Below are 68,783 nucleotides of genomic sequence, written 5' to 3' on the forward strand. Positions count from 1 at the left end.
CCTCCCGCCTGCGCCCCCGGGGCCTCGCCTTGCTGGGCCAGGAGAGGGCGGCAGAGGAGAGGGCGTGAGCGCGGCCAGGAGCCCTCCCCAGTGCCTGGGGTGGCATCTCTGGGACCCGGAGCAGGAGGCCTCGGATTCGCTGTGGCCTCCACGGCCCTGTCCGCAACCTCCGTGGGAGAAGAAGCCGGTGGACACGAGACCAGAGGCCACAGGCTGCAGGGCGCAGGGAGGTGCCAGTGTGACCGACCACCTGCCGTCTGCAAGTGGACTTCCCTTCCCAGCAAAGTCAGCAGGGGCCCTGGAGACGCTGCATCGCTGTGCGACGTGCCCGCTGACGAGGGGCAGGGGCCCCGAGGGGACGCAGCTGAGGTCTGAGAAGGCAGAGGAAAACTCGGGATGGTGAGGAAAGCAGCCGGTCAGCCATGGCGGGGCCCCCAGAAGAGGCCAGGCCCTGGGGCAGGCCGGGCAGTGGCCAGGACTGAGCTCCCCGTCCCTTCCTTCCCGGCCCGGAAAGGGCCCCAGTGGGGAGGCTGCCCCTGAACAGGGGCTCTGTTGAGGAAGGAGCTGGAGTCCGGGGGGCGCAGGGCCTCACTGGCAACCCCGGGCTCAGGGCGTGCTGCGAGGGACAGGCTGGGGTCCTGCCCTGGGCCTCCCCGGCTCCCACAGGGCCCCGGGCACCCCTGCTGGGGTCTGCAGGCGCACACTGGTGGGCACGTGGGCAAGGGGAGGCCCGGCACCCAGAGCACGGGCGCTGAGCAGGGGTGCTGGGCTGCACGGTGCTGAGCTCAGGAGCCTCAGGCTCCCCCGAGGGCCGTGCCTGGAAGGTGACCTTGCTCTGTGACCTCGGGAGCCTGGAAACACACGGCATTTGTCCTTTCGTGTTTGGGCAGCTTCACGTACAAGAACGTCCTCCAGGGGATCCCTGGGTGGCTCAGTGTTTGAGCACCTGCCTTCAGCCCTGGCCGTGACCCCAGGGTCGCAGGATCGAGTCCTGCATCAGGCTCCCTGCAGGGACCCTGCTTCTCCCTCGCCTGTGTCTCTGCCTCTCTCTCTGGGTCTCTCGTGAATGAATAAATAAAATCTTAAAAAAAAAAAAAAAAAAGAGTGTCGTCCAGCTTCACCATGTCGTGGCCTGTCATTCTAAGGCTACATCACGCTGCATCGTAGGGACGGGTCGCGTTTCGCTTCTCTCTTCCCGTGTGGACGGGCCGCGGGGTGGCCTCCGCCTCCGGCTACGGGGAACGGCGCTGCCGTGCAGGGGCGCATGCGGATGCTCTTCCAGGACCTGCGCGCATCCTGCTGGGGCTGCTACCGCGGCAGGAGAGCGGGACCAGACGGTGCCCGTGCAGTTGACTCTGCCAGGAACTGCCACACCGGCTCCCGGCTTTGCCCGCTTTGTACTTTATGTGGGAGGACCTGCCGGCGCTCACGCCGCGCGTCTGGCTTCCTGCGTGTGACGCTGTTCTGGAGATTCCTGTGGGTCGTTGTGCACAACTGAAGCCTGGTTCTTGCATACAATTTACCACGCAGTTGTTCACGAGCATTGGGGCTTAACCAGCTTGAGGCTGTTAGGGACGGCGCCGCCCCGCTGCCCACGGGAGCAGGTGCACCGGTGAACCCACGCGTGCACTTCCCGGGGGAACAAGACGCAGCAGGAGTGGCGGCTCCGGGACGTGCATGCAGTTCGGCTGCATTTGCGTCAGGCGCACAAGCAGGGTTCCCTCGGAGGGAGGCGGTGCTGGTGTTGAATGAACACAGCGACACCGAGGTTAACCGCACACAGCGCGAGTGTCCACGGAGAGCTTCGGAGGCGGCCCCTCAGGCTGTGAAGCCGACGGGGCGGCCACGGCCATCTGTCCAATGTTTCGGGTCAGGGCGGAACCAGGAGGTTCGGGGCTTCCCCTGCGTCCGCCGCTGGCGGGTGTGGAGCCCGGGCCAAAGCCAGGGGCGCCGTGCCACGCGTCCGGTCTTCATCCGTGTCCTCTGCCTCTCCATCGCGGGCAATGCCTTAAAAAAAAAAATACCAGTTTTCATCGCAAGGGAAATATCGTGACTTGTCTCACTGCAGCTCCCGGGCTCTCTCCTCCTCTGTTACAGCAACAACTGGCTGCGGGAGGATGTGCCCGTCTTTCTCCCCTGCGTTTGCCATCCCGTGTCTGTTCAAGGGCCTGCCTCTTTGTGCTACGATCCCAAATAACTGCACCGAACGTGATCTGCAGAACAAAACCAGTGGGAACGGACAGAGGAACATCCGCAGGAGCGCGAGGAGACTGGCCGGCCTGTCTTGTAACCTCTTCCGACCTGCAGGTGGGCTACGGAGGCCCTTCGGTCACCTGAGAGATTTGCAGGGACGGCCACTGTCCACGTGCCTTGACCATCTGCGCATGCGACGCTTCACTCCTCCCTTCCAAACGGTGTTTGCACCTGCCCACTGTGTCCGTGACTCTCGGCAGTGCTCGTGGTCACAGTCCCTGTCGGTGCATGTTCCACGGCACTTCCAGTGGCTTCATTCTCCCAGGTGCACGCGGGCTGGTTCCAGCTTCAGTGGTCATACATGGTGACCATCCTTGCATGCAAATCCTCACGCAGGAACGTATTTTTTAGGACGTATTTCTATGAATTATATTGGGATTCTGGTTCATTGTGTCCAAATGCACCCCTCTGCCCGGCCTTCCCATCCTCAAAAAAAAAAACAAAAAAAAAAACAAAAAACTTGCCAACTTAGAAAAGACCCTGAGGGGCCTTTTCTCTGTTCTTCAGCCAGAACTGGCTTTATGACTTAAAGCATTATTTGCCAGTTTGACAGAAGATGAACTAAGTGCCACTGGTGCTCTCCTGGCCTGTCTTTGACTCCAGTGAGGCGAAGCTTTGGTCACAAGCTCACCGGCTGATGGGCAATTTGCAAAATGCCTGTGCAGGTCTTTTGCCCATTTTTCCGTTGGGCTCACTCGTCCTTTAAAAATGTATCACTTTGGGAGCTCGCTATTAACCATTTGTAATACATATTGAAACACTTTCTCTTGGTTTGCCATTTGCTTTTCATTTTCGTTCTTGGTGTCTTTAACCATCGGCTGTTTTAAATTTTTATGTGGTCAAATATACCAATCTTTCCTTTTGTGGTGCTTGGATAGGACTCACCACTCCAACGCAATAAAGTAATTCCTCTGAGGTCCCATTATTTTATCTGTCGGATAGAGTTGGGTAAAGGGTGACGTGAAGCTTCTAAACTTTGGTTCAAATTGCTTATTTAAATAATTAGCTGAGGGTCTGGCGCTAGTGACCAGAAACTGCAGATGGAATATAATTACACGGTTTAAAATGGGCGGAGGCGAACGTTTTCTACAGATCTTCATCAACCGCCCAGAACAAACTCGTTTGTCCCCAGTCCATGGGGTTGGAGAGAACGATTTTCCCCCAACCGGTGACCTCTCACCTTCTGGGTAGTGACCCCTGGGGTTGGGGTCTCTCTGGGGGCCACTGCCGACCCCCACGTGCACACACAGGGTCTGAGACCACAGTGAAGAGGCGCCCGGAGCAGCGTCCCCCTTACACCCGCGGGTTGTGGGTGCGGCTGGGGCTCCGTGTCCCCGTCTGGAGGTCGGCGCCCAGCGGGCTGGGGCAAGGCACGTGCCCAGGAGGGTCCCGGCCCGACCGAAGGCCGTCTGGCACCAGGCAGAGCCGCCTAGAGGACGCCCCTGCTCACAATGCTGGCGGCGTGGAAAAGACCTGACTTGTGGGATTTCATAAATCAAGACTATTTTCGTTTCAAGGGTGGAGAATTGATTAACGTCTGAGCTGTCACGTGTCGTATGGATCCGGGAGGCCAGTCTCCTTCAAGCTCTCTCTTTGCAGGAGTCCCGACTATCAGCAGTTTTCCCGGAAAGCAATCTTTCCGTGTTTAGCGTGGGTGCGTTTACGTGACGCCGGCGGCAGTGGCGGCGGGCTGGCGGGCAGGGGACAGTGCAGGGCGCCCCGTGGCCGGGGTTTGCAGCGCTCTGGGCCCTGCTCGGCGCCGAGACGCTTGGCCAGTGGGGAATCTTGGTCCCCGTACGGCCCCGTGGGCAGAAGCTGAGGCCTCAGGGCTGGACGTCTCATGACCTCCGCGTTTTCCACCTGAACAGCCCCGGGCGGCTGGGGATCCCACCAGCGGCTCCTCCCTGCGCCCCGGTTTGCACTGGCATTTGACGTACCGAGGGGCAGCGGCCCCTTAAAAGAACTGATTCTCCTAATGGATGTCTCTGCCGTGAACGGTTTGGTGCCAACCACTCCACCTCTCGCCGGTGACGCGTGTGGCGGCCTTATTACCCACATCCTTGAGTGGGGACCTGGAGGTGGGCGCCCTTTCCCTCCTCGTCCATTAGCCAATGGGATTTTGGTGAACGCGGCCCCAGTGAAAACCGCAACTGCGTGTAGGCGTCGGGCTCGTGTCCTCGTGCCCTTGCTGTCACCCTGGTGAGGTCTGGCCCAGGGGGCCCCAGAAGCGTAAGCAGCATGGTGGTGGCGCTGACGCCAACCCGTAGCCTGGAACCAGCCGGTCGGCCCTGCCCAGGCAACCTCCGACTTGGGAATGAGAAGGAAATGCTCCTTGCCACCTGCCACTGCGGTGCTTGTTACGCAGCCGTGACTGGCTGACCCGAGTGACAGCTGGGAGGCCTCTGGGGCTCATCGTATTGATTTAGATCCTAAACACTTTGGAGTCCATGGCCCTGTCTCTTCCATCCCGTCTTCCTTTCTGGGACCGTGCAAGCTGAGTGACAGCAAGGCGCCCCCGGTGCGACCACGTGACCGTCTCTTGCTCTTAGAAGCAGCCGCCCGCTTCCCCGGGAGAGCCACCTCCCCGCTGAGCCCGCCCCTTCCATTCCCAGCTGTCCTGCTGCTGGAAGAGCAGCTCAGGCCCCTCGGCCGGCTGGTAACACTGCCTGCAGGGCCGGGGAGGGGACCCAGGGCTCAGGCGCCCAGCCTCTGTGGCTACACCCGCGGGGCTGCAGCGTTTGCCCGAGCTCTTCCTCCAGACGGGGCCCCGAGCCCGGAGGCCACGGTCCTCACGGCACCTGCATCTCTGCCGACCCTGTGGTCTTCCCGGGCATCCTGAGCAATGAGAGGCAGGGGCACGGGCTCTGGTCCACTTGGTCCTTGCCTGCCTGGGCCTGTCCCCGCGGCAGCTCAGGGGAGGGTATGTTGGCCCAGCCCTCGTCTGCCTGGAGAGGCCTCTGGATGCCCCCTGAGGGGTGCTCTTCTCGGGGGTGCTCCCCCCAACCCGGCGGCTGCAGCCCAGTCCCCCACACACAGGGGACCCTGAGCTCACTCCCTGATGTTCTCTGCACAACGGCCCTTCATGCAAATGCATCTTGATCGTGGCCAGCGGCTCTCGACCCCAACCCCACGTCTGCGTGGGCCCCACCCCCGCCGGCCACTCATCCTGGTCCAGGCCACACCTGTGTCTCCTGCTGGGGATCCTGGGGTTGCGTGCTGCGTGGACCACTCACACCCGTAACAAAGCACCAGACCCACGTGTGGCGGCGGCACTCAGCGCCTCCCTCCTCCTTCCAGAGCGGAAGTAACAACGTTAAACTGACGGCTCACCGGCCTCTGCAAAAACCGTATTTTCTCCGATGAATATTCACACTGTGACTTATTTTTCTCCTTCTTTTCCTAAATACACACTGAAATTCCAGAAGAGTTTGGTTCCATGTTTCATAGAACATCCCTCAATTTGGGTTTGTCTGAGGCTGTTCTCAGGACGGGGTCATGGTGTCCTCTCTGCTGCCCGGCGCGGGTCCAGCGAGACCGGTGCCACCCGCCCCCACCTGCTTCCTCCTTTTTCAGTTACAGGTGACAGGAACACAACCTGGGAGGTCAGGGCAGCTGACTTCAGGTCTGGCTTGATCAAGGGTTGAAAGGTGTTGTTAAGATGAGCTTTCTCCCCTCCACACCCCGCCCTCATTGGCTGTGTCCTCACGAGTCCATGTCACCAACGTGGAAGCAGCCCCAGAATCAGGTGTCCCGGAACCGACTCGCTGATCTTCCCGGGGCACGTGCCCAACCCTGGGCTGCCGCCAGCCAGCCAGCCACACCTGGACTACGTGGGCTGGGGCAGAGCAGAGGGGGATCCCCAAGGCAAAACCCGCGTGCCGCCGTAGGACACGGGCCCCCACAGACGTCTTCTGCAACCGGGAAGGGATTCCCAGCAGACAAGCCGCCAGGCCTGGAGCCACGTGGAGGCGGGGCTGAGAGGTGTGCGATGCAGTGTTCGTGCCCCCACGGCGATTACCCAGGGGAGCGACAATGGAGCAAAGTGGGTGCTAAAACGTGGGCCTCGTTGCCTCGGTTCCAGGCAGGCCCTGACTCGGCGGAGTGACGCTCTGCAGCGCGGGCAAGGGTGATTCTGGAGCGTGCTGCAGACGCGGCCCGTTTACTCCATCAGGAACCTGTTTGGGGAGGTGACCCTTTGCTCGTTCCCTTGAATGGCATTTAAGGAGGAAATTAATTTTTTAAAGTACCGAAAATGCACACGGCCTGTGACGGACACACGGCGGCCCTCACCGTCCTCTGCGGGAGACGACCGGGCTGGGGCACGCTCAGGGTCTCCGCTCCGGGGATGACGTGAATGAGGGGGGCCCAGGGCAGAGCCTGCAGCGTGGCTTTGCTGGGCTGTTGGTCACCTGGGGTGGGGGACATGCACCGGGATTTTTGATATTTGCAGCTGTTGCCAATATCATTTATCTGCCCTGGGACCCCAGCCCTGTCTGGGGCTCCACATTCTCAGAACATGAGGGCTGGAGGCCTTGGGCAGGCCTGGGAGGCCCCTGAGCACGGCGAGGAGGGTGCCACATGGTGGGGGGCTCGCCACCCCGAGTCCCGCATCCCTGCCGTGGAGGCCGCTGGGGCTCTCAGCCAGCTGAGTAAAACCGGTTACAAATGGGCCTGCTGGCAAGGCCGGGAGTGCTTTGCTGGCCCCCAGCCCAGCGCTTCCCAGCTCAGGGGCGACTCCTGGGTCCTGGGAGAGCAGACCCCTCCCTCTGCCCGAGCCCCCCACCCCCCCAGGGCTGGCTGTGTTCATCTGTGCTCTTGGCTGGGCTCTTCCTGTTGGCTCAGCCTCCCTCCCTCTACCTCCCTCTCCTTCGTCTCCCTCTCCCTCCCTCTACCTCCCCCCCTTCCTCCCTCTCCCTCCCTCTCTCTCCTCTGACCCATCTTCTCCTCCCTCTCCAACATCTTCTACTCACGTCAAAGCCAAATGAGTCGTCATCCCATTTAGAGACGGGAGTCACCTGAGTGCCCTGAGCCTTCCTGGGGAACCGTGCTCAAGGGGCCTGAGCCTCCACACCCATGTTACAAAGCCCCCTGCACAGGTGGGGGAGACCCTTCGGGGAGGCGCTTTCTCGCCTGAGCCGCAGCGGCGAGGCTGACCCCCGGGACACCCGGCCCCAGTATCCATCACGCCCCGGCGTGACCTCGGAGAAGAGTTTACAATAAATACAGGTAACGTCGTTCATGACGGGCGCTGTGGGCTCTGCCAACGGCTCCTTCGTATTCATGGCCACTCGCACCTACGGGCCTGCGGGTGACAAAGCTGGGAGCTGTCCCCACACCCCATTAGGACGAGGAGAGGCCTGCAGGGTGACCTCCCCACCTCGCCCGCCCCAGGCCATACCCCAGAGATGCAGGGTGCAGAGGAGCCTGGTGAGGGGCCGTGGGACCCAAAGGGGTGGGGGCCTGACAGGAGCGGTCTGACAACTGGAGTGAAGGGTCCTGGCAGCCCCATCTCCCTCCCAGGGCCCGCCTGCAATGCCTCCGCCCGGCCCGCCTCACCACTGCCCTGCTGCCCCTCACCCTGGCCCCTCTGGAGACCCTTACCTTCTCCAAACAGGGCTGAGCGGATGCTCCGGGGCTGCTGTGACAGCGAGCGTGGACGCGGCAGGTGCTCTGGCCGAGGAGACGGCCCAGCCAGGTGAGCGCCCTGGGCGTGGAGCCCGCTGAGCGCAGTGAAGGGCTCGGTGTGGCCGGGTGGTGCAGGAGCACCCTGGACCCCCGCCACGCTGCCCGTCCTAAACGGGGCATCTCCCGGCTCGGCCAGCAGGGTTCCCCGCACCCCCACCCCAGCCGCTGCCCCTGCTCTCGACTGCCTGCTGCGCAGTGCAGGGGGCGGCTTCCCTGGAGCAAGTACACGGGCCTGCCCTGAGCCCCCAGCCCGGCCCAAGCCCCACTCCGTGCACCTCCCTCACCTCTGGGCCGGACCTGTGGGGTCTGTCCTGGGGGCTCAGCTCATGCCCTTTGGTTAGCTCCTCAGGCTCACCTCCCTCACACGCCCGCTCTGTGCTGGGTGTTTCTCCTGCCACAGGGCCTTTGCACATGCAGGGCTGGCCTCGGGGAAGGCTCCCCTGACCCTGAACGGGTGAGGGTGTCCTGTACACAGTGCCCCGCACCCCAAGACGCTCCTCGTTCCCATCATGTCTGTGCCGACTGTTTCCTGCTGGGGACATTATCTGGCACATAGTTGGAGCTTAATTGGTATTTGTACAGAAACAGTGATTGCAGGAGAGAAGTGCGTATGCAGCCTGGCACCCGCAGGCCCACCCTCCCACCTGTCTGTCCTCGAGGGCTCGCAGCCCGAGAGGTGTCGGGACATGACCTCCCCACCACGCCCACTGTGAGCCCTCAATTGACTGGTGACCTCTTGAAATGCTACATCCAGAACCTGCTGGGGGGTCTGCAGACTCGGCCTTTTCCCTAAGTCTCGGCTGGGACAGGAGCTCTCTGCTGAGATCCCTAAGAAGAGCTGATTTTACCGGCTTCTCTTATTTAAACAAGAAATTATGGTTCATTCTCATGGAAAACACCCTCTGGGAAGCTCAGCTTTAGGGCCCACTTCCCGCTCTACGGTTAAGTTAAACGTCTGCACACGTGGGCCGTGGGTCCCCCAGGCCCTACGGGCATTGGCTTGTCTCCCAGGATCATGACAGGGGCCGCCTCGGGCTGTGCGGCCAGGTGGGTGTGCACACCGTGGTGCCCGGGCCCTGCGGGAGGGAGGGGGGTTCCTGAGGCAACAACCTGGTCACCCGTCCCTGTGAACGCAGGAGCATGACGTCTACGAGCAGACCCGCAGCACACAGCATGCCCAGGGCCCCCCAAAGAGCGGCCACGAGGCAGAGGAGGGCCCTGCAGAGGGAAGGCCTGGGGAAGGGGTGCAGACGCGCTCCAGGATCCTGGGCTGTCGGTGACCTCACCTGAGCTGACCCAGAGGGCTCCAGCCACACGCGGGGTGGCGGCTGGGTGTCCGTGAGGAGCGGGGAGTGAGACAGGGCTGCCTGGGCAGGAGATCCAGGCGGCAGGTGTCTCAGAGGCAGGAGGGATCCCCAAGAGGGAGCCCAGGAGCCCCAGGTCTGGCTGAAGGGGCCTCTCACAGAGCTGGGACAGAGTGGGCTGGGGCCTGGGGTTAGGGGCGCCCCTGAGATTGCCAGGGGACAGGTCGGTGGGACCCGGATGTTCAGGCAGTGCGTTCAGAGGCCAGAGCAAGGGTGGAAGCCTCGGGGCTCCAGCTGCACAGAAGGGCCCACCCTGTCCCCACAGGGAGCTCCCGCCGCCCAGGGGAGCTGGGCTGGGGGTCCGGTCTTACTCTAGGCTCTTTGGGGGGACATGCCCAGGTCCTTTCTGGCCTCACCATTCTTCCCAAACAAGGGACACCAGCTCTGGAAGGACCCAAGTGTGTGGCCCGGGCTGCAGCACGTAGGTGGCAAGCGTGTGGTCTGGGGCCCTCGGGCCCTGGCTGCTGCATCTCCCAGCTCCTGCGGGCGTAAGTGGGTGCCATGGGGGACAGGCAGGGAGGGACCCGGGTTCACCCCGTCTGGGTGAGGCCCGGTGCTGCCCGCCCCTGCACGTACCCTCCCGCTCAGCCCGCTGTCCCTCTGAGGCTGGGAGGGGCTGCAGCAGGAGGGGCCACCTGCATGTGTGGCCTGGTGGAAGGTCACGGCTACCACTGCCTCCCGGCCCAGCGGCTGAGGGACGGCGATCGTTGTGCGCTGCAGCCCAGAGCCTCCCCGCGCTGGCACACTCAGGAGACATTTTAGCCAAAGGCCATTAAGCCGTCATGGTCCTAACGTCTCCTGTTCCCCTTCCTGCGTTGAAGGGCCGCGCGTGTGTGAGCTGCCTCTGCTCCCGTCTCCTCTCCACTGAGTCATGGCTGTGCAGCCAGACTGTCCCCCACCCCCGGCTCTGAGCTCATCCGCTCTGCCATCAGTGATCTGTCCCCAGAGCTGTGCTGTGGGGCCAAGGAGACTCGGTTCCACCAGGCTCTGCAGTCCCAAGTAGCTGGAGTAGCTCAGAGGACGCTGGGGCAGCGGTAGTGCTTCCGTGTGATTGGGGTGGGGGTCCTGACCCGGCCCAGACCCGGCCCAGCCCTGCCCCTCCTGCCCCAGCTGCTGCCCGTGTCGGAGCAGGGTAGTCCGGCTTTGACGCAGGAGTGGAAGACGTGTCCGCACAATGATGCCATCACCCACTCCTCCCGCCCTGGCTCTGGCCGCGGCCTCCCCTGCCAGGCACAGGACAGCCCCAGCCAGTGCCCCAGAGAAGAGCCCCCCGCCCCCTGCAAGTCCTCACCACCTGCCGGAGCTCCGGGCATTGCTCGGGTGCCCGGCACACAGCAGGTGCCCACACTCACCCTCGGGGCTCCTGAAGATCTCTCCACCAAGCTTCACCGTCAGGAAGTCCTTGAAGGAGCACGGGGGTGGCGTCTCCTACGTGGGCAAGGTGCGCATTGGGCTCTGGCCCACCCCTCCACTGATGATGACGAAAATCTGGACGAAGTACAAAGTCTACTGCTGAGGACACGTCAAAGTGGGCAGAATGTGGGCAACAACCCGCACGGAGCTTCTGGGTTTTCCTCGTGGCAAGCCCCGGTCTCGCGTCAGCACGGCTGTGACTCTGAGAGGAGCCCCATGTTCCCAGTGAGAGAGACCAGGGAAGGGGCCCCTGCAGGTGGGGCCGTGGGGGGAGTTCTGGAAGGGAGAGAGCCGGACAGGAGGGTCTGCTCAGCCCGAGCCCGGCCCTGCCCAAACCCCGAGGGCGCACACGTGAGGCCCGGCCCACAGCAGGCAAGGTGCACCTGCCCGCCACACCGGGGCCAGCCTCCCCAGAGGATTCGGACAGGACCCGGAGCCCGTAGAGCACGCGTCCCAGCACTCGGGATGTAAAACAGCCACTCAACAGAAACCCGGGAAACGACCCTCCTCAGGCGGAGGGACAACGGCCAGGTGCCAGCCCTGGGATGACCAGGTGCTCGCCGGGCGTCTGACAGCGATCCGCGGGACCGCTCTCTCTCTCTCACGCAGAATATGTACGAGATGAGTGGTACGAATTCTCAGCAGAGAAGTAGGACATATAAAAAATAAATGAGTATTTTCTAATCCCAAAATACAGCATCTGAAATAAAAAATTCACTGGTGGACTCGTAACGGAACGGAGATGACGGAGAAAGTCAGTGAACCTGAAGGTGAATAGAAAGTACCGGATCCACGGGACAGATGGGAACAGAGAGCCGGGCGGAGGCCCGGGGACCGGCAGGGACAGTGTCGGAAAGTCCCTGACGCACGGGAGTTCCAGGAAGAGAGGACAAAGGTCGGAAGGTATTTGAAGGAAAAACGAGGGAAACATCCTAAATTTGGTGAGAGAAATAAGTGGAAACATTCAAGAAGCTCAGAGAATCCCAAAGAGGATAAACTTAAAAGAAAACGACACCGAGAAACATAATAAATCCCTGAAAACCAAAGAAACCATCTTGGAAGCAGCTAGAGAAAGACAAGACGTTAGGGCCGCGAAACAACGATTCGGAGGCTGGACGTTTGCTGTGGGCCCCCGTGACCGCCAGACGCCGCGGCCGCCGAGCAACGTCTCCACGCGCTGAGAGAAAAGCGCTTACGGCCAGAGCCCCATGCCCGGTGACTACTTCTTTCTGGAATGGAGGTGAGTAGAGATAATCCCAGATGAAGGAAAAGGAAGAGAATATGCCCCCTGCAGACTTCTCCCGCAGAAATGGTGCGGGCGCTCCGGGCGGCGCGGCGTGGCACCAGGGGGGGCCGCGGGGGCGCGGTTCCCTGAGCAGACAACCAGGTTTGCTTTTCTTCCCTTTAAAATGAAAGAACGGTAAAGCCGTGGTGGGATTTTCGACACTTGTGGGTGTGATAATGTGACAGCGGCCCAGGCCGGTGGGGCCGGGAAGGGGCCTGAATCTGCAAGTTTGCTTTACTGCATGGGAGGGGGAACTCCCAACTCTGAGCAGACTGTAAAGATGAAGGACACTGCATCCCTAGAGCAGCGCTAAAATACCATGTAAGAGGAGAGAGCCACAAGCCAGTACACACATCAAAGTGGAATACTAAAGAAAATTTTAAAAAAATAAAATAAAAAATAAATTCATTAGAACAAATGCACAAACCCAGAGGAGACAAACAAGAAACAAAAAAGTCAAATGACAGACCTAAGTCCAACCGTATGGATAATTACACCAAATGTTAACGGTTTAAACATTTTAATTAAAAGGCAGAGATTGGTCGGGGTGGGGGTTGGGGGGAGGGTGGTGGTGCCTGGGCGGCTCAGTCGGTGAAGCATCCGACTCGATCTCAGCGCAGGTCTCGATCTCAGGGTCGTGAGTTCAAGCCCCATGTTGGGCTCGGTGCTGGGAGTGGAGCCTACTGGAAAAAAAAAAAAAAGAGGCAGAGTTGGAGGTAGTGGCGATAAAGAAGCCAGATCCCACGACATCCTGCATCCAAACTAGGTCCGTAGAATCAAGAAATGCAATAGATCCATTGCCCCCTAATCCCCTTGAACTCACTTACGATTGCTCCGTCCTTCTTCCCCAGGCCCGGCCATACTCGGATTTGTTGTCTGTCCCTATAATTTTATTTTTTCTGAAATGTCCTGTTGTGTGTCGCCTGTGGGCACAATGCTCTTGAGGTCCGTGGACACCGTCCCATCCTTCAGCGCTCTGCTCCTCTCCGGTTCACTGTGGGGACGTAGTCCAGCTTGCTTATCCATTCACTCGCTGCTTGGGGTGATCATAGATAAGCCCGCTAGAAACCTCCGCCGTGAGCGCCTGTGCGCGTACTGCCATTCGCTTGGGGGACGGACCAGGAGCGGGGTTGTCGTGTGGCACGGCAGGGGGGGCTCGACTCGGAGCACACGGAGCTGCTTTCAACGTGGCTGCTCCGCTGCTGAGCTCCCACCAGCTGCGTCTGGGGGCCCAGCTGCTCCGCACGCTTGTCGGCCCTCGCACTGTCAGGTTCAAGAACAAACGTAGCCGTTCCACGTGTGCAGGCACCTCTGCCACGGTTTTAACTTGCATTTTTTTTGTCTGATAATTTAGGATCCTGAGCATCTTTTCATGTGCTTATTTGCCATCCCTATATCTTCTTTGATGAAGTGTCTACTCGAATCTTTTGCTCATTTTATTTTTTTAAAGATTTTATTTTATTTATTCATGAGAGACACAGAGAGAGAGGCAGAGAGACAGACAGAGGGAGGAGCAGACTCCCTTCGGGGAGCCCGATGCAGGACTCGATTCCAGGACCCTGGGGTCACGCCCTGAGCCAAAGGCAGATGCTCAACTGCTGAGCCACCCAGGTGTCCCTCTCTTGCTCATTTAAAAAAACCAGGCTGTTGTTGGGACGCCCGGGTGGCTCAGTGGTTTGGCACCTGCCTTTGGCCCAGGGCGTGATCCTGGGGTCCCGGGTTCGAGCCCCACGTCAGGCTCCCGGCATGGAGCCTGCTTCTCCCTGTGCCTGTGTCTCTGCCTCTCTTTCTTTGTGTCTCTCATGAATAAATAAATAAAATCTTAAAAACAAAACAAAACAAAAACAGGCTGTTTGCATGCACCTGGGGGCTCAGTTGGTAAAGCGTCTGCCTTCAGCTCAGGTCATGACCTTGGGGTCCTGCGGTCGAGCCCCGGGTCAGGCTCCCTGCTCCGCTGGGGTCTGCTTCTCCCTTTCCCTCTGCCGCTCCCCGTGTTCCTGCGCTCTCTCTCTTTTTTAAATAAATAAAATCTTTTTAAAAATTGGCCTTTTATTACTGAGTCTTGAGAACTCCATATGTTCAGAATTCAAGTTCTTTATCAGGTAATATCCCAGTCTGTAGCTCCTCTGTTCATTCTCTTAACTGCCATAGAAAGAGCTGAAGTTGTTTTTATTAAAATCAATTTACAAATTTGTTTTTTATAGATCAGTGCTGTTATGTGTCAGATCTGAGATCTTTGCCTAACCCAACATCACAAGAATTCCTTTTTCTTTTTTTAAAAAATATATATACATACATATATATAATTGAAGTTTGATCTGCCAACATATAGAGGAATTTCCTTTTCTATCTTCTAGAAGTTTTATGGTTACAGATTTTCTACTTAGGTCTATGAAGCATTTTGTTTTGTTTGGTTTGGTTTGGTTTTTTGGTTTTTTTTTTTTTAATTTTATTTATTTATTCATGAGAGACACAGAAAGAGAGAGGCAGAGACAGGCAGAGGGAGAAGCAGGCTCCATGCAGGGAGCCCGATGGGGGACTCAATCCCGGGACCCCAGGATCACAGCCCAAGCTGGAAGGCAGATGCCCAACTGCTGAGCCACCCAGGCGTCCCTATGAACCATTTTGAATTAATTTTTGTACGTGCTGCAGTGCATGAGTCAAGGTTCTTTACTTTCTCTCTCTCTCCCTTGTTTTTTTTTGGCATAGGAACATCTGATGGTTCCAGCCCCATTTGTTAAAAAAGACTGTTTTTTTTTTTCCCTGTTGTACAATCATTGAACCTTCAGTGAAATCAGTGGGCTGTATCGTATCATAAATACCACAGTCTCTTAATCACTGCAGCTTCATAGGAAGACTCGGAATCAGGTAGTGTGCACCTGCCAGCTTTATTCTTTCCCCAACAGTTCTTTTGGTGATTCCAGCTCCTTTCCCTTTCCCCATAAGTTTTATTTTTTAATTTTTAAATAAAATTTTTAAAAGATTTTATTTATTTGAGACAGAGAGAGAGAGAGAAAAGCAGGCTCCATGCAGGGATCATGATGTGGGACTCGATCCCGGGTCTCCAGGATCGTGCCCTGGGCTGAAGGCAGTGCTAAACTGCTGAGCCACCCGGGCTGCCCTCCCCGTAAGTTTTATTTTTATTTTTTTAAGTTTTTTTTTAATTTTTATTTATTTATGATAGTCACAGAGAGAGAGGCAGAGACACAGGCAGAGGGAGAAGCAGGCTCCATGCACCAGGAGCCCGACGTGGGATTCGATCCCGGGTCTCCAGGACCGCGCCCTGGGCCAAAGGCAGGCGCCAAACCGCTGAGCCTCCCGGGCTGCCCTCCCCGTAAGTTTTAAAGTAGGTTTTCCAAGTTCTACAAAAACTTTCTGCTGCTTCTGCTTTTTGACTATTTGTGTTTTCTTTTGTTTACATTTGCATCGGATCTGTGGAGCGGTTTGGGGAAAACGAACACGCGGACGATCTGTGGACAAGGTTGGCCTCTCACCTGTGGTCTTGGCTGACTTCCATGACCGGGGTCCTGCGGTCCTCCTCTTACAAAATCTGCGCCGTCTCGTTAGATGCGCATCCGAGGGTTTCATACAGTGCTCAGTGCCATGTTGTACACGGTCCTGGTCTAAAACTTCAGTTATGATTGATCGTTGCTCGGATACACACGGGGGACGGAGGTTTGTAGAGTGACCTTGTACCCGAGGACCTTGCAAAACTCACTTGTGCTAGTTCTTGGGGCTTTTTGTAAGTTCTCCAGGACTTCTGCATAGACCCGTGCGTAGTATCTGTGGACAGAGGCGGCTGTTTAATCCTCCAGCCCTAGGTCGTACACGCGCTTGTTCGTTGTCTTATCGCACTGTCTAGGCCTTTCGCCACCAAAAACGATGCTAGGTTTGGGTTTCTGGCTTATTATTATTTTTTTGCAGATGCCTTTAATCAGCTGGGAGTTCCCTCCTGTTCCTAGTGTGCTGAGGGTTTTCATCATGAGTGGAAGTGAAATATCTTCAAATACTCTTGCAGCATCTGCGGCTCCGGTGACTGCAGCGTTGTGGAGCCCGCCGTGCATCACAGGGAGGAGTCACTTAGTCATGAGATACTTATTTTTGCTGGATTCAATTTCCTAGTATTTGTTGAGGAATTTCGTATCTGGTACAGGCCGAATGCTTATGCACCACACCCCAAACTCCCTGAAAACTCCTATGTTGAAACCCTAACTCCGTCCGGTCTGGCGTGGCGGTCGGAGGCGGGCTCCCGGGCAGGGATTTCGGGCAGGCGAGGTCAGGAGGTTGGGGCCCTCCCGGTGGGAATCCATCCGGGGACACAGCGCGCCGAATGCAGCCCTCAGGCCGGGAGGACGCCCCCGGCAGGAACCAGATGGCACTGGCACCCACGCGGGGACGGCTTCCTGTGCCGTTAGCCAGCGCGGCCACCGTCTGGGGACTGCGGCCCGGCCTTCCCTTCCGCTCCCGGGAAGCCCAGCGCACCCCAGCTCACCGCGGCTGTCTGGCCAGGGCCCCCGGTCGCGGCCGCGCCCCCGTGGCTCTCGTGTTGCCCTGAGCTTCAAACCCCCCGGGGTCGACCCTTCTTCCCACAGGCGCCGTGGGTGCTCCCAGCCTCACGTAGCGGCCTCTGCCGCGCTGGCCACCAGCCCCGCTGAAGGCTCCCTGCCCCGCTCCTGAGCCGGCTCTGGGTGCCGCCTCCGCCAGATCTGCGTGCCGGGAGCGGGCGGGTCGCCGTGCGCTGGCCCAGGTCAGGCCGCCGTCCCGCTCGCTGTCCTTGCCTCCACGCGCTGCGGCCCTCCGGCCTGTGGAGCCTCCGTCCCCTCACCTGAACGACGGGCCTGCCCTGTGCTCACCGTGAGGACGGCGCAGGCTGGATGCCCACGGGAGGCGACCCCTGCCCTGCCACCGGCACTGGCAAGGCCCCGCACACGCCATCCCCAGGGCCCCCCGGAGCGAGCTGGTGCTGTGACGGCGGCGCGGGGGCCCGGTGTGCCCGTCCAGGTTCTCGTCTCCCCGCAGCCCACCAGCTGCCCCACACCTCTGCCATCTGTCTCCGGGCCCCCACGTCCCCACGGGGTGAACATGGAGCCTCCTCCCCACGCCTGCCCCTGCCCACCTGGCAAGGCCTGGCCCTGCGCGGGGCTCCACTCAGAGGCCGGGACTGGTGCCGGGGCACCCTGGGAGCTGGCGCGGGGAAGGCCGCTGCAGTGTGAGACCATATTGTGCCTGTCACCCGCGCGTTGGTCCTTTGCCAAACCTCTGCCTCGCCTGGCACCGACAGACACCTTTGTGTCCAAGGCCCGGGGTGCTGGCTGGTTTCAAGCACTCGCTGTCTGCTGGACGTCAGCGTGACCGAGGGGCTGAGCCAACGTCCCGGGACGGGCAGGGCCTGGGGACACTGCTGGACACGTCCACTCAGGACCTGAGCCTCCCGCCCAGGAGGCCCCGAGAGCTCCGCGGACATGGACGTCCCAGGCTTGGCTCTCCTCCCCTCCCCCTCTCCCCTCCCCTCCTCTCCCCTCCTCTCCCCTCCCTCTCCCTCTCCTGCTGGGATTTTAATTGACCCTTAGTTAGTACCAGGCTGGGAGCGGGCATGGCGGTTCGGGCGCGGGCAGTACTGTCTTCAGAGGATTCACAGACACTAATAAACCCAAATAAAAGCCAGAGAAGTGACTGTAAGCCACGGGAGGAGCAGTCACCCTCTGTGCCCAGCGGTGCCCCTGGCCTCGGCGCGCTCCCACCTCATGGGCTTCCAGAACTGTCCCGGCCCCGCGCCCTCCCCGAGCCTCCCCAGGGGGACGCGGCAGGGGTGACTCCAGACGAGCAGCTCGCCGGAGGCTGTGTCCACGCGCAATGCCGCCCGGCCACCCGTGTTTCTCGCTGGATCTCAGGGCTTATCCCCCCGCGACCCTGTCCAGGCCCCAGCCCAGGCGCTCCCTGGGGGCTCCGGGCAGCAGGTGCGGCATCTGTTCGCACCAAGGCCCCTGGCCCGTCCTCCTTTCAGCCCCACAACCTAGGAAGCCCTAACCAGCTCCTCCCGGTGAGCGGCCCGTGCTCCTCGTGCTCCTCGTGCTCCTCGCCAGGCCCACGCGGGACCCATCGGAGAACTTTCCAAGATTCTCTCACGACCCCGGCCCCTCCCACCTCCCTTCCCAAACTCTGACGTAGGGAGTCTTGGCAGGTGGCTGGGTAGGACCCCCGGGTCAGTCGTCGTCAGGGGGTCCCTGACCAGCAGCATCGTGGGAATGCGCATGCTCGAGGCCCCACACCGGCTCCACGCGGGGCCTGGACAAGCCCTCCGGGTGCACCTGGGGGAGCCCAAGAACCAGCGCCCCCCTCACTCCCTCTCCAGCCACCACCCCCGCCCCCGCCCCAGGCTCAGGGTCCTGTGGGTCCCCGGGCGCTCGTGGGCGTGGACAAGTCACAGCACCTGTTCCACTGGGAAGCGCTCTGCGCGGAGGCCCCCATGGTCCCGCTTCCCCAATTCTCTGGACCCCGCCCCCCCGTCAGGGCCCTGGGGGGCTGAAGGCGCTGCCTCCGGCCAGCTGGGAAGACCGAGTGCGCGTGTGCAGGGGGCTGCGGGCGGGCGGTCCTCCGCGTATTTTGCTGCAACCCAAGTGTGGGTTCCCCTTGGGGCAGGTGGAGTTGGGCAATCTCAGGAACCCAAGCTTCTCACCTGCGGACGGGAGACGGGCCGCCGCCCCCTACAGCGCCTGGGAGACCCCCGTGGGGGCACAGGCCTGCCCGGAGCCTCAGTTTCCCTGTGCGGACGATGGCACACTGCCACGGGGGGAGTAAACGGGGCGCGGGGGGCGGGGGGATCTCGAGTGGCACTGAGCAAGCTCGCTACCGATCTGGACCAAACTGCTGTCCCCTGACCAGCGACCTCTGTGCCAAGTACCGACGTCTTACTGACTCCACGTTTATCCCCATGCCCCACCCTTCCTCCTCGGGGCGTGGTGTTAGAGGCCCCGGGCACAGGTCACCTGCGTGTGGATGACCCCAAATTCACGCCCCCGTTCCAGAACTCTCCCCGGAGCTTGTCTGGGCCCACGGTCACTGCTTGGCCCCCTGAAGGCCCAGCGGACGGCCCAGGTGTGGGGAGGCCTGGCACCGCCGTCCGCCGGCTCCCCAGGCTGCCCTAAGCTCCACCGTCGACGCCCGAGGGTCTGGGTGTCCCCCCGCCGAGGCGCCTCACCTCACGCCGTCCACTCTCCAGCCTGTGGCTCCAGCCTCAGAACAGAGGGGGTGTCCCCTCCCCTTCGGCTGCCAGCACATCACCTGAGGTCCCCGGGAGCCCGGCGTCCTCACTGCCGCCAGGCTCCGCTGCCCTCCCCGCAGCAGCCAACCGGATCTTATGAACACAGGGACCGGGCCTGCCTCCTGCCCGCCCCTGCCCCTGCCCGCGGAGTAAGCCCGGCCCGCTCGGGGATGTGTCCCCGGCCCCCTCAGCCCGGCCCGGCCAGGAGGGCCTCCCTCCGGGGGGTGGACCACCCATCCGTCCCAGGCACCTCAGGGCCTTTGCACCTGCCGGCCCCCTGGGCAGTGCTCTCCTCCCCTCCGCTCACGCCCGGGCCCTGGGAGCCGCCTTCCTGGACCCGCCCGTCAGTCCCACCTGCTCGTGTTCGCACCTGACAGTGTCTCAGCGGCTCAGGTATCGGGCCTCCCCCGACCCCCCGCTAAGTTGTGGCCCATGGAGGCAGTGACCTGCTCCCGCTGTCCTGGGAGGAAACTGAGGCACCAGAGGTGGAGGTGCCTGCGGGAGCACACAGCGTGAGGGATGGAGGGGACCTGAACCCAGGCCTGGGGAGGCCGTGGCCCCCCCTGCGCTCACGTGGGGCTTCTCCAGCCCCCTCCCCCCCCCCACGGGACAGCGGCCTGGCCGGGGACGCTGTATGGGGTCCAGGCCTGGCGGGTAAGGGCTCCAGGGTGCCGCTGGGTGCGACTGTGACAAGGCTCTGGCTGGTGGGGGGTGGCGGGAAGGGGCTGGAAGGGGGGAAGCTGCAGGCCCCGCCCTGACCCCGCCCCGGGCAGGGCTGAGGGCCTGGTGACCTGGGGCGGGGGCGGGTCCGGGTTGCGGGAGGGGTGAGTGAGGTGCCCCCCCCGCCCCCCGCTGTGCCGCTGCCCCAGGGGTGCGCTCCGGGCCCGGGACCTGGGGCCGCCGACCCGCCACACCCGCAGCGGCTTAGCCCGCGGGCCTCAGTTTCCCCGGCACTACAGTAACCGCAGCCTTCCGGGGCGGGGGCAGATGCTGCCCCCTTTGCTGGCCGCGGGAGCCACATGCCCCCCTCCGTCTGGGTCCGCCGAGTTACTCTCGGGGCCGGGCAGGGGGGCGCTGTCCTGGGCCACCGCCCATCCCCGGAGCTCCCGATCCTCTCTGGCTCCTGCCTGGAGCTGCGTCCTGCTGATGGAACCACAGCCCAGGCGGCCTCCCGTCAGCCATGGGGGTCAGTGCTAGGGGCTGGGGCTGGGGACTAGGTGCTGGGGACTGGGGGCTGGGGGCTGGGGCTGGGGGCCAGGTACTGGGTGCCGGGTGCTGGGGCTGGGGCTGGGGCTGGGTGCTGGGGCTGGGGACTGGGGCTGGGGACTAGGGCTGGGGGCTGGGGCTGGGTGCTGGGGGCTGGTGGCTGGGGGTTGGGGCTGGGTGCTGGGTGCTAGGGCTGGGAATGGAGACTGGGGCTGGGTGCTGGGGACTGGGGCTGGGTGCTGGGGCTGGGGCTGGGGGCTAGGGCTGGGGGCTGGAGCCATGACTCCAGGCCCCCGCCGGCCCCGTCCTGCCCCTTCGGCAAGGGTTCCCAAGAGGACCACAGGTTCTGGCGCAAGACACCCAGACAAGGGCTTGTCCCCAACCCGGGCTGGGCAGCATTCCTGGGGGGCAGGATGGCCCCCCCAGTTGTGTGTCTGGCTGCCAGGAGGGCCAGCTGAGGGAAGCCCTGGAAGGTCCAGTCCACGGGGTCGAGCCATAGCGCCCTGGAGAGGGAGTGCAGCTGTGGGGTCTGCCCCTGGGGGCCCCTCACCCCGCAGCGAGGGCCCGGCCCCCCGGCCCCGCCCTGACCCCAGGCACACACAGCTCGGCCTGCTGTCCTGACTGCGGGTGTCTCTTAGAAGGAAGCCTCGCTGGGGTGCCCTCGGGAGCTGAAAGCCCTGCAGGGAAATCTCCCTCCTGGCCCGCAAGTCGGGGTCCCTTAAACAGAGCAGCCAAGGGGACAAAGGTCAGGAGGGCTGCGGGCCGCGGGCTGCGGCGGTGCCCCTGGAGAGCAGGAGAGCAGGCTACGGCAGGAGGAGTGGGGGGGCACAGACGGGTCCCGGGCGGGGTCCTGGGGGGTCCCGGATGCTGTCCTGGACTGACCCCCCACAGCACCTGCACACGGAGGGGCAGGGGCTGAGCTGCCGCAGGGGCTGACCTCTGGCCGTGGCCAGGCCCTGGCTCACGTGTGGCAAAGGCTCCCTCGGATGGCCCACAGCCACTGGCCGCCCCCCGCCCCGGCTGGCTGGCGTACTTGGGCCCCACCAGCTCTGACCCAGTGGCCTCGGGTGGCATCCAGAGCCCCCTGCAATCCACCCATGTGCACGCGGTCCCCGTTCCCAGTGCGGACGGGAGATGCCAGTGAAACCCAGTCACCCCTGCAGCCGCTTGCCCGCTGCCAGACCCTTCGGCCCCTTGGTGCTGACCGAGCTGGCTGATTTGATCCTGTTCACCGGCTGTGTGACCCGACCCAGGTTGCGTCCCCTGTCTCACTCTCCCCATCTATGAGATGGGGACATCGGGGAGCCTGTGCAGAGGCACGTGCTGGGACAGCGTGAGGGGTGTGGGGAGCTGACGGGCCTGACAATGCCCAGCAGACGCCCCTGCAGGAGCCATGCTACCTCTGGCCTCCTAAGTCCCCCAGTCCCCCTGAGTTCTCCAGGCTCACTAGACCCAGGGCCCCACCCCGAGGTCCTGACATCGCGGGGCCACCCTGGGCTGGACTCGAACCTCAGATCTGCCTGCCAAGTGCTGTGTGGCCTGGGGAAGCCGAACTCCCCCAGTTGGAGCCACAGTGAGGATGAGGTGAGGTGACCACTGGCCACCAGGTGCCAGGTGTGGGGTCACCTCTGCACCAGCAGGGCCAGAGTCCCAAACTGTCTGTGTGGGGAAGCCGATGTGCAAACAGCCAGCCCCTGAGCCAGGCCGAGCTGTCAGCCAAACTCGCCGCATAAAGAAGGGGCTTTTGGAGACCAGGAGGCTGCCACTGAGCGCGGAGAGCTTCACGGACAAGGTGACCTTGAGCTTGACCTTGAAAAATAAGTCAATTTTGATAAGCAGAGAAGAGGGTGCTGGGGCAGGGAACGCGCTGCAGGAAGTAGGGAGACGCCCAGGAGCAGCACCCCCCTGGGCCTGGACCCCGTTCCCCAAAACACAGGTGCCGGGTGGAGGCCAAGCCCCTGCCACCTGCTGGCAGGAACCGTCCTCTGCCCGAGTCCCCCCACAAGCCCACCACCCGGACCTCCGGGGACCCACATCTCTCCTGTTCCAGGTGATAGGGGCCCAGGCCCCCCAGGACACGGCGACGCACAGGGAGGGGCCAGTGTCGGAGCTGCCTGGGTGGGGGCCGGGAGCAGCCTGGGGGCCACACGCTGGGCCCCCGGGTGCGGGAGGGTGTCCCGCAGCAGCCTGCCTGCCCCGGCTCCCGTGAGCTCCCCGGGGACCCACTGCCTGTCACCCCGTGTTGCCGGAGGGGGAGGAGAGGCCCCGTAAAAGGCCTCGGAAGATGGATTTGATTTGGTCATTCTTACTGGCAAACCTGACTCAAAAGCCCTGACAGATTTGTGGGAACTTGGTTATTCATGCCCAAAACGAGAGAGTAAATCTCGGGCCCACATGAGTCACCGCCGGGCGGTCCCCCTCGGCAGCTGTGGCACCGCTGCCCGGCAGGCTGGCGGCACGAAACCCCGGCCTCGGCTGACTTACAAACCCGAGCCGAGCCAGCCCGCTGCCTGCCGGGGGTGCGGCTCCGGGGCCCCCCTCGGTGTGGACCCCGGCAGGGGCCGCAGGGGCCGGGGGTGGACATCCCCGCGGCCACCCAGAGGCCACCGCAGGCCCGGAACCTCCCGCCTGAGGACGTCCGTGGCCGGGAGTGGGACATGGGGGACAGGCTGAGGGCGCTGGCAGACAGAGACGCCCCGACCGAGGTGCCTGGAGGTGTGGGCGACAGCCCGTGTCCCCCGTGGGCCGGCCCCGCGGCGCTCGCCGAGCATCAGAGGCCCCCTCCCGGCTGCTCACCCACCTGCTGGCATCACCTCCGTACCAGCTGTGGGCCCCAAACCTCTGCCCAGGCTGCGCGTCAGGGACCCCAGGCTGAGCCCCCAGTGCTGCCCGTGGAGGCCGGGGCCAGCTCGGGCGATCGGGGGAGAGCCCCTCCCTCTGGCCTCCAGCCTCGCAGGCCCCATGCGGCTGGAGCCAGTCTGGGGTGAAATCCGCAGGAATCAGCTCTCGGAACCACCGACATCCCCCCCGTTTGCACATCCCCTTTCCTCTGGGAGCCCGGGTCTCCTGCAAAGTTCTCAGCAGGTCAACATCCCCCGCACCCCCGTCCCTTCCGGCAGTGCCCCCCAAGCTCACTGTCGTCCCTGCGGCCGGCCCAGCGGGGGTGCGGGTGCAGCAGGGGCGCGGCTGCCGTGGCGGCGTCTCCTGTGCTCGCCCACACGCAGGCTGCCCGGGTTCCCCGGGCTCCGGGGGTGTGACCCGCAGGGCCCTCCTGTGTGCACCCCGCAGGCCGGGCGGGAGCACCTGCTGCCTCTGCAACCAGCGGGGGAGCCGCTGAACGTCTGCAGCGCCCTCCTGAAGCCCTCCCTGGGGGGGCGGGGGTGCCTGGCCAAGGAGGGTGACCCGGCCCGGTGGGGGGAGGGTTGTGTGCCTGAAGGCGGGTCTCTGCAGACCCGGGACCTGGGCCTTCATCCGCGCCCCAGTTCTGCTCTCCGATATTTTTTAGGCTACTTTTTAAATAAAAGCAACCCTCGTAGCGGGTTTAACATTCAGGCTTGGGTATGTGAGTCCCCATCACGCTCCTGCACCCACTGTGACCCCCGTCCTGCCAGGCCCCCCACTGTACCCCGCACCGTCCCCCTCATCCTGCCGTGCCCCTGTCCCACCATGCCCCCACTCCACCGTGCCCCCTGCCATGCCCCTGTCCCACCGTGCTCCCTACCCCGCTCTGCCTCCCACTGTGCCCCCTGTCCCAGCAGTGCTCCCCATCCCACCGTGCCCCCCACCCCACTGTGCCCCTGCTGTGCTCCCCGCCAACCACCTCAGCCCGCAGCTTCTCCACAGCTGTGGAGCACATGGTGCCCAAACCCTGTGCAAGTGTAGACACTTTAAAGCAAATGGCCCAGGGGCGACCGGGGGGCTCCGTGGGTGAAGCATCTGCCTTCACCTCAGGTCACGATCCTTGGTCCTGGGATCGAGTCCTGCATGGGGCTCCCTGTGCAGAGGGGGGTTTGCTGGTCCCTCTGCCCCCAGCCCCCCACTTGTGCTGTCAAATAAATAAGTAAACTCTCTTTTAAAAAAAAATAAAGCCAAAAAATAAAAACAATAAAAAAATAAAGCCAGTGGCCCCAGTGGCCCCAGTGCAGCCGTGCACGCCCTCCCATGACGGCGAGCCTTCCCGTGCCCACACACCGTCCCTCGAGCAAGGCCGCCCGTGACCACACACCCTCCCATGGCCGCACAGCCCCTCGTCGCAGCCGCTCGGGACGGCGCACCCTCCCGCGAGCACACAGCCTCCAGGTGGCACAGACTCCCTGTGTGCTCGGGTCTCAGGGCGCACAGACCCACCCCGTCTGTAACGCCCCAGGGTGGCTGAGGGCGGCCCTGCTGTGATGGGCCCCCCAGGACCCACTGTCCTCGTGCAGGGAGCCTCCCCCTCCGGGCTGAGGGCATGTGGGTGCCCCCAAGGCCTCTGCTCCAGGGCCAATGCAGGCTGGGCTTCCTGCCCCCTCCCCCCCAAAGGAGGGAGCCCCGCGTCCCCTGGGCCCCCCGGCAGCCCACCCTGTTGTTGCCGAGGACGTTTGGGGCGTGCTGTCACTTGCTAGGCTGCGGGGGCACCGCTCTCAGCCCCTCACAGAGTCTGCATCTCTGCTTCTCCTGGAAGCCTCTGCCCCCAGGACCCCAAAGGGCTCCCCCCAGCTCTGTCCCACAGCAAGTCCCCACCTGCTCGCGTCCCCACCTTCCCAGCATGGTCGTTGGGACCCACGGGAAGTGCTGCCCGAGAGGGGCTGTGCCGCCCGTCCTGCGGTCCCCGAGGTGGCCCCTGGGGGCCCGGCCATTGCTCCTGGGGCGACACCGCCCGGGGCCCTTCCTAGGGCGGCTGTGGGCAGAGGCCCGCCCTGTGGGCTCAGCAGCGCCTCTGCCCGCCTGGCTGAGAGGAGAGCCAGCCTGCAGGCCCGAGCCCGAGGCCACGTCCCCACGCGGGGGGTGCTGCTCCCTCCGAGGTAAGTAGCCAAAGGGAACAAGCAAGTTGCATGTGTTCATTGTGTCAAGTTCTGGCCCTGAGACCTGCTGCCCCAGCAGGTGGGGGACATGAGCCCATGTGGGCGGGAGGGGGGCTGCTGAGTGCCCCCCAGTGTGCTTGGGGACAAGCCTGCAGAAGCTCCAGCAACGGACAGGCCTCCGACGGACCGACCCAGCAACCCTCCTGGAGCCACCATTTCACAGGGGAGAGATTGGGGGGGGGGGTAGGGAGAGACGGGGGGGGAGCGGGGTAGGGAGAGATGGGGGGAAGCAGGGAAGTGGGAGAGACGGGGAGGGGGGCTGAGGCCGCAGGAACACGGCCCCTGGCTCCTGGGTTTGGAGCCCGGCCTCGCTCCCCCATGAGACACCAACTTGCCTGTGGGTCCCCGCCGAGCCCCCCCCCCCCCCCCCGCCTCATGGGGCCGAGGAGTGAGGTCTGGGTGGCAGTGAGGCCCGGGGCCGGAGGTCAAGGGTCGGGAGGGCCCCAAGGTAGGAGCCGCAGCTGCCCTGCCCCCCGGGGCCGTGCCCAGCAGAGCGCCAGCCCTCCAGGTCCTCACCCCCGAGGGGACCCTGGGCCGCCCCCGCCCCAGAGTCCTGTCCGCCTGGGCGGGGCCAGCGATGCCAGGGAACCCGGCAGTGTCTGGAGTCGCGTCCAGAGGTTTCCAAGGAGAGAAATTTGGCCAAACCCTCAGGGAAATCAAGGCAGCTGCTCCGAGCGCCTGCTTTAGCCTCGGCCGCACTCCGCAGATGGCACCACGGACCTGGGGGGAAGGGCCTCGCGGCCGGAGGGGAGGCAGCAGGACGGAGGCCAGGCCGGGGCTCCCCCCCCCCCCCCCGCCCCGCAGGCTGGCGGGCGCCGTGCGTGGGCCGCGCTCCCCAGAGGCCCTTCCTCGCGCTGCCGGCCCCTCGGGGGCACCGTGCTCATCCCCGGCGGGACCTCCCGGGGAGGACGTGGGCCAGCAGCTCTCGACTAGTCACGACGGTGGTTATTAGCATCGTCGTGATTAATTATTAATATATCAACACAATTAATACAGCGCCGCATGAATAATCCATGTCCGAGCTCCGTCTGCGGAGCGTGGCGGGCCTGCTTCGGACCCGGGAGTCCCCACATATGACGCCCTCCCCCAGATGCGCCAGGAGCCGGAAGCCGGCCGGCATGTTCATTAACTTGTGCAGACCCCGATTAACGGCCCCCCTCTTGCCGCTCGGGGGTCTCTCTCTCTCTCCCTCTGGCTGGAGGCTGAGTCCCGGGGCTCAGGGACGCAGGGAGGGGAGCCGTCCCTGCACCCTGACCCACCGGCACCAGCCCGGGGTGCGCAGGGGGCCGGCCTCTGTCGCTCACGGTGGCCGCGGGCTCACGCCGCCCCCCTCGCTGGCAGGCGCAGAAGGCCAATCACATGGGTCCCAGGGTCCTCTGCAAGCCCGCAGCCCCGAAACTGGCCTCCAGCCTTCCCACCCCGAGCCTCCAGCGGTGTCCTGCCCCGTCGCCGAGCGCTCCTCCCAGGCCAGGAGCTCCTGGTCCCACGCGGGGCTGACGACAGGGGACACGCAGAGGCACCGCCGTCCTTATTACTCTGTGGTTCTTTTGCTGCAGACGTGACTGAGGAGAGCCAGAGCAGTGCCAAACCCAGAGCTGCCACGACCCTCCCCGAGGCTGGCTGCAAGGTCAGTGCCGCGGACGAGGCCTCTGGGGGTGGCGGGAGCTCCTGGGGGGTCTCTGGGAGGGGACTCTGCCAGCCAGGAAGGGGGCAGCTGGGTCCCTGGGCACGGGGTGGCCGGCCGTAGGAGCCAGGCATGCTCAGGGGACCGTGGCCACCGTCCCAGGAGGGAGAGGAGCGGGCTCCTCGGGACACGGGTCCTGAGGGCAGTGAGCACGTCCTGCACCCAAGGGCCCCGGCCCTCCAGCCTCCAGATTGCCCACTGTGGTGACCGCTTGTCAGGCGGCAGGAAAAGGCGCAGCGAGGGGATGGAGGCGCGCCCAGCAGGCTGCGAACCCCGGGCCCCGCCCTGGCCCCTTGGCCCTCCCGTGGGAGCCACACGGGGCAGCCCCGATGCACAGATGAGAACAGGCGTGGGGGTGTCTTCCCCGCGGTCGCAGACCAGCTCTTCTGCAGAGCCGTCGCAGGCCCGGGGCAGCGCGCGACCTCCCGCGGGGGCTGGGGCCACGTGGACGCACCGCCCCATCCTCCGTCCTGCGGGGACACACCGCGAGGGGCCAGCGCTGCCTTTACACTCACGGAAGCGCCTCTCCCCACGGCCAGTGGGCGCAGCCCCGGCCCTGCCCTCCCCCACACGCTCGCCTCTCCCCGTGGGACACTGGCCTTGGGGGCAGAGGTCCGGCCACGGCCCCCCGGGAGGACGAGGTGGGCAAAGGGTCAGAGCCCCCACGCCTGCATGACTTGCTTTGGCTCCCAGGCCCCTGGGGGAGAGTGGCCCCCGCTATCTGAGGACAGTTCTGTCCTTGGTTTGAGGCATCAGCTCCCCTGCGGCATGTGCGGCCCCACAGATCGCCAGCTTTTCTGGCAAATGCTGACCCAGGCCCCAGTGCCCCCACCCCGCCCTCTGAGAGGCGTCAAGGGGCAGCCCCGACCGCAGGCTGCAGGCCACCTGGACATGGGCGACGCACAGGACAGAAACGGGTGGTGTGAGTCCAGCCCCGCCCGGCAGTGCCTCCTGGCGGGCGCAACCCCCCCACCGAGAGGCCGGGGCGAGAGGCGCAGCAGAGGCAGCCCCAGGGGCTCCAGAAAGAGCCTCGGGGACCATCGGGAGGGAGGGCAGGACGCAGAAGGGCGGGCGGCTTCCCTGACGTCAGCAGCTGGGCAGCTTGGGGGACACCCAAGAGCCAAGGCGACAGTGAGCAGTTTGCAGAAGACGCACTTGTGCTCCCCGGGGAGGCGGCGGGCTGCGGCTGGACATCTTTGTGCAGGACGGGGGCACTCGGTGAGGATGGGGCACTCGGTGCAGGACGGGGGCACTCGGTGAGGATGGAGCACCCAGTGAGGATGGGGCACCCGGTGCAGGATGGGGCACTTGGTGAGGATGGGGCACCCGGTGAGGATGGGGCACCTGGTGCAGATGGGGCACTCGGTGAGGATGGGGCACCCGGTGCAGGATGGGGCACTTGGTGAGGATGGGGCACCTGGTGCAGATGGGGCACTCGGTGAGGATGGGGCACTTGGTGAGGATGGGGCACCCGGTGCAGGATGGGGCACTTGGTGAGGATGGGGCACCTGGTGCAGATGGGGCACTCGGTGAGGATGGGGCACCCGGTGCAGGACAGGGCACTAGCACAGAAGACGGACTGGCCCGTCTCTACACATCGTCATTGGTGTCTCTGCAGTGACGCCAGCCTGGCGTTGGCAGGATGCCGATTTCTCCATCAGTCATGCGTCCCCTGGTTGGTGCTGGAAGATGGAGAATCTCCATCTAGAAACTTCTGACTCAGCCTTGCTCCCCTGCCTGCCACGAGATACACGGCCCAGCTTTGCGCGGCGGGAGATGTCTCGTGATTCGTCGTTCGGCTCCCTGGTCCGATGGTGAGTAGGAGCACAGGTCACGGCTGTCCCCGCGAGCCTGCTGACAAGGGAGGCCTGACCCCCCACTCGGCAGCGGAGGCCTGTGGAGGGACCCTCGCCTGCCGCTCCCACCCACCCTCCTGGGACAGCACCCCGCGTACTCGCACAGCGGCCCACACGTCGTGGGGGACCCACCGCACCCAGGGGCCAGCCGCAGGATGTCCAGCGGGGGGCCGCTCTCACGGTCCTGGACGACGTCCTCCAATCTACCCACGCGAGCCCCGGGGCAGCCCTAACGTCGTCCGCGTTACGCTGACGAGACCCCTGCTTCTTGTTGCGAACACCCACGTACTAGTGTTTCTATTTTTTTCTTATTTCTTAAAACCAGTCGGGTCGAAGCCACGCGGCAGGCAGCTAATGCGCACCCACTGCTGTCCCAGGATGGCGGAGCTGAGACGTGACCCCCCACCCACATCGGCCAGACCACACGTGTGTGCCACGCTTGGCACACGAAGGCTGCCTCCACGTGCCACGCGGCCCCTGTGCATGCCCGGCCCACACCTCCTCTTGCAAAGAGTGTTCTGGTTCCTCTCACGTGAGCCCGAGTGATTCCGGTGGATCCGCCCCCTCCCCCCGCCCCGTGCTCCAGTGACCCCGGCCCGGCCCGTGAGCGTCCACCCGGGCCCCCCTGCCCGCCTCTTTCTCTCGCAGGTGAGCTGCTGCTGCCCTGGTGGGAGGCAGGAGCCCGCAGCTGCCACCTTAGCCCGACCTGGGCGGGGCCGGCCCAGATGGAGCCGCCCAGAGGAAAGGAGCCGCGAGGTGTAGGCCCTACACACTTCTGGGCACCTAGTTTGAGGTTCCGGACCCGGCCCGAGGGTCAGACCTCTCGGCCCTGAGCCACTAAGTTCCCTTCTGAGGTGGGTTCATACCCCGGCGACACTGAGCCTGGACGCAGGAGCTCGGTGGACCCGTCCCTCCCCGGGCGGCCCTGCCGCGCAGCCTCTGCCCCTTGTCCCTGGGGTCCAGCCCCGGGCAGCGCCGTGTGTCTGGCGGTGAAGGGCAGCAGGCCGCAGGCACGCACCCCCGTGAGCGGGAGTCGCAAGGCAAGTCCAGGAAGGAAGACGCCCGGCAGGGCCGCCACGTACCGAGCCGGTCACCGAAGCTGCTGCAGGAGACTGATCAGATCTTTGGCAACAGAAGGTACGTCCGGGGGGTGGAGACAGGACCCCGGGCTTCGGGGGGCTACAGTGGAGGCCCATCGAGGCAGGAGAGCACAGGGGGCTGAGCGCAGGGGCCCAGGGAAGGAACACGGGACGGGGGCTCCCCTGGAAGGGGGGAGCGGAGTCCTCCTCTTGCGGGGTGGCCGGGGAGAGCCCACAGCCCTGGCTTCCCCACCTCACTGTGAGCCTCCCCCCGACGCGCCGTGTGCACCCCAGGGGCCAGACGCTGTCACACAGCCCCAGCACCCCTGCCCTCCCTCAGCCTCCCCTGCCCGCTCAGCCCACGCTAGGCCACCTCCCCAAGCCATGATAGTGAATTGGGTCTGTGTGCTGGGGGGCGGGGACGGGGGGTGTCTATGTGAGGGTGTGAGTGTGCGCGCACCTGCGTGAGCATGCACGTCACCGTTGCACGTGTGCCTCGTGTGTGTGCGTGTACCTGCAGGTATTTGGGAGCCTGCACAGGCGAGTGTGTGCACGTGTGCCTGGTGTGTCCCCAGCAGTAAGCGCTGAGGCCTGGACAGAACCGAGCAGCAGCGACACACAGAAGCGCCCGGGACCCAGCTGCCTGCGGAGCGAGCAGCGCCACCGTCCGAGCGGCTCCGAGAGTGGCCGCGCTTCCCCAGAAGGTGGGGGGCGGGGGTGCGGATGACGGGCCGGGCTGCACCCCGAGATCACACCCGCCTTCCCCAGCGGCCACGGAGCTCTTCGGAGGCTGCAAAGTAGCAGGAGGGGAGCCTCCCCACCCACAGGCGCCCACGCCGTGCCCGTGGCGCAGGACAAGCCGCCTTGCTCGCCGTCGCTCACTGTCCACACGCCGAGTGTTTGGGGCTGCGTAGAGCATCTCAAAGTCATCCAAGAAAGAATTTCTTTCAAAGGAACATTTTCTTGACCACAACGTACTGGGCATTTCAGGGCCCTCGTAGGCAGGACGTGGCCCCGCGGGAGCCGGGACTGGGGTTCCCGAGCAAAGCCTCCAGGCCTCTGGCCGCTGAGCCAAGACGCCTCCCGCCGCGCGGACGGACGGTCGCAGAACCACGGGAGGCAGATGTGGAAGGGGCGGCGCGGGGTGCCCGGTGGGGGGGGGAGCAGGCCGCCGTCTCCCTGTGCGACCTCGAGACGTTCGGCCAGAAGAAGCGTAGCCTGGAGCCGTGGGACGCGCGGCCTTCCCTTCGTGCAGGGCCCTGGGGCCCGGGTGCTGACGCACGTCCCTCCGTTGCCCTCCTTCGGGCGCCGAGGCGCACAGGTTGTACTTGGGAGGCCGAGGTTGAAGGGCCCGTCCCCGACTCCTGCTCGGGTTCGCAGAGGCCCGCCTTCACCCGCGTCCCCCAGCTTCTTCCCCGGGTGCCCAAGGTCGGCGTTGGCCGAGCGCACAAGAGCACGGCACTGGGACGACCCCGACAAGGGACCCCACGGCCAGGTGCCAGGGCTGAGGGGCACCATGAGGATGCACTGCGGAGCCCGGGTCAGCAAGAACGGAGGGCTGGGCCCACGGGCAAGGTGAGGCCACGGGGGCTGCGCCGGGAGCCCCCGGGGACATCAGGGCTTTTCAAGAGGGACGGAGTCCGCAGCCTGGGGGGAACCCTGGCAGCACCAGGGCTGCCACGAGGGAGCCAAATCCGCCGACGGGGGGTGCGCGGAGCAGCTGGTGACACGGAGCAGGGGCAGGCTGGTCCCACAGGCCCTCCAAGCACAGGGGACAGGGTCAGATGCTCACACCCCCTCCAGGTGGGGGGCTCCCACCCCGCTGCCCCTGCTCCCCAAAAGCCTCGCCCGAGGCAAGATCCTCAGGCCCCCAGGAAGCCGCACAGCAGAGCCCGGAACCAACTGCAGGAGCCAAGGCGGCTTCTGCCCCTAGTGGCCCAGGCTCTGCCCGTGGAGGGACCCCATGTGGAAGAGGCGGGCCCAGGACCCACAGCCCCCTGCATGCCAACCCAGCCCGGCTGGGCCACGGGCACGGGCCTCAGGCCGCTGACAGGCCCGGCCCCAGGGGGACACGGGCCCGGGGACCATGACAAGCAGAGTGTGAGGCCCCCTGGGTGAACCCACGTCCCTGTGCCCCTTCCAGGCCCCTGGTGTGGTGTTCGCCCAGCTGGGCCCTGGCTCCCCATGGACACCTGCTCCAGAAATTGGCACTAGCTTGTGGGCACATGCAGCTAAAGCCGTGCAGGCAGCCGGGGGGCCTGACCAGACTGCCCCGCAGTAAACCTCCGGACCCGGAGCGCAGCCCAGGCTGCCGGGGCTCAGGCCCGGGCCTCCCTCTGCTCGTTGGCCTCCTCCCATCCCTCGCAGCTCGGTGAGAGCTGGAGCTGGGCCTCGGTGGGCGAGCGGCTTCCCCAGGCGCCCCCGCGTTCCTTCACCAGCACCTCGTAACTGCTAGGACCAGGAGCAGAACAGGGGCCCCGGGTGTGTTCTAGGCCTTTCCGCGCACACAGTGCCCAGCGTGTGCCTCTGCTGCTCCCTCTGCACTCGGCCTGGCCCAGGGCTGGCGGACGGGGCCTCAGGGCCGCCTCCCAGAGGGCCGCGTTCATACGGCCCACGAGCTGGGAATGACTTTTATATTTTTGCATGACCGAGGGTGAGAAAACCCAAAGGAAGGGCCGTGTTTCAGGACGACTAAAATCACGCAACTCGGCTCCCAGCGTCCACAGCTCCTCTGGAGCCCACGGAGCCCGCCGTTCACGTGCCGCCCGGGGCTGCTTCCTGGGGCTGTTCCGCCCTTGGCCCCGTGAAGCTCGCCTGCTGCCCACCCGGCCCCCTCTGGGGTCTTTGGCCGCCTACCCCACGGCATCTGTGTGGTCAGCCGCGGCAACGGGAGCGGAGCGGGCAGCCGGCCGGGGGCGGGGGGGCGCCGGGAACCGCTCCAAGGAGTCGGGAGCTGACGTCCATGCTGCAGGTGGACGTGGGGGCCAGCCTTTCAGCTAGAGGGGAGCTGAGGCCGGGCGCAGGGGGCGGGCGGCTCTGGCCACCATGGGGGGTGGGTGCAAACTGTCCCCAGTCAACTGAAATGCTGATCGACAGTGGAGGCGGTGAGGACCTGCGTCCCTGTCCTGAGGACGAGGGGTGTGCCCGCGTCCCCGTGCAGCATTCCACACCGGCCCGAGAGCTGCCTCGGGCAGGAACCAGGCAGGAGGGCGGGGGAGGGCGGGGGGCAGGGGGAGGCCGGCCTCGCCAGGTCCTCGGTGCGGGCGGGATCCGAAGGCGGGCTCTTTGGCGGGTGCCCAGGAGAGAAGCCCCGGCTCTACCTCCTGTGTGTCCTGGACGCGCGGGCCGGGAGCCCTGTGGCCCTGCAGCGGGCGGTCCCAGGGCCTGAGGTGGCTCAAGCGACTTCTGCACAAACAGATGTGGGGCCTTGGCGGGCCGCATGCTGGGCCTCCCCGCGCGGCCACCAGGGCCATGGACGCCTAGCTGGGAGCGGCCTCCCGGGGCCAAGGTCACCTTCAAGGAGAAAGTGGAGCCAAGGTGGGGAGGCGTCTGTCCGGCAGGACAGGGGCCGCTGCCCAGACCCAGCTCGCACGGCCCCGCGATGCGCTTCCCAGCAACACTCTGCTGTGCAAACACGGGCGGCTGGCGAGGGCTGTGGGCGCGGGCGGCCCCAGGGAGGGCACCTCTGAGGAATCGCCCGGGAGGAGGGCAGGCGGGCCTCTGGGTGCCGGTCTCGGTGGGGGGCGGGGGTTCGCTTACTTGGGGCTGACCAGACGGCGCTGGGCCTCCGTGTGGCCTCCGTGTGGCCTCCGCGTGGCCGCCGTGTCCTCCGGCCTGGCTGACGGCGCGATCAATGCACAGCTACAGCTGGTTGAAGGGGACCAAATCCATTGAACAGTTGATTTGGTTCCATTTTACCAGCTTTAGCAAAGCATTTGGCTCCAGGGTCCACGGGAAGCAGCGACGTGGATGACACAGTCGTCCCCAGGGAGACGTGATGTCCGGATGCCCAGGACGCCCAGGCTCTGCCCCCACCTCCTCCCCCCGCAGGGCCCACCGCGGCTGCGGCCCCTCGTGCCCGGCAGGGACCGTACATGACAGGGGAGTGCCAGGGGTGGGGGTGGAGGTGGGGGCCCCACGGCAGACAGACGTGCTTGCACACGCACACGCACGCACCCGGGGGCCCGGGCACAGGGGCTCCATCCCCTGGCAGCACTGCCTCTGCCCTTCACCTTTCCGGGCACCACAGCACTGGCCACTGCCCCAGCCCCGGGGCCCAGCCAAGACCCTCAGGGCCCTGCCCTCAGGGGGCTCACCGCCTGCGGACGGAGACCCCTGGCCCCAGCCTGCATCTCACTCTCAGCTGGAACTGAGGCAGGACAGGCCCGAGTCCCACCGGAGCCGTGGGAAGGGGAGGTGGCCTCGGTTGCAGCAGGGGTCCCCGGAATATTCCAGGGAAGGACCCCCCCTCTCGAGTGGCTGTGGGGGGTGAAGCAGGACACGGCCGACCCCACTGGTGCCCTGGGGCCCCGGGCCCCAAACCTGCGGCCTGTGGGGGATGCGAGGAGAGTCCCCTCGGCCCCCCAGGCACGGCCCTGCAGCCGAGCGAGGACAGCACGGGGCAGCCGGGGCCGCACAGACCTCATCACCCTCCGTGACTCTGACGGAGCAAGTTCCTTTTTAGAAAATTAGTTTTCCTGCCAGCACCCAATTCATCAGCACCGATGACGAGGGGGGACGGCGGCTTCGGCGGTGCCAGGGACACGGCGTCCCGGGTGTGTGGACTTTCCTCTGAGCACAGACCAGCCCTGCAGCGTGGGGTGACCGCACCTGCCCCCCCCCCACTGCCCCGGTCCCTCCTCTGTGCCCGCCCTCCCACAGCCGCGGGGGCAGGTGCTCAGTATCAGGCCCACCCATGGCCCCTGCGGGCGCAGAGCCCAGAGCCCCCCGAGACCTCGGCCCCTGCCGCACCTGCCACCGTACCCCTCCTCAAAGAAGTGAACCGGTCAGCGCCACGGGGTTCCTCCTCTGGGAACGGCCCTGGCCTTTCACCCCAAGACCAGCCCCCGAAGGGCAGCAGGAGCCCGGGGTGGGCCCCCCCGTCCAGGCTCTTCCTGTGGCCAGATCCCAGCTCTGCGCACGCCCTTTCCTCCCGGTTCCAGAGCATGTGGACGGCGGTGGGGCGCCCCAAGGATTCCCAGAGCCGGCCGGGGTGCTGGGGGGCTCCCAGCCCCACTGTGCATATTCCCAGCGAAGCGGGGCCATGACGAGCCTCCGCGTGGCCGCTGCCACAGATGGACACCGTCCCTGGGGGACCTGTCATCCCCGAGTCCAAGCACATGCCCCACACCTGGGGGGCGGCCCAGCCCAGCATCCACGCCACCTCGCCCCTACGACACCCTCAGTGCTCTCGGGTTCCGGTCCATGTGCCACCAAATCTGTAGGAATTCCCCCCAAATAACAGACCTTCGCTTCCACGTGGCATCCCTCCTGGCCTGGGGCCTGTCCGGCGCGGCCCTGGACGTGTCAGAGCACCGCCGGCTCAGCCGGGTCCCTGCTCGGGGCCAGAACGCCGGGGGGCGGTGGTCTCCCAGGGGCCAGGAGCGAGCGCAGCAGGTGGCCTGACGGGTTCACCCCCGGTTCGGGCAGGGGCTGCCTAGGGACCCCGGCGGCGTGGCCGTGCAGCCTGGGCCGGGTTGTGTCCTGCGGCTCGAAGCCCTGCACACCGGCCCCGCCATCCTGTCATCCCGGGGAGGGGGCCCGGGGCTCAGGATGCCTCCCGTGGCCGCCCTCCCGGGCCTGAGGCCATCCAGCCGCACACTCTCGCACCCCCATACGGCCTTGTCTGGGGAAGGTTCTGGCAACTGTTTATTCAGGGAGTGTCCGGCCCACGTGACTCGGGCCCGAGGGGCTGGCGGGGCTGTGTCTGCGGCACCCCCGGGGCACAGTCCCTGTCTGTCTGACTCGGTTGCCCAGTGAGTGTCTAACTCAGTCTGGCAGATTTTCTGCACCCCCCACCTGGGCGTCCGGGGTCTCAGCCTCCGTCGGGGGCTCCCGGCTGCCCCACGAGCCCCGGTGCCCTCAACGGACCACGGCTCCACCCAGGTGCCTCTCGAGCCCCCGCCCAGGCCCCCTCGCCGGCTCGGCCCCTCCACTCACCTCCACCAGCGCCTCAGGAGCCCCCGCCCCTTCCCGCCACGGGCCTCGGGGCCTCTGAGCCCAGGACCGGAGGGAGAGCATGGCCGAGCCCAGAGGACGGCCGGGGAAGCGGACAGGGCCTGGTGCCAAGCCTTCACCGTGACTTGCAAACGCGTCACGACGCCTGCATTTTCGTGCGCGATGCCTCCCGTCACAGGGAGGAGGGCGCCGCGGCCCGGGCTGCAGGGCCTGGAGAGACGGGCCGCGTGTCCGGGAACCCAGCATCCGCGGGCCGTGGGCGCGGCTGGAGCGGGGCAGCGGCTTCCTCAGGACCCTCCCCGCGGCCCCCACGCCTGCCTTTCCACGAGGGTGAGACAGAACCAGGCTGCAGCCAACACAGTGTGTGCGTTTTATGAACCACACAATTAAATAGGTTTTAAAACATCTGCTGATGGAATCGTCCCGTCCGGGGACGTACACTCAGCATTTTTAAGCAGCAACTGATACTGGATGTGGGGAATCACTGCGGAACGCTCCGGCAGCCCTGGTAAAATCGATAGAAAATTAGATGCTATGAGCGTGCATATGTGCCCAATTAGCTATGATCGGAGCAAACGGTGACGCAGGTGAAACGCGGTGCGTCCGCCCAGACTTGAGGCCAGCCTCACCCCCGAAGGCCCCCAGTGGGGCAGGGACGCCCCCGATGCCAGGGCCAAAGGGCTGCGCGGCTGCTGGTGCTGCCCTCAAATGCCCCCCAGGGCCCAAGCAGCAGCTGGCACCTCCTCCAGGAAGCCCTCCTGCATTTGATAAGGGGCCTTAGACTCAGAGTGAGGACACAGTGAGCGGCTGAAGCTCCCCGGGTGACCTGGGCACACCAGGCTGCCCCTGCCCAGACCCTGAGCTGTCCCTCAGTCTGACCCACCAGTTGGGGGCACAGAGAGGGCTTCCTCGGTCTCTGTGAGCCTCGGTTTCGCCATGTGGGAGTGCCAGCCTCACACCGTCCGTAGTCCTTGCCAGCCCATGCCCCTAACCACTGCTACCACCTGTCCCAGCGCAGAGGGCGGCCCTGGGCCTTGTCCCTCCCATGCTGCCCCACGGCCCCCACCCAGGCACCCAGACACAGCACCCACTCAGGGCAGAACCACCAGATGCCCCAGAAGGAGGCGTCAGCGCCCTGCACAGCAGGTGGGACGGCCGGGTCCTCAGGACAGAGGTGCCACCCACCTCCCCTCGGGGACAACCAACAGCAGAGACGCACGTGGGGCCGAAGACCCTGCACTCGGAGGTCACGGGGCGGGGCGGGCGGGGGTGCAGCTGCGCACCCCCAGCCAGCACAGGGCCCGGGCGCCCGGACCACGGCAGGGGTGTCCCAGCCGCAGCGCCCGACTCCCACCGCCCGGGAGCCCGTCAGCAACTCCTATCTGGATGCCTCTTGTGCTTTTTACTATGAAGCTTTTAAAATTTAAACATCAGTAACCTAATATGTCTCCGGCAGCAACGTTACCTATTAGCACTCAGATTCACCACGAAATTAATTTTTAATCCCAGATTTTGGTTAATTATTAAAATAACTAGCAAAGAACTACGGTTAGTCCCAGGAGCGTGAGCAGCACCAGCCCAGGGCCGGAGCGAAGGAGCCTGCCCGGCCTGCGCCCGCGCTGCTGGGTGCTCTCGGGGTGTCTCCAGGGGGCCCCACAGTGTGGCAGCCCCGCCCCCAAACAGCTCTCGCCCCGCGCGCTCCCCCAGCCGGATGCCCACCTAGACCTGCTCAGCCCGCGTCCGTGACCTTCCTGTCTGTTCAAAAAATATACATGTATTATTTCTCAACACTGATAAAAGTTTAACATGGAGTTGCCCGGGATTTTAATAAACGTGTCACCAAACGAGCAAAGTGAACTGATGGGGCCCGTCCTAGAGATAAATTTCGCCTCTAACAGGCCCGGAGAGCAGGGCCGCGGGGCGAGCGGGGACGCGGGACGAGAGGGGCCGCACGACCGTTTTGCTGTTCTTTGCAGAAATGGTAAGATGGATTTTTGTGTCTTATTATCCCACAGGTGGGGCCGGGGTGAGAGCCGGTGTAACGGCAGGAAAGCGAGGCGCCCGGCCGAGACCGCCCCGGAGAGCCCTGAGGTCAGGGCGGGCGGCCCGGGAGCAAATTCGCAGGCCGTGAGGGCCACTCGGCACCACGGCGCCTCCGCGCAGTCCCCGTCCCCCCACCCGCAGACACGGACCCCAGCGACCCCCAGGGCACAGGGAGGGCTCTCCTCGCCGGGGCCGGGGCCGGGAGACGAGCAGGACTCCACTCAACGGGGCGCATCTGGCCCTGAACTCTGGCAGCAGGTGCAGACGTGCCCCGTGGCCACTGGCCTCCAGCCCCTGGGGGCGGCGCCCGGCTCTCAGGGGGCGTCGGGCAGGTCCTTTTATTCCCTCACTCAAGGTCACCTGCTCCACTGGCTGCAGAGCCGGGCGAAACTCCACCGTTAGAGATTCGCTTCTTGGGTTAAAGGTGGAGGGAAAGCGAGGTCCCCCGGGAAGCCACTGGCCTATAAGCCTCAGGGGCGCACTGCTGTGTGCAGCACAGGAGGCCACGGCCAGTGACAGACAAGGAGGTACGGGGGGGACCCTGGCGACAGCGTCCACGCTGCAGGACGCAGCCTGCAGGAACCAGGCCAGGCAGAGGCCTGCTGAGCATACACAGCCCCCAGCCCGGGGTTGGGGTCCCGGCCCACCTCACCCCGCCGGGGTCTCCAGGGCTTGCCTGGACTTGGCTCGCCTGGACTTGGCTCCCGCAAAGGGGGCAGGTGGGGAAGGACAGGGCTCGGAGCCCCAGCCAGCCTGCACTGCTGTCACCGCAGCCGCAACTGTGCACTTGGGTGGTGGGTGGGGTGCAAGGAGGCCGCCCCTGGGCCTCCCCCGGCCCCGAGTCATCTGAGTTCAGCCTCTCCAACTGGACAGCTGAGAATGTGGACTATTTATACCGGCCAAGGCGGGCAGGCGGCTGCACAGACACACAGCCCGGGCGCCATATGTGGGCATGACGGTCGGCAGGCAGGCCTGCCAGGGGGACAAGGACCCAAGCGGCACGTCTGTCCTGGGTGTCCTTCACCCTCCAGCCTCCCCCGTCCCCCGTGACAGGCTCCCGGACAGCTGCCTTACCCCCGCTGCTGTTAAAAATACTCCAGCCCTGAACCTCCTGTCCTGTCCTGTCCTCTGTGCCCCAAGCTAGACAGCTAGACGCTTGGCCCCAGGGAGGTGACCCCAGACTCTCCACCACCAGATCCGAGGGTGTCCACTCCCCTGGACGGGGGAAAGCCAGTGACCCTGCTGCCCGGCCCTGGTCTGCACACCAGCGTGGTCTGGAAGGCGCCTCTGTGCCCGGTGTCCCTGCCCTGCCACACACACCGGGCCGCACCCCCACCCCAGCACGGGAAGCGGACCTGGGCCTCAGCAAACGCAGGCGGATGGTGCAGATCTGCAGCGCCCCAGGGAGCAGGTGCCAGCGCTGCCACTTCTCAGGACCCGTCGCCCTGAGTCTCTGTACTAAGGAGCAGCCGCCAGGCTGTCAGAATGGCCCTCCCGTCCCTCCCGTCCCTGCCCTTGAGATGCACACAGCCCCACATGCCGCCTGCACGGCAGCGCCCCGGCAGCAGCTCTGCAGCAGCCCGCACTGCTCAGCCGCCACCCCTGCAGCTGCAGCCCCTCCCTGCTGGGCGGGCCGGGCCTTCCCAGGGCCAGAGCCAGCCTGGAACTCTGAGCCACGAAGGCTGCACCCACTGGAACCCAGGAATGCCGCCCAGGAGCGGCGCCCAGCTCTGGCCAGCCGGGTGCTCGGCCCCGCAGGGCCGGCGGAGAGAGTCCGGGGCAGGACGCAGGCGGAGCAGACTGCGGGAGCTCCTGGGGGCCCCTGGCGCAGTGCTGGGGACCCCTTCGCCTCCTGAAAGTCACGCCAGCCTCTTGCGACCCGAGGCTGCCGCTGGTGGGCCAAGGGCAGGGGCGAGGCCCGGGCCCCCAGGCGCTCCCGGCCGGAGCAGCAGCGGGCGTCAAAGGCGGGGAGCGAGCGGCGGGGAGCGGAGGCCTCTGCAATGGGACGTGCGGCCAGGGCCAGCCAGCGAGGCTGAGTCAGCACAAAGCTCGCAGGAGGCCCGGTACCCTTTATGCTAAGGTGGCACAATTAATGCAACGGCGCTGGCCCCGCCCCCTCGCGCTGGCCCCGCCCCCTCGCGCTGGCCCCGCCCCCTGCCCACCGTCCACTTTCTGCCCCGCAGTCCCTCCAGGCTCCATCCTCCTGGGCTGTGCCCTGGCCCTAAGGATCGTGTTCCCGGGGCCGGGGGCGGGGGGACTTGCAGTGCCCGCTGTTCACTTTGATGGACAGGCTGCGGCCGCATAAACACCGTAAAAACACCGTCCTGGGGGGATCCTGATCATGCAGTGGCCCCACCGCCCAGCAGTCCTCAGGGAGATTCCTCATGCCCCCCACAGATGCTTTCACCAGGGCCCCCCCTCCTTGAAAACCTTGTGCCATAAAACGCGTTCTTGCCCGTGACGAGTGCACGGTCCCACCGGAGACGCGAACGCTGCCTCCTTGGAAGCAGGTGCCACCGCTTCCTTGGTCACCTGGCTACACACACGGAAGACACTTTGTGGTCCACGTAGATGCACGCACACGGCGCCACGGGGCTGCCCCCACCAGCCGAGCCCCTAGCACGGAGCGTGGCCGGATTTTGTGAGCCGTCACCGGAAAGAGGCGAACTAATTTGATAGGTGGAAATTATGAGCGCACAATCCCCGGAGCCACCGTCTCCACACGCGGAACCCAGGCCTTGCCATCGGACTGCAAACGTTTCCCAGCTGTCCCGGGACACCCAGGAGCAGCCCTGCTCCAAGGGCTCAGAGAAAGGGGCACGGGCCACCCCTCCCAGCCTCCATGTCCCCGCACAGCCTCACAGAAACCACCTGGGTCCCCACGTAGCTGGGCAAGCCCTATGAGGGTGCGGCCTTGACCCCCCCAACACCCCAGACCCCTCTGCCTCTGCAAGGGTCCCGGGGGCCCCAGGGCGGCCTGTCGGGGGTGACAGGCCATCTCAGAAAAGCCCTCTGGGCAGAGCACACACATAGGCCTGCCGGCCTCTCCTGTCCCTGCAGAGAGGCCCAAAGACCCGACTCAGAAGCCACACTTGCTCTTGGGTTCCCTCTCCGGCTCCTCCCCCGGGAAGCCAGGAGCTAGAGCTTCATGTACAGAAAGTTCCAGCCGCCCCCGGGGCTCCCACGGGGAGGCGTCCAAGTGGTGCCCGTTCTTATTTTGGCCAATCAAGAGACGGGTGGCAATTTACAGCTCTCTCCCTGCGAACTCGCTAGCTTTATGCTCAGTCAAACCTGATTCCCAAACACTAATGCTTTTATTTAAACACCACATCCTGCAGTAAAGCCTTAATGTACAGCGGGATGCATCTAGGGGAAGAGCCGTGTGTCTGCGGCCAGCCCTGGCGGCCACGCGCCCTGCTACTTCCCTCCCTGTGGCCGGAGCTGGAAGCATTGGGTGAGGATGACCTTCCCGGGGACGCTGGGCACGGACCCCCCCAGGGCCCAGTGGCCGGAAGGAAGGCCATGCCCAAGGACCATCCTACCTCCCAGCTACGGGTGCCATTGGAGCGACCCTCAGCTACAGTCGCCCCTGGGAGCTGGGAACTGCGCAGGCTCCGAAGTGGGACCTCCGTGGCTCAGGGCACCTGTCTGCCCCCAGACCCCGGGCTTCCAGCAGCTGGAGGAGGCGGCCTACACACCGGCCCCTCCCCGTCCCACTCCCTATGTGAGAGCCGCATTCCTGCCAAAGGTCAGGGTGTGGGAGGGGCTGGGGCACCTGCCATGGGCCTCGGGCAGCAATGCCAAGGACGCCCAGAAAAGCAGAGATGACACACACGTTGGAAAAATAGCCCTGAGGCGAGGAGGACGTGCCCTGGGCAGACACACTGGCTTCCCCGCACCCCTAGGGCCAGGATCCGGCCGAGAGGCCCCTCCCGCGGTGGCCCAGCCCCTGGCAGCCGCCCCAGAGCCCTCTGCCCTCTGCCTCGCCGGAGAAGGACCTGCGCTGTGGGGCTCGGCTCCGCACACCACACAGAGCATCTGCCCTCGTCCCCTGGGCCACCACGGGGTCCCATCACGGGACACCCCAGCCCCTTCCCCCAGCCGGGACCTGGGGGTGGCAGAGCATGCAGAAGGGGTCTGGACTCATCCCCGCAGCTGTCACCCTAGGCAGGCCAGGGAGGCCTGGGGGCTCGGGCTGCTGGGGGCAGAGGGCAGGGCCAGGCGGAGCCGCGGGGCAGGGCCGGCCACCCTCGGCACCTGTGCCCTCCGTCCGGGTGCCCCCGGGGTCCAGGGCTCGGGCGTTTCAGAGGCTGGAGTGGAGGCCTGGGGCCTGGGGCTGCAGGTGCCTCTGACCCCACTGCTGCCCTGGGCCTGACCCGGGACGCGGAGCCACGTGGCACCCTGGCCTCTGCCTCTCGGCGCAGCCCCTGGAGGCAGGGCGGGGTGTTTCCCTCAAGGAGCCCCCCACGTGGCCGCAGGAGCCCCTTCCCCTCCTTCCTTTCCTTGCTCGGCCTGGCTCCCTGACCCTTTGGGGACACGCTGCTTTCCCAGAGTCTGCGAGCTGCTTCCCGCCCCCTGCAGACAGCCCCTTCTACTGGCGGATGACCCCGTCCAGGGTATGCGGAAGTGAGGCCCCAGAGCCGCGGGCACTCGACCTGCCCCCCCAGCCCCCCACCCCCGCACGGACCCCACGCCTGCCACAGGGCCACCTTCCCTCTGCCGCAGTCAGCACGTTGAATATTTAATGTCTGATGAACGCTTCCACCTGCTGACACAGGCAAAGTGACAGAACAATACCGGCAGGGGACAGGTCCGTCCGCTGACGCCCAGGCAGCCTGCCACGGAGGCCTCGCCCCGGCCGCAGCCGCCGCCCGGCTGGCTGGCCGTCTGTCTGTCCCCCGGGCGACCCCGCGGGCGAGCGTTCCCCACCTGAAATACATACTTCTTTACATTCCATAGCTTAGCAGGTCCATATGGGCATATAAAGAAGTATGTTCCCCAAGCGGGTAGTTCGGTATGGACGTGGGCTCAGGGAAGGGGCCCCAGGGAGGATCCACACCCGGAGCCCGCGCTGTGCCTGGGGCCAGCACACCGCGTCCCGGCTCGGCCCCCGCCCGCCGACCTGGGCGCCCTCTGCCTCCCGCTCTCCGGGGCTGGCACACGCGCGCGCTCTCGAGAATCCCTCCATTCGCCCCACAGTGATATGGTTTTGCGTCAGTGGAACAAGAAAAGCAGGGACCCGGGCTGCCACCTCCCACCCTCACCCCGGAGAAGGGATGCGCGTTTCCTCTCGGAGACGTGCGAGCCTCAGCCAGCACCCTCCCTCTCCATCTGGGCACCTTGTCCCAGCCAAGCACACGGGGAGGCCAGAGCTCAGAGGGAACCCACCCCGAGTGCTCGGGGAGCAGCACCGCTCGCCGTGAGCCCAGGTGGGAGGACCAGGAGACCCCGGGAGGGGACAGGCCTTACCTGGGCATCTTGCGGCCTCCTGGGCAGGTCCCTGGTGGTTGTGCCTCCCAGGAACCTGGACCCCGCGCGGGCAGGGCGCTGTCATGCCTCTGCCTCTGGAGACACGCGTGACAAGGACAGTAGCAGGTGGACCCTGCATCTCCAGAGGGCGGCTGGGAGCTGCTGGGAGGTGGTCCTGCCACCACCTGCCCCTTCTGCTCCTGGGCCTGGCCGGGCGGCTCCTGCTTCCCATCTCTGGCGGCCGCCGCCGCCGCCTCCTCCGGCTCCCTCCCTCCCTTCTTCGCCCTCTCCCTCTCCTCTGCACTCCTGGCGTGTCACCGCCTCTGCCGGGGCCACCTGAAAAGATGCTCGCAGCAGCGGGCCGTCACACAGGCACCCGGGGGCCACCGAGCACTGCCCGCCCGGCGACACGGCCCGGCCCACCTGGCTCCCGGTGGCACCTGCCCGGCTCCCACCAGGCCTGATCAATACCAATTTACAGGCAAACGCAGGGGCCGCCTTCCTGGTGATGAATTTCCCGGGGAGCACCGGCTTCTAATGAACCCGTTAAAGAGGTTTAAGTAAACTTAGCGCGAGGCAAGCTAAGCACTTCGAACGCTTAATTGTGTCGATACTGTTTCTCACTGCGTCTCAGTCTGCCCGTGATGCAGGAGTCGCCCCTCTTCCCCAGCAACTTCTCCGGCCACCCCGAAGCCCGGAGAACCACGGAGAGCCTGACACGGAGCAGCGTGGCCTCCAGGTCGGGTGCCGCCAGGGGGAGGCCACCCCCCAGCCTGGGCCCGGGGGCGTCAGCAGCGCACGGGTGAGGTCCCGCCGTGGCCAGGCTGAGGCCTGTGGCCGGGCGGCGGAGAGGGCGTCACACGTTGCTGGGCGCCTGCAGAGGGAGAGAGCAGGGGACACGCTCGCGGGGACAGGGGTCTGGCTGGGCACATACACAGACCACCTGCACCCGGGGTCCTGCTGCCTAGGCAGCACTAGGCCCCCGGCCTCAACACACCCCCAGTTCCATCTGCAAGACAAGGCCCGGGGCGACCCTGTGCGCCCTCGCCTCCAGGCAGCCCACCCGTCCCGCGCAGACGGCTCAGGGAGGGTGTCCAGATGCTGCCACCCCCAGGGCAGGGCCGCGTCTCCGCAGAGCCTGCAGGGTGCACTGGCAGCTAAGCAATTTCTCGAGTCCCTGGGCTGTGGCAGCCGCACCAGGCACGGCCGGGCTGGGGTTTTCCTTGCTGGGGGAGGTGATCTGGGCTCCAAGAAGCTCCCCAGTGCAAGGAGAGAGCCACCCTGCAGGAAGATCCTGAGGAGCGATGTCCCATTTTCATGTGGCTGCTGTTATTTATCATCCTCATGGAGCCAGAGTGAAAAAGGCAACCGGGACACCCCCAGGGCCCCGCTGCCCCCTGCACCCCAGGATGTGCCCTCCAGAGACCCTCACCCGGGAACGGAGCCTGGCACCTACATCTCCCCTCCTCGCCCCCCGCGACCAAGGAGGCCTCAGAAGCCCTGCTGGGGCCTGGGACCCTCCTCACGCTCCCCCCCTCCCCGGCCTTCACACAGACGGTCTGGAGCTCAGGGCAAAGTCGGGGCTCCAAAGGGCAGGGGGGCAGCCCGGGTCCAACCACAGCCCCCTGAGCCTCTGCCTTTCTCCAGCAGGAACCCCGGCCACTTTTCAAACAGTTTCCCGTCCTGGCAGGACAGAAGCAGCAGCCGCCTCCGAGGGACCCCACGGGGGAGGGGGGGGAGGTGAGCTGGCACCCAGCCCTACCTCGTCAGCTGTGACCCCCGCCCCAGCCGCGTGGAGGTCATGCTCCCCCGCAGAGACACCTGGCTGCTCCCCACCCCCACCCCACCCCCACGGAGCCCCCGGGGTCTCCGCCCACCCCCACGGTGTGCACCCAGCACGGTGACCCCCCACCCCGACGGGGACCGCGGGATCTACGAGAGTAGACCCACCCCGGGGCAGCCGCGGGCGACTCCCCTGCCCCAGCATCTCCACGGTTAATGCTGCAAGTTCCAAGGTAAGTTTAAGCACAGTCCCCACTCCGGGCGCCGAGCTCTGTGCCGGGGGTAGGTCAACGGCGCCCCCCCCCCCGCACCAGGACCCCCATCTGCCCCTGGGCATCCGGAGGCAGCCGCTGCCTCCGAAATGCCCGCATGTCAAAGTTCGTGCATCCCGGTTGGACGCGCCCTCCCGGCCTGCTGGCTGCTGGCTCTGCAGTTTTCCAAATGCGGACGGAGCCGCGAGCCAGGAGCAAACTCCAAAGCACCCCCGTAGGAAGCACGCGGCCGGGCTCCCACCCACCGGCAGGCACACCCCCACCGCGGCGGCCGGCAAGTTTGTGGGGCCGGCCGGCGGCTGGGCAGGACTCACCGCGGAACCCCTCCGGCCGGGCTGGCGACAGCGGCGGCAGCGGGCGCAGGGTCGCGGCTCCCGGTACGATGCGCCCGCGTGGCTCCCGGGGAGATGCTGCAGCCGCGCCAGCACCATCCACCTTCTCCCGGAGCCAATCGCGAATGCAGGGGTGGGGGAGGCCGGAGCTCGGAGGCGACCGCACTTGGGGGTGGGGGGCAGGCAAAGAGAAAGAAGACACCGCGCACCCCCCTCCGCACCCTGCCCTTCCCCCAGCCCTCCCGCAGCAGCGCAGACTTAGCAGGAAGGGAGATCTTGAGGAGAGAGGGAGAGAGAGGGAGGGAGGGAGGGACCAGAGGCGCAGGACTGGCGGGCGATGCAGAGTTACGGAGGAGCCACCTCGAGCCGCGCACCTTGAGCCCCTCCCTGCTCGGGGCTGTGTCTGCAGACGCTCCGCACCCCCAGCCGGGTCAGTGCAAGGTAGAGGTCAGGGTGGAACAAAAGGGGCCGGTCCCGCGGGTGTGCAGGCTCGCACATGCACACAGCCCATCGCCGAGACACACGCAGGGGGGGAGGGGAGGGCGAGGGAGGGGAGGGCTGACCCGAGGGGCCGGAGCGGGCGTGGGGGCCCCCCTCGGGTCAGGAGCCGGCCTCACCTTTGCAGTCCTTATATACCCGGCCAAGCATCCCAAACACGCGGCCCCGGCCAAGTGGCCCCCTCGGGCTGTGCTCCCTGACCATATTTAGTAAAGCAGGGGAAAAAATAGCGTGTCAGCTGGGCCTCGGCTGGCCGGCCACCGGGAACAGGGTGGGAGCGCCAGCGCCATTGACGGCGGTCCTGGGCCCGGGCTGCTGTCCTCGGCCCCTCCGCCCCTCCCCACGGGCCTCCCACCGGCTGTCCCTGCCCTGCCGTCCCCCCTGCTATTTTTAGCCTCGCCCAGTACAGAGGCGCCTCCGGCAGCAGGGCAGCAGCCTCCCAGGCCACGCAGCCTGCTCCTGGGGGAGACCCGGGCGGCCCCCAGGGCTCGGGCCAGGCGGGGAGGCCTGCCATCGCCGCCCTGCTCTGGGCCTCCGGGGACTGGGTCCCACTTGGTGCCCTTTCGCCCAGAATGGGGGCCGGGGGTCAGGTGATGACACAGCCTCCGGGGCTTCCGGAGGCTCCCGAGCCGGCTCTGAGGCATGAGGACCGCAGGTCACCTTGGACAGCGAGCCAGGCCACCAGGCTTGCCACAGTCTGCCCTGGGCCTGCCCCCGGGGGCCTGCATGAGCACAAGACCCCGGCCCCCACGCCCGCTCCGCTCAGAGCGCCCCCATCCCGGGGTCAGGCCGCAATGATGTAATAGTGCACACGGGCACCTGTCCTCACGGGGCCTGGCCGCGGAGGCCGACCGTCTCCCGCCACTGCGTGAGCTGCGTGGGTGCCCCTGGAACACGGGACGGGGCACTGCAATAGCAGGGTGCAAGCCTCGTGGGGAGGCAGGGACTCCACTAGCCTCCCTGTCTGTGGAGTCCTGGCCAAGTGTAAGCAGCAAGATGCCCATTGTTCCAGAAAGCATCCACCAGCCTGGCCCCTCCTGTGGCTCGCTGCAGGTGTGGGGAAGGGGTGTCTGTGCCCCTCTAAGCAGGCCCCCACGTGCCCGGGACCCTGCCATCACCCTTGGCCCAGAGCTGCAGGATGCCAGGGCACACGGGAGGGGAGGGGGTGCAGAGGGGAGAGGAGGGGGTGCAGAACTACCGGCCAGCAGCCACCATGCGGCCCAGGAGACTGGGCAGCAGCGGGGGCGGGGGGGGGGGGCAGGGCTCCTGGGAAGCCCTGAGCGTCTAGGAGGCCAAAGTGGGGTCCTGGGTTCACCCACAGGAGGTGGGGACCCTGCGAGGTTTCAAGCCGCCTGGTCCAAGTGCTTTTCTGAAACCCCTGATTGTGAGGGAGGGCCTGACCCCTCTGGGGGGGGAGGGGCTGGGAGAGGAGGGCGGCACAGAGCTTGGGCGAGGACGTCAGGGCAGCCAGGGCGTCTGGGGGTCCGCAGGTGGTGGGGGACGGGTGGTGGATGTGTGGCCTGTCCCCGGAGCTGGCTCCTGTCAGTGAGCCTCCAAGGAGGTGAGGAAGGGGGAGAGAGTGGGGAGCAGGCCCCGTCACAGTCACCTGGAGAATCACCCTCATAAGGGCAGCCCGGCTCGCGCAGACAAGGGTGAGGCCCGGGGCCGTGTCTTCCTGGGAGACGGGCTGGTGGGTCCCCAGGGTCTCAAGGACAAAGCCAGATGACAGAGCAGGTTGTTCATTTGTCCACAGCACCAGCATTTTCGGGCATTCCAGAAGCTTCTGTGCGGATTACGTGTTGGTCTCTAAAGCATCACTAAGAGGTGGGCCACCCATCATCCCCTCTGCGGACAAGGAAGCACAGGCTTGCCTGAGGTCCCAGGGCAGGGGCGGCCTGGGAGTGGCCGCCACCTGGCTGCTGCCCAGGCACCTGCTGTCCCCCAGGGCCCCGCCCCAGATGCTGACGGAAGCCCGCCCCAGGGAGACCAGGAGTGGCCCAGCCCCGACCCGGGCGTCCCCCCCAGGCGTCCTCAGGAAGGGGCTGGTGATGCGACGCCGCCTCGGTGCCCGGCTGGAAGAAGCCGCAGCGGTGAGCCCGACGGGCGCCTCCCTCACCCACGCAGCCGCAGGGACGCGGGGACAGGCCTCACGCCGTCGGGGCCGTGGGGTCGGGCCCTGCACCATCTGGGGGCGCCACCGGCACGTGCCGATGCGCCGCCCTCACCAGCGGGGCCACCTGGCGCTGTGGCCGCCGAGGGCTCGCAACGGGGCTGGCGCAGCTGCAGCCCGAGCCTCGGCTTGATCTCATTGGACTCATCCTCGTTTCCGTAGCTGCGTCCGTCCGTCCGAGCAGCCGGTGCCGCGGGGCTCAGGGAACCGGGGTGCAGGTCGGGGAGGCCGCACTCCCCGTGCTGCAAGGGGAGGAGCTCTGGGAGGAAAAGTCTGGGGAAGGGATGGCCGGGCCTGGGGGCCATGCAGGTCAGAGGTCAGGGGCGGCTTCTGTGGGGTGAACAGGGGCCCCGAGGAGCCGCCGGGCCTGGCCGGGGTCAGCTAGGAGGCCACAGGCGCCACAAGGGCGGGATGGCGCAGGGCGAGGGTAGAGCCGCTGGGCCGACCCAGCCCCGGGCCACCGTGGCCGCTGCTGGACCCCCGGGGGGGTACACTGGGGTTCTGGCCGGCCCTGGGGACCCCGCCCAGCAGACGGAGCAGAGGCAGCCACAGAGCAGGGGGCGGTCAGGCCAGTGCACCCCCGGCAGATGGGGCGCTCCTCCCGGGAGCGGGAAGGGGGGTGCCGCAGAGGGGAGGCTGGTGGGGGGGCTCCGCCGACACGGGAAGGCCCGGCCGAGGGGGCCGCTGGGGCAGGAGGCCCGAGGGGGCATGAGCAAGGGCCCTGCTCAGGGGCTGTGGCAGGTGGCGCGGAGGGCCCCGGGGTCAGCCGGGGGGGGGCACCCCGGTGCGGGGCCTGTGGCGCGGGGGGCTGGGAGCTGCGTGGTCTCCGGGCCGGGCCTCTCACCCTCGGGCTGAGCGGGGGGCGGAGCGGCCGCTGGAGACGGCGTTTCCTGGAAGCAGGGAGGACAGTAATGGAGCCCGGAGCGCCCCCGGGACCAGTGGCTTCTGGCTGAGAGCTTTTCCTGGAGCGCCGTCCCCGGGGGCTGGCCGGGGGCGGGGGCCTCCTCTGCGTCCCGCCGCATCTTCCTGCCTGGACAGAGGGGCGCAGCCCCCAGGAAGGCCCCAGCAGGAGACCCCTGGGGCACAGGACGGTGCCACGGGGCCGGCGACTCCCTGGCTCTCTGGGCCTCAGCTTTCCCATCTGTCAAGTGGGGCCGTGGCCCGTGGGCGGTAACGGAGCCCCCACGGTGGGGGGGCTGATGCTGTGCCGTGCGCTCAGGAAAGGCCCCCACCAGGGTTACTCTATCCCTCACCTTCCCGTCTCCACCGCGCGGAGGATCTCCCGAGGGAGTGACGGAAGGAGTCGACCCGCCGGCCGGGCGGCCAGGGACTGCGGGGGCAGCGGGGGCACCGGGGGGCCGCGGGGCCGTGGCTGAGCCGTGGCAATGTGTGTTCGGCTTTGGGGTCGGGGGTGAGGCCGGGCTCTAGTCTGCAGGGGGCAGGGCAAGGCCGGGCCAGTGCCCCCGGACGGTCGGTCGGACGTGCGGGCTCCCAGCGGCGCTGACAACAGACCCGGCTCCCGGTCACTTCGCTCGTCCACGAATCTTTAAATAAAACAAAACCCAGGCTTTATTTTAAAATTTGGTCCTACTATGAGAGCGTAGCCGACCCACTGGCCGCAACGGTCCGTCCCTGTTCAGACAGGCCCGCTCGTCCCCGAAACGATGGGCAGGGACTTGAGCGGACGTGTCCCCGAAGGAGACACGCGACGGCCAACGACCCCATGGCGCTCGATGTCACCGGGCGGCAGGGGACGCAGGTCCGCACAGCGGCGAGCAGCCGCCTCTCTGCTGCCGGGACGGCCCTTTAACACGCAGAAGCCCCCAGACCAGGAAACAACAAGTGTCGGCAAAGATGTTGTGAAACGGGAACCTCGGGCGCCAACCTGGGGCGCAGCTGCCCGGCAAAATGGCAGGTCCTCCCACGGCGACACCGGCAGGCCCGGAATCACACCCCAGGCTGGAGCCCAAGAAACCAAACAAGGACTCACAGCGCCCCTGGGCGCGGGGCTGGGGGTGCAGGCGGCCCCGTCCCGCCCCCCCCCGGCCAGGAATGAAGCAGGGACGCGGGCGGCAGCGAGGCAGCCCCAAGACGCCAGGGGCCACCCCAAGGCCCGGGCTCTGCGACACTTTGTGCCTGAAGGTTGGGCAGGAGGGGTGCAGGCCGGCCTCCTCGGGGGCGGGAAGACGGTTGGAACGTTCCGGAATGAGAGAGGTGGCCCCGGCACAGCACCGAGTGTGCTCATGTTCACTTTAAAGTGGCTGCTTTCTGCCGTGTGATGCTTCCCTCAAAAAGCACAACAAAGGTGAGTGGGGCCCAGGGTCCGCTGCACCCGCCTCCCCACGGACCGCACGCCCTGGGCCGGGCCCCGGGGGAGGGCTGAGCTCCTGTCCCTGCGTCCCTGTGCTGCGCGGAGGGCACAGCCCGCACCTCCCCTCCCCCAACACCCCTCCTGTGGAAGAATAAATTTGTGTTTTAACCCACTGAGCGCGTGGCCTCGTGTCATCAGGGCCTCGGGAAGCCCAGCCCGGTCCCCTCCTGCCCCAGGACGCCCGCCGCCAGCTGGCGTGGGGGGCCTGCCCCTGCGAGATGCCCGCGGTGCCCCGGGACAGCAGGGCCAGCGGCGGGGCTCGGAGGGCCACCCGGCTGGGCAGGGCAACCGGTCACACTGGGCGAGGCAGGGGCGGCCGGGGAAGGGCCCCCCCCCGGCTCTCGAGGGAGGTGGGGCCCCGGAGGACAGGCTGCCCGGCTTCCCGCAGCGTCCCGAGCCCCGGCCCCTCCTCGCGGGCCCGGCCTGCGCCCCGGCCAGCTGACCCCGGGCCAGCAGGGCTGTCACAGACGTGGTCCCCGGCTGGGCCCGGCCCCCGCGCTCCCGCGTGCACGTGCACAGACGCTCACGGGCGTGTACACACGTGGCCGTGACGGCCGCGGGCAAACCTCCCTGACAGCTCGTGAGGACAGTCGTATTTCATGGCTGTGATGTCAGCAGAGAGTGATGTTTCCAGAGACGTCCCATCCGGAACGGTGACAGCTTTACCGTCGTACACATGTGGTTCCTCTGGGCGCCCGGCCACGCGGGACCCTGGGGCCTCCCAGGAGCGTTGGCGGAGGGCGGCCCGGACCTGCCCGCAATGAGCCCCCCCAACACGGAGCTCCGGGCGGGGGGCTCCAGGCTGGTCCCCCCAGGGCCGTGGGGTCCACGCTGTGACCCCCGCCCTCTCCTCTGCCCCCAGGGTGTGCATCGGGGCCCAGGGGCCGCACCCCGCCCTGAACCTCTCAGCTGTGGAGGCTTGCACAGACTCCCCTCGGGCGCCAGGGAAGCTCAGCAGGAGCCTGGCCCCCCGCCTGCGCCCCGTCACCCCTGCCGGTCCCACAGACGCACCACAGGGCCCCGTGGAAGCATCTTCTGGATCGAGAGACAGATTCGCACGTGCAGGGCGAAGGAAGCTCCTGAGCACAAAGTCCGGGAGCCCACGGGGCGGGGGGACCAGGCCATTCTGGCTGCACTTTAAGAAATGTTGCCTAAAATGTGAAAACGTACCCACGGCAGAAAGTTTTCTGGGCTCCTGCAGGAGTGCGGCCCTCAGAGCGAGCTTTAAAACAGAGGATCACGTAGTCTCCATCCACAGGCCTTGTCCCTCTCCCCTTCCGCGGGCCCCACCCCATCGTGGGGACTACACGGTGGTCCCAGACGCTCTGCGGACCCGCTGAGGGCGTGGGAGACCCGGCAGGGGCCTGGCCTGCCGTCCCAGGAGTTTGGGGACAGCCGAGTAGGATGGACACAGCCTTGGTGGCCAGGGGGCTAGGGAAGGGCCGGCCATGGGCAGGAGGGCCCTGATGGAGCACTGGTTGCGGGCCCCGTGGGCCGGGAAGAAGCCAGGGTGACCCGGAGCATTGCCACCGGGTGACAACGGCAAGCAGGGGACTCAGGGTCCAAGCTGTGAGCTGGCCACCCGCGCCACCGCCAGCCCCGCGCCGCCGGCCACCACAGAGGAGGCCCAGCTCCGAGGGACACGCAGGAGCGTCGGCAGGAAGCCCCGGGGACCGCCACGCATCTTTTCTTCTCATGCTCTGCACAAAAGGAGGCTTTGCCGTCCTCGAGATGCAGAGAACGGACAGAGTCGCCGGCCTAAGGGTCCAAGTGTCTATACACCACTCAGCCCCAGACCCGCTGGGCCCCTGATTCTGCGGGAAAGGGGAGGCCCCTACGTCCAGGGCAGCGAGCCCCACTTTCCCGAGTGCAGGGTCTGGGGACGTTGCGTGGAAGGGACTCCCTGCACCTCGTGCCTGGTGCTCCCTGCACACCCCTACACCGCCCCCCCCCATCCCCATCCCCTTCGGGCCAATGCAGAGGGTGGTGCCTGCGGTCACCTGTTGCCCCTCTCCCCTCCCCGGGGCTCAGCAGGACGGGTGGAGGGGGAGCTCAGAGGGCTGCTCCTTTCCAACGTGGACCCCAGGTGCCCGGGGCCCGCAGTTGAGGCCACCTGATGGGTGCCTGCGGGGCACAGGGGCCCTGAGTCGTGGCCGCGCCCTGTGTAGGTCAGCGCCCCGGCTCCCAGAGCAGGACAGCACACGGGGGGGCCTGTCCTAAGAGCGTCCTCAGAGCCCCTGAGGGCTCCTGACTGGCAGCGCCACCTGCTTGGGTGAGGCTTCCCACCCCATCTGCAACGTGGCTGAGCCCCGGGAGCGCGGCAGGGAGCCCCCAGGAGGCAGGGTGCAGCCCTGCCCGTGCCGCACGCTACCCTCCGGGAGCCGAGGGGTGTTGATCCAGCAGGATCTCAGCCACAATTAGCCGGTTCCCTCATTCTTGCCCTATAAATATTCATTCTCAGATTGTTATAAAGGTGCTTTTTAAAAAAAAAAAAAAGTGCCAAACTCATTTGGGGCAAAGAGCTGGACAGCTGCCAAAGCGCAGGCTGGAGAGGCCCATCGGGGAGAGGATGAAAGCGTCGCCCCCAGGACGGCTCCTCCCCGGGGCCCACGCAGGTGCTCTCTGGGGCTTTGTTTAATTTGGGATGGGTTTTCTGGTTCCCTGCATGTAACATTTATAAATGTCACAGCACGGTGGGTTAATGCCGTGCCGGGGGGGAGGTGGGCAGTGTCCTCCGAGAGGGTGGCCGGGCCCCGACGGCCACAGCCAAGGTGTCCCAGCCGCCCACGGGGACGCCCCACGTACTTCCTGCCTCCTGGGAGCTCCCTCCTCGGACTGACCTCCCTGCGACCTTGCTCCCGCCCCCCCTGGGGGCCTGAGCAGCGTGGGCTTGGTCATCGGTGCCGACCCTGAGGGGGGTCCCCACGAGCTGAAGGAGGCGCCCCTTGGCAGTCAGGGCCGAGAGGAGGTGCCAGCATCAGATCTGGGCCAGTGGGGGGTCCCCTCGTCTGGCCTGTGCTGGTAGCCGGGTGCTTCCCTCAAATGCTGTGGTTGGGGCCCCAGAAGCGCCTTCCCCTCCTCGAATGGAGGTGATGGCAGTGGCTGCACGACAACGATGCTGACCACTGGCCGGGTTGCGGCAGGCCCGTGGGTGCCGGGCTCCGAGTGGGGGCTTCCCGAGCACGCACTCGCTCCGTGGCCGCCTTGGCCCAGCCAGCAACCCCGAGCAGAGCATCGGCTGAAGGGCACAGACCCGGGGCCATGACCCAGGCCGGAAGCAGGGGCAGCGTGGGCACCTGCCGCTGTTCCTCTGGGCCGCCCTGTCCCTGGGCCTGTCCCTGGGGCCACGTCGGACACGGCCATGAACGGACACGTGCCGCGTGAGGCTGTGCCCAGTGGGAGGACCTGGGCTCCGTGGGGCGGGGGCTCCCTTGCCTCTGGCTCTGCCGCGGGTGCTCAGGGGGCACCGCTGCGGCTGAAGGGCCCTTGTGTGCTCAACAAAAGTCCCCAGTCCCTGTGTGGAGCTCCTGACAGTGACCCCAAAGTCGGGGTGAAGGTCTACAGGCAAGCCCCTCACCCTCCTTCAGGTCAGGGCCTGGGGTGCCATTTAGGGATCTGCATTCCACCAGCTTCTCAGGCGCCCCCATGCAGGCATTGGGGAGATACTGGGGTGATGGCCGTGACCTCGCTGAGTCCCAGCGCCAACCTGGACCCACATCAGACACGGGGGCTCACGGCCACATCCCCGCCCCAGGGCCGACATCCAACACAGGGTTTGGGAACTCAGGGGGTCATCCCGGGGCTGGGCAGCTGGATCCCTCCACAGGTCCTCGAGGTGGGGTGCCCCTGTGGTGCCCATAGTGGCCGGTATTCATCCTCATGGAGCTCTCTTGGGCTTCAGAGTGTGTTTCCTCCACGGCGCATCTGGGCCTGTGAGCCGAGGGTGATTTCCTCCTCTCTCCTTTATCTCTGCATCTTCTTCAGGGGCATTAGAGTGGGCTGTCCACTCACACAGGGGCCCCTGGCCCAGCCCCAGGGCCCCCAGTGGCTCACAGATCCCCATCTCACCCAGAACACCATTAACCTGCCTTAGTTCCCCCTAAGCTCTGGTGGGGATAAAGGCGGGCTGGCAGCTGGCTCTCTGGCAATGGCGATGGCAATGGTGATGGCAATGGAGATGGTGATGGAGATGGTGATGGAGATGGCGATGGCAATGGTGATGGTGATGAAGATGGCGATGGTGATGAAGATGGCGATGGTGATGAAGATGGAGATGGTGATGGAGATGGTGATGGAGATGGAGATGGTGATGGAGATGGTGATGGAGATGGCGATGGTGATGGAGATGGAGATGAAGATGAAGATGGAGATGGTGATGGAGATGGTGATGGAGATGGCGATGCTGATGGAGATGGAGATGGAGATGGCAATGGTGATGGTGATGAAGATGGCGATGGTGATGAAGATGGAGATGGAGATGGAGATGGCAATGGTGATGGTGATGAAGATGGAGATGGTGATGGAGATGGCAATGGTGATGGTGATGAAGATGGCTATGGTGATGGCGATGGCAATGGTGATGGTGATGGAGATGGCGATGGAGATGGAGACGGTGATGGTGATGGAGACAGAGATGGTGATGGCTATGGGCACCTCCTGGCCCCACAGGCAGGTCTTGCTGGGAGGTGAGAATGCTGCTGCAGCTTCATGATCTAACCCTACGTACCTCTGGGGGCAGGTGGCCCAGCGCCGGCCTAGGGTAAGCCCTCACACCTCCCATGGTCAGGGCTCCCCCCTGCCACACCCCCCAGGAGAGGACCAGGCAAATGTGGACGTGTGTGCACCACGCTGAGCACAGCCCTGGCCACTGCGTCTGGCCGGGCTCCCGAGAGTGGAACCCACCCCCGTCGTCCCCGCCGGCCCCCCGTGGGCCTCTGCCCCGAGGTTCTAAGCAGCTGGCAATGGGAGCCCCAGGCCTGGGTGGCGGCCCGTGGGGTCCCCGGGGGATGTTTGCCTTCTGCACAGCACGGATCCTCCTGGAAGCGGAGAGCGGCCTGCCCTGAGGGGAGCTGTCCCTTTAACAAATGGGCCTCCGCTGGGTCCTGACGGATGGCTGGGCCTGGTCGTAAAACTCCGGGGAAGTCAAATCCGGGTTCTCAAAGCCTTGGAGATATTCCTTGAATTTATTATGTGACCTGATAAATTATTGAATCTGAGTCCTCAGGTATCTGTAAGAGGCAGAGCAGGCCTGAGGCCCCGCACACCCAGGACCCGGGGGCGCGCCTGCGGCCGGCAGAGCTTCCCACAATCTGGGCTGAGAATCCAGCATCAGGGGGGAAACTCTTCTGGGTTCGGGGGGTCCCCTAGGGTGGCCCCAGGGCCCTTCCATCTCCATCGGCGCAGGGTCTTGGACATTTCCCGGCCAGGCCGCCCTCTGGGGACGGGGACTCAGAGTCCTCTACTTCCTCTGCAAACAAATCTGTAGGAAAGCAGACCCCCTGCCCCCTAGAGCATGCCCCCTTACGTCCCCACCCCTTGAGTGGAGCAGGGCCCTAAAGGTGCCGGGAAATCGCTCTGGAGATCGGGGCACTGGTCAATCAACTGCAAGTTAGTCAATAAGAGTAATCTGCAGGGTGGGCCCGGGCTGGTCAGGTGAGACCTCCCAAAGGAAAAGCATCAGAAAGACGCCATCCAGCCGTCTCAACAAAGGAAGCCAACACCCAGGTTATGGCCGCCTCTGAGGGCCACGTGGCCTGTGGCCACACCAGACACGGGGACCTCAGCCCTACAACCACAAGGATCTGAATCCTGCTGACAACCAGAGAAGCCGGGAAGAGCCCCGAGCCTTGCCCCAGCCACACTGGGTCTCAGCCCAGGGAGACGCTAGCAGAGAAGCCAAGCACACGGGGCCAGACCCGTGAGCCACAGACCCGGGGGGATAATGGGGGGCCTTTCAGCCACTGGACGTGGTCGTATGTGACATAGCAGACGGAGCACAGACACCAGCCTGAGCCATCAACACCCTCCTCACCCCTGCCGTCACCCTGCGGCTGCCGGGCTCCCACCCCACTCCAGTGGTCTCCAGGCCTCCCGGGCTCCCGCCCTGCTCCAGTGGTTTCCAGGCCCTCCAGGCTCCCACCCAGACCCAGTGGTCTCCAGGTCCCTGGGCTACCACCCCGACCCAGTGGTCTCCAGGCCCCCTGGCTCTTGCCCTGCTGCAGTGGTCTCCAGGCACCCCCTGGGCTCCCGCCCTGACCCAGTGGTCCAGGTCCCGTGACTCACGTGATCCTGGCTTTTTCACTGAGATAGTGGGTGATTTTCACCCTGTTGTTGCTGCGTGCTCCGGGCAGCAGTGAGATCCTGCCCCCGCCCGGCCAAGCCAGGGGATCACCGATGCCCGTGGTTCCGTCCGAGGGTGGGCACCCCAGACCTCGCTCTGGTGCCACAGGCCACACAACCCCTTCCTCGAAGACTGTGCAGCTCACCGGTCCCACCGTCTCTCCACTCAACACCCCCTCCCCCACCAAGGAAGCTCCCCTGGACTTGAGGAGGCGAGGTTGCCACCCGGCTAACGGTGGGGGTCACCGCCTGGTGGGCACTGCTGGCAGAGCCGTAGGGGTGGGCAGGGTGGCCAGGAGCCGGGCGTGTGGGGGGCGGGTCGCCTCGACTCTGTCTGGGACTGACTCCAGCCCCCCGCCCCCCGGGGCCTGCCTGTGTTTGGGGCTCAGCGTCTGGGGGCCACCAGCCCCGAGGTGGCCTCTCTGAGCCCCAGGAGTGACCTTGGCCAAGGCCGTGAGGCCCGCGGCCAGCTCTGCTGAGGCACCGAGCGTCCGCGGTTGTGAGCTGTTTTATTGCCCGGTCAGTAAAATCCTCCCGATTATGTCACTGCGGAGGCAGCTGGATGCCAACAAATATAAATTTCCTTCTGTCCATCATGACCCCTCTGCCTCCATGCTGGCCTCCGTTCTGGTTCCTCCCTGTGCTTTCATCAACTATGGAGACCCGGCCACCGTGCCAGCTGCCAACGGGCCCACGGGCTCCCTTCTTGGCAGGAGCCGGGCCGGGGGCGGGGGTGGAGAGACGGGGAAAGCGGCTGGGGGTGAGCAGGCACGGCTCTGGGATGGGTTCCGGCCTCTGGGAGTGAAGGGTCCTGGGACAGGGCGCCAGCCTGTCGGGGGCCCGGACTCCGCTCTGCGGATCAGGGGGTCGCCGTGCCAGCCTTGGGGAAGGGGCCTAGCACAGGGCCTGGCCTAGAATCGGACCCAAACACCAGCTCGCACGCAGCGCAGGCCCCCTCCGGGGAGAGCCCGGCTTTGAGCCGGCAGTGACACGGAACCTGGACGCGGGGAGGCGAGGAGGGCTTCCTGGAAGACGAGCTATCCGGGCCCACGTTCGGGTCTCAGGCCCTCTCTAGTCCCGGGTGAGGCCCGAGCACCAGGACGCTGGTTGCCAGCCGCAGCCCGGAGCCGTCCCCACGGAGCCCGCGGCGGGGGTGGAGGCGGCCTCGGCACCGGACCAGGACACTTCGGGAGGCTGACATCAGCGCAGACGCGAGCTCCGCGCTCAGCACCTGTTGGGCAGACCCAAGAATAGCCTTTTCCAAGAAGCCAAGTTGAGTCGGATGTTGGGAGGGCTCCGGGGGCGGGGGGGCCGAGGGGGCAGGTGCCTGCCGTTGGTGCCCGACCCTGCCACCGCCTGCCCTGGCCCCGACGCGCCCCCGGAAGCAGAGGGGGTTCCCACCCACCCTTCCTGTGTCCTGGGTGGCGGCCTAGCTGTGCGGCTCCCGCCCGCCCGGAGGGCAGCCCTCGGAAAGCCTGCAGCTGGCGGTGCCCTCAGCCGCCTCGATGGCAGGGGCCAGCGGTCTGAGCCTCCAGGCCCCCCAGGGCCCTGAGCACCCCGGTCACTGCTGATGCGCCCCCGACCGCCCAAGGAGGGGACCGAGCGCCCGGGACAAGCCCAGCCCCAGCGGAACACCGTCACGGCCCCGAGGGACGCCTCAGGCTCCAGCTCCCAGGACCAGGCTTTTCCCTCCTCCGCCACCTTCCCCCAGAGCCCGGCCTGGGGCCTGACCCCACAAGCCCCCTCAGGGCCGGGGCTGGAGGCCCGCTGAGCCCTCCCTCGAACGACGGCCTGGCCAGGTGTGGGGGGCCGGGATTCAGCCACCAGAAGCCACGCAGGAGCTGTGATCTCTGGGGGTGTAAATGAATATGGCGACAACGCCCCCCCAGACCAGCTCGGGCTTTTTAATTAGCTCCACCAATAAATGTGTCACAAGTGCCCCTTGAAAATGTATCTGTCTCCCAAGACCCAGCCGGTCACAACACAAACAGGGGCTTAAACTCCATCCTCGCCTCAAACGTGAAGGCCAAATGGCGTCAGCTAATAGCAGACGGCCGCGTGACGGGGAGGCCGCGTGATGGGGAGGCCGCGGGGACGGGGAGGCCGCGGAGGTGGAGGCCGCGGGGACGGGGAGGCAGCGTGACGGGGAGGCTGCGTGACGGGGAGGCTGAGGGACGGGGAGGCTGCGGAGGTGGAGGCGGCCGTGGAAAGCACCTGTCTCCACAGAGCTCCCGGCCCTGGTGGGGACCCAGGAGGGGGAGGTGGGCCAGGGTGGCCGCCCCGCCCCGGCCGCGTAGCACGTGCTCGCTTCCTTTGTCTCCGCAGCCTCTGTCCAAGAGTGAGGACGCGGCCCGGTGTCCTGGGTCCTCTCTCCCCCAGGGCTTCCCCCGGCGGTCGGGGGTCACCAGACGCTCCCCCGCGGGCCAGAGAGAAGACAAGGTGCGGAGCTCACGTCCAGGAGGAGAAGGCGCTGGTCGCAGCGCCCCAGCCGTGCTGCTGGTGGGAGCGGGTGGCGGTCGGCAGGGTGGCCGTTTTGACTCGAAGTCCCCGGGGTCATTTCAGTAGCCCGACCCCGACCTGTTCCCCCACCTCCCTGGTGCCAGGCCCCGTCGGGGCGCCCCTTCCCAGACGCAGCCCCTGGAAGCCCAGGCCCCGCCTGCAGGGTCACCGAGCGCCCGACCCGGCTGCAGGGGTGGCCCTGACACCCTGCGCCCCCCTCGGCTCCCTGCGGCGTCTCCTGCCGAGGCCGGGTCCCCGGGGAGGCGGGGGGCAGAGTCAGGCGGCAGGACAGCCCCCTCCCCAGCCCGCGGGCTCCCGGGGCGCCCGGACTCTGGAGCAGAGGCGGGAGGAACCCTGGCAGGTGGGGAGGAAGGCGGCGGCGCCCACGGGCATGGCCACCGCCACTGAGCGCCTGCTGTATCCGGGGACCTCACACTCCGTAGCGTGTGCGTCTCACGAGCCCGTGGCCTGGCTCGGGCTTCAGGCCTGGAGCCGGGGCCCGGGTGCGGCCCAGCGGCAGGGCCGCCTGCTGACTTCCGCCCAGGCCTCCCGGGGCTCCCCGCTGCCCCCGCCCCCCAGCGCCCCTCCAGCTGGACCCTGAGCGCCAGGAGCTGGGGTCACCGCCTAGACCAGGCGTTGATGGGTTGAAAGGCGAAACCTGACGTAGTTCTGTTGCCGGTAAACAGGGTTAACCTCTGGTCACCCCCAGGCCGTGGGGGGCAGGGGTGCAAGGGGCTTGGATCTGCACCCAAGGGCCGGCCGGGTGGGCGACCCTCATCAGGAGGCCGGGCTCCCTCCTCCCAGAAGCCCAGGCCGGGGGCCCCTGTCGGGGTGGCGGCTGCGGGAGGTGTCGCCCACTCAGAATCCCAGCGTCCACCCTGGCTGCCCTTTCTCGCTGGGGGACCCTGGGCAAGTCACTAAGCCCTCTCTGCCTCAGTTTCCTCATCTGTCAAATAAAATTCTGAGGCTAGATGACACGCGGCTGGGCTGGCGGCCTTTGCTCAGGGGCTGGGAAGGCCGGCGTCGGACGGAATCCAGACAAGTCGTTGTTGCCGTGCCCTTCGCCTCACCAGCCAACCTGGCCGGGCTCCGTGGCAGGGACCCTGCGCCGCAGCGTGCGCCTGCCTGCGGGGTCACGGCCGAGAGTCCCTTGGAGCTTGCGTCTGCTGCGCCACTGAACAAGCCCAAGAGCCCTGCATGCCTGGCAGGTGTCCTGGCGGGTGTCCTGGCAGGTGTGAGGGCCCAGACTTGGCCCCTCAGACCGACACACACAACAAGCAAGGCAGAAAGCCCTGCAGGAGCCATGGATGGGGGGCCGGGCGCCAGGGGCACCGGGGGGCCTAGGCTGGGGTAAGAGGCTGACTTTGTTCTCAGGCTAGGAGACCCCACCCCAGGGCTCTCAGGAGGACACGGTGGGCATCTAGGAGCAGAGCCCAATGGGACGCCCAGCAGGGGCTTCGCTGGGACGGTGGGGGCAGGGTGTCCTGGGGACATGAGGAGGGGGCACAGGGAGGGGGGGCTGCACTTCCGGGCTGTGCCCGCCCCAGAGTGGTGACCTTCCCTGCCCCCAACCTCCCCTCCTCACCAGGTCCACCAAGGCCTGGTCCAGGCTGCCCACGGAGGCACCAGGGTGGAAGGCGGGAAGCCCCCCAGCCCCGTAGCACCCGTGCCCCCCCCCCCCCGCCGTGTGCCCAGGGCCGGGGAGCAGGGCTGCCTGCACGGCTCACTCACGGGGCCGCTGGCCTGTCTCCCAGCAGTAATTAACCGTGACATCACAAAGGGCATTTCCCGCGGCCAAGGTCATTTCAGGGCTGGCCGTGGCCTCTGTCCGCGCCGTCCCTCCTCAGCCTGCAGCTTTGACGAATGGGGTTCCAGAGACCTGGCTGCACAGCTGCAGGAAGAAAGACGGGGCTGAAGCTGCTCTTCTTGCAGAAATAACCGCTTGTGCCTCGTCAGCCTGCAGACTGCGCTGGGCTGCTGCAGGGCTGCGGGGCTGCGGGGTGCGGGGTGCGGGGCTGTGGGGCTGGGAGGCTGCAAGGCTATGGGGTTGTGGGGCAGGGGGACTATGGGGCTATAGGACTGGGGGCTGTGGGGCTGCAGGGCTGTGGAGCTGCAAGGCTATGGGGTTATGGGGCAGGGGGGCAGGGGGACTGTGGGGCTATAGGACTGGGGGCTGTGGGGCTGCAGGGCTGTGGGGCTGTAGGGCTGCGGGGCTGCAGGGCTGTGGGGCTTATGGGGTTGTGGGGCAGGGGAGCAGGGGGTCTGTGGGGCTGCAGGGCTGTGGGGCTGTAGGGCTGCGGGGCTGCAGAGCTGTGGGGCTATGGGGTTGTGGGGCAGGGGAGCAGGGGGTCTGTGGGGCTGCAGGGCTGTGGGGCTGTAGGGCTGCGGGGCTACGGGGCTATGGGGTTGTGGGGCAGGGGGGCAGGGGGGTCTGTGGGGCTGCAGGACTGGGATCTGTGGGGTTGCAGGGCTGCAGGGTATGTGTGCCCACCACCTGGACTCCAAACCCCTGGGAGACACGGGGTCTGCTCAGGGGGCCCTGACTCACTGCAGAGTGACGCCCGAGGGCTGACATCAGGCTCCTGCTCTTAGAGCACAAAGGTGTCGGGGCCCAGGGACTGCAGCGCGGGTGCTGGGAGCCAGCGGCCGGGGGGGGGGGGGGGGGGGGTGTGGCGACGAGCCGTGGGCCAGGGCTGCGCGCCCGGGGAGGCCCATGTCTGTGTCCTCTGCTGCACACGGGCCGAGAGTGCAGCGGCCTTGGGGACTGCGGGCTTGGAGGGGGTGGAGTGAGCTCAGGGGCGGCGTGTACCCTGGGGGTGCCCCGACGGGCCCCACATGCGGCTTCAGCAGCACGGGTGGACCATCTCCGGGTCCCGGAGGCCACAAGTCCACAGCGCGGTGTGGGCATCTCTGGGCGGTGGAAGCGCCCACGCTCCGTGTCCCTCGTCACACGGCCCCCCCGTGGGCACCTCTGTGTCCCGTGTCCTCTCCTTGTAATGACCGCGGTCCTGACCTCAGCGACGTAGCTCCCCGTCTCCAAAGACGGTCTCCCTCTGGCTGGGCTCCTGGGGGTTACGTGGCCTACGTAGGCGGTTTTGGGGACACAAGTCAGCCCAGAGCCCTGGGACCGAGAGCGAAGACCCGCAGGCGCCTGGTCCCAGCTGCCAGAACTTGTCCTGCGGGCGACGGGGAAGCACAGCCCATATTCCTCAGGCCAGAGAGACGCGCGCCCTCGAGGAAGACGCGGAGGAACCGTCAGCCATCGGGGAGCCGCTGGCCCCACACCGCCCCGTCCCGGCTGCGCGACGCCCTGGGCGGGCCCGGCGATTGGAGACCAGCGTCTGCTGGCGAGCGGTCACGGAGGATTTCAGGGCCAGGACAGGGACACCGTAGCAGTGGGTGCGCGTCACCGTACATTTGTCTAAACCAAAGAAGGTGGTGGTGGCGTGTCCGTGCGGGCCCACGGCTGGTGGCAACCGTGCCCTGTGGCAGGGGTATGGGAGGGGGGATGCTGGGTGCGGGGCAGGGCACGCGGGAGATCCCTGGGGTCGGCACACCTGCCCCCAGGAGGGGGACTAGACGTGGGAGCGCGCTGGCTCAGAGCTGTGCTGTCCCCACAGGGGGTGGACAACCGGCAGGGGGACAGGCAGGCCTGGGGGTGCTGAGCTGGGGCCCACGGGCGGGCAGAGTGGCCCTGGGCACAGGCTTGCTCCGCGGGGCCCGAGGAGGGGAAGGCAGGCTGACGCGAGGCGCCGGGAGCTCTGGGAGGGGAGCAGGGGAGCCTAAGCCTCAGTGGACACGAGTGGGACCCTCCTCCCTGCGGCTGGGCTGGGAGGCAGGAGCACAGACCCAGCTCGGGGGCCCGGCCGGCCCCTCCTCGTCTGGACGGGACGCAGCAGCCACATGGAGTCCTCCTGGGAGTGGACATAATCAGTGGCCGAGGCGGTGAGAACCAGCACGAGGCTCTTAGGGCTCCCGCAGGGGGACACCCTCCTCCTGGTGGATGGCCTGGGTGTCCCAGGTCCCCACGTCCATCCCCGCACAGGAGGCAGAGCCACAGCCGCACAGACGCCCACGTCCTGGTCCTCAGAACCTGTGACCGGCACCTCACACGGCAGAAGGGACGTGCAGACGTGGGCCAGTTAAGGACGGGTGATCCTTAAGGACAGGATCCCGACGCAGGACCACAGGGTCCCTGGAACGGTCAGAGAAGGAGCAGTGACGGGGGCACAGACGCCGGCAGGTGCTGTGGGTGTGGACACCAGCAGGGCCCAGAGCAGGGGGCCGCCCGCTGGGAGAGACCAGGAGAGGCCCCCCGAGCCCCCAGCAGGAGCCGCCTGCACACACCTGCCCACACCCTGGTCGAAGCCCAGGAGGCCCGTGGTGCGCATCTGGCGGCGGGAGGCTGGGGCCCCGCATCCTGGCCGTTGGCCTTGGGGTCACCGAGAGGACCGTCGTCACGACCTGGTCGCCTCCCGAGGGCTCGGCCCCCTCGCGCCGTCACACTGGGCTTACGGTTCCGCGTGGGAATCGGGAGGGGACGCACATCCCGTCCCTGACGGTGGCCCTGAGCTGGGTGGGGTCGGCCAGGCGACAGGTGGAAGCGGAGCCAGCGACCCCTCAGGCTGCTGCAGGGAAGCCTGGACCCGGCCGCGGGCCTCCCCGCACCAGCCCGGGCCCCTCCGCTCTGCCCTCACAGCCGGGCTCCCCCCAGCCCCGGCCCCACGCTGCCTGCCCAGCTCCCCGTAGGGTCACCACGCTTCCCCCTGACGACGGAGCAGGTGCCCGCGGCTTAGACTCAAAACAGATCTAAATAAACGCGGGAGCAGAAAGGCTGCGACGTCCAGCCCTTGTCCCTTAGAGGAAAACCGTCTCGCCAAGAAGGGACTTGCTTTGGGCCGTGACTTGTTACGCGCGGCACCAAACAGGTCCCTGAAAGACAAAACCCGTGACCCAGACTGCGCTGAAATTTAAAACTTCCGCCGACAAAGACGCTTCGGCGACTGAGTAGACACGTCCCGGATGGAAGGAGACACCTGCCGGACCGAGCGCTGCTGCGCGAAACACAAAGGACGCTCTACTCAACGATAAGAAAACACCCGATTTGAAAAAGGGCCAGAGCCCTGACCGGGCCCTCACCACAGAGGACCCGCAGGCGAGCCCCTGAACTCACGCCCCTCGGCCTGTGTCACCAGGAAACGCCGGCGACGACGAGCGAGACGCCCGCACGCCCGTCAGAAGGGCCCAAGCCCACCGCGCCCACGAGGCCAAGCACAGGCGGGGACGTGGGCCAGCAGGGCTCCCTGCGGGGCCGGCGGGAAGGCGGGACGGCGCGGCCACCCGGGAGACCCTCTGGAGGGCGACGCCGACAAGCCCGAGCCCCCTCCTACCCTGCGCCCCAGCGCCCGGGCGCCCTGGGATTTTCCCGCAGGAGCTGAGAGCCCACGTCCACGATCCCGCTCACGGATGTCCACGCGGCTCTGCCCGAACCGCCCAAACTGGGAAGCGGGCAAGGCGCCCTGGGCAGGGGGGGGTGATCCGGGGCGGTCCGTCCAGACGATGGGCTGTCACTCGGGCTGACGTGAAAGACGCGGAGGACGCGTGTCCCCTAAGCGAAGGAAGCGCACCGGCTGACTCCGACCCCGTGACCTTCGGGAAGAGCACAAGTACAGAGACGTGGACGACCGGAGGGCGTTGGGGCGGCGGGAGGCGGGGTGCGGGCAGGGGGAGACGAGCGCGTGGCTCGTTCAGCCCTGAACCCCTGACGCCTCCCTGAGAGCCGTGTGGGGTGTCCGTCGCACCCCGCCCCCCCACCTGGGCAGTCGCCAAGCACCCCCCGAGCCCAAACCACACCGCTGCCCGGGAACGCCCCGCCCCCACGCCGTAAGGCACAGGTCAGACAGGACCGACGGTGGGACAGCTGTTGGGCCCCGAGCGACAGGGACAGAGCACCCGCGCCCGTAAATGGCTGTGCCCGCAGCGTAAGAATCGCCGTCCCTCACGGGGTTTACCGTTGACGGAGTCACCCGGACGGTGCGTCCTCTTCCCTCCGACCGCAGGCCCCAACTCCCAGGCCCGGGAGCCCGAGGGTGCAGAGCCCTAGGGGTGGGCACAGGGGGTGCAGGTTGGGCCGCGGGGTTGCACCCGCTCCTTTGCATCCACCGGCTGCGGGCTCTGCACCCTCAGCACCCCGAGCCCACCCCGGGTGCCTCGCAGGCTTGCAGGACGGGCGCGGTGCTGGGCCTGCAGATTTTGCTCATAAGCACCCGGTTCCTCTGGTGCTTCCTCCCCTGCCCGACACGATGCTCCTGGAATCCCACCCGGGGCTGTGCCCGCGGGGCCAGGAGGGGGATCCGCCCTGGGGACACAGCCCCAGGACAGTGGCGGATAATGCGGTGGGGAGTCAGCGGGCCACCGGCCTTGCCCTGTCCGTGGGGGTGACGGTGGGCAGGCGGCTGAGCCTCTCAGAGCCCCCGAGGATGCGGGGCCCTGACGTGGCTCCCGGGTTGTGGTGACATCATGCCACCCGCAGGACCCCGGACAGGGGTGGGAGCAGAGCCCTCCGCACCGCTGCCCACCCCGCTCCCAGGGAGAGGACGAGGCGGGGGCTCTCAGGGCCAGGCAGCCCGAAGCCCCGACGGAGGGCGAGCGGAGCGTCCAGCTGGAGGGGCCTGGGTGCAGGGGGCAGCGGGGGGGGCGGGCGGAGCCATCCGAGTTCCCACGAGGTGCGGATCCTCCAACGACAAGTGTGCCCGTGTTTCCAGCGGGGCCGGAGGCCACACGGCAAGCAGAGCGCCTCCCGTTCACCTGCACAGGCCTCGCACCTGTGGGGTGCGCCCCCCACCGCCAGCCCAGCACCACGACCACAGCTCCCGTCTGTGCCCCCCAAGCCGCACCGCCCGCCAGCCCGGGCCCTGGGGTAGCTCGGGGGGTGCTGACCACGTGAGAGGCCCTCCGGCAGGAGGTCAGAGGGTGTCTCTCTCCCGGCAAAGGGACTGGAGCCTCCACGTCCCTCCTCGCTGGACAGGGCGACACCAAGGAAGCAGCTGCACCCAGGCCACGAGCATCACGGCCACATGCACAAGTGATTTTTCCTCAGGGCCCAGCCTCCCCGGGAACCTCAGGGAGGACCTCGAGGGGACGCGGCTGGGATGAGCAGGGGCCTGAGCACCCTCCCCAAGGAGGGGAGTGCGAGGCCGACTGCATCCCCGCGGCCCCCACCCCCCTATCACGCTAGTGTAGGTGCTGCCAACGTGAGGGTTTTGTTATTCTAAACAGGGAAGACCTCAGGGGAGGGGGAGCAGGGGCCGTGTCCGTGGGGCCGGCCCCTCCCACGGGGCCTCCTAACCCCTCGGATGTCCGTGGGGAACCTGCTGGAAGCTCGAGCTCTGCCCCCAAAATCACCCGTGAGCTCAGATGCCAGCCCGGCAGCCCCTCTGGCAGCCCCGCAGGGCCCGCGACCAGGTCACAGCCTGTGCCCGCTCCCCGCCCCAGCCCTGCGTGAGCCCGTGCCCCGGCGCCCGGCGTGGTTCCAGGGTCACGCTAAGGCGGGATGCGCCTCGGTAACCAGCTAGGACAGCAGGACGCCGTGGTCGGAGGAGCCGGACTCATCCCGCCTGGTCAGCTGACGGGTTCCCGTTACAGCCCCGCGGCCCGGCCGGCGCGTGAGCTCGCCGCCCGGTGTGGACACACACCCCACACCGGGCAGCCGCGGGGATCGATCAGGAGACTGGTTTTCCTGTACAATGCACTTACCACGCTCAGGTTAAAAATAGCCCGAGCCAGAGCCCCGAGATGCCGCAGCGAGAGCAGCGCCCGGCGGCCCCGGCCCGGGGGACCCGCGGAGGACGGTCCTGCCCTACCGGCCCGGCCGCCGCGCACACCCTCACCCACTCAAGGGTCCAGATGGAGGAGCCTGGGCGCAGGGGCCACTCGAGGCCACGTCCTGCCCGGGGCTCAGCGGCCGCACGACCGCCCGCCCGTCTCCAAGAAAGGATGGCAGGAGCCCGGGAGGGGCGGGGCGGGGAGGGGTGGAGGAGTGGGGGGCCGGGGGGGCGGCCCCGCTGCAGGAGCTGCCGACCTGTGCCCTGCCCTCCTCCTCAAGGTCACAGCGGGTTTGCGACTGTGTGGCCTGTCCCCCGGGCACCCTGGCCGTCCAGCCACCGCAGTGTCCTCTGGCGGGTTCCTTGCGGTGCCGCAGGGCTGGTCAGTCTGCCCGCGGCGGTGGGGGGACGGCCCCGCAGGGGAGGGAGGAGCAGGGCACCGGTCATGGCTGTTTAAAGTCCAGGACGGACAGATGCAGGGATGAGAGGGGGCATCTGAGCCGGATGCAGGGGAGGGATGGGCGTGCGAGGCTCCCTGGCCCGGGGCAGAGGTAGCCCAGAGGGTCCTGGCCGCCCCTGCGGGCCCCACAGCAGGTCTGAGCGTGGCCTGAGCTTTGGGACCTCGGAGGAGAGGCCCAGGCTGGGGCGAGGATGGGCCGGGGTGGGGCGGCCAGGACAGCCATCCCCTTGGGGCCAGCGCCCACACAGCAAGGGGAGTCAGGCCTGCCGCCCGAGCCCGCCCAGGCCAACCCAGGGGCCCGGAGGCCCGGAGGACCAGAGGCTGTTTGTAGGAGCCCCAACAAGGCCGGGACATACAGGGGCCAAGCCTTTATGTCATTCCAAGGTGGACGTCAGCTTT

General features: G+C 66.3%; 1 protein-coding gene across 1 annotated transcript; it reads left to right on the forward strand.

Annotated features, from left to right (window-relative positions):
• Positions 1 to 34,110: 34,110 nt before the first annotated feature.
• Positions 34,111 to 43,289, forward strand: LOC121478171. The gene is made up of 2 exons (XM_041733062.1): positions 34,111 to 38,307; positions 39,565 to 43,289. The coding sequence occupies exon 2, from the start codon at positions 41,830 to 41,832 to the stop codon at positions 42,742 to 42,744; it is 915 nt and encodes a 304-aa protein (XP_041588996.1). The 5' UTR covers positions 34,111 to 38,307; positions 39,565 to 41,829; the 3' UTR covers positions 42,745 to 43,289.
• The last annotated feature ends 25,494 nt before the right edge of the window (positions 43,290 to 68,783 follow it).

This window comes from Vulpes lagopus, chromosome 18 (genome assembly GCF_018345385.1).
Source record: "Vulpes lagopus strain Blue_001 chromosome 18, ASM1834538v1, whole genome shotgun sequence".
Classification (NCBI taxonomy): domain Eukaryota; kingdom Metazoa; phylum Chordata; class Mammalia; order Carnivora; family Canidae; genus Vulpes; species Vulpes lagopus.

What these genes read in the sequence shown, in the direction of transcription:
- LOC121478171 (XM_041733062.1), top strand. Translation starts at nt 41,830, where the DNA reads ATGACCTTCCCGGGGACGCTGGGCACGGACCCCCCCAGGGCCCAGTGG.